The sequence below is a fragment of the Gossypium hirsutum genome, chromosome A03 (genome assembly GCF_007990345.1).
Source record: "Gossypium hirsutum isolate 1008001.06 chromosome A03, Gossypium_hirsutum_v2.1, whole genome shotgun sequence".
In the NCBI taxonomy this organism is placed as follows: Eukaryota; Viridiplantae; Streptophyta; class Magnoliopsida; order Malvales; family Malvaceae; genus Gossypium; species Gossypium hirsutum.
In genome coordinates this window covers 11,665,422-11,726,163 of record NC_053426.1, presented here as the reverse complement: position 1 = coordinate 11,726,163, position 60,742 = coordinate 11,665,422, and the positions used below count along the sequence as shown (strand labels likewise).

The 60,742-nt window shown below is 37.4% G+C and overlaps 3 non-coding genes across 3 annotated transcripts; all 3 read right to left on the bottom strand.

Annotated features, from left to right (window-relative positions):
- Positions 1–8,120: 8,120 nt before the first annotated feature.
- Positions 8,121–8,224, bottom strand: LOC121225781 (small nucleolar RNA R71). Its single transcript, XR_005923677.1, has one exon. It is a non-coding gene; the product is annotated as a small nucleolar RNA R71 (small nucleolar RNA).
- Positions 8,225–34,127: 25,903 nt separating this feature from the next.
- LOC121225355 (small nucleolar RNA R71) lies at positions 34,128–34,234 on the bottom strand. Its single transcript, XR_005923221.1, has one exon. It is a non-coding gene; the product is annotated as a small nucleolar RNA R71 (small nucleolar RNA).
- A 10,690-nt stretch (positions 34,235–44,924) lies between these two features.
- On the bottom strand, positions 44,925–45,030 carry LOC121225600 (small nucleolar RNA R71). The gene has a single exon (XR_005923463.1). It is a non-coding gene; the product is annotated as a small nucleolar RNA R71 (small nucleolar RNA).
- Positions 45,031–60,742: the final 15,712 nt, after the last annotated feature.

Below are 60,742 nucleotides of genomic sequence, written 5' to 3'. Positions count from 1 at the left end.
GATTTCTATGGAAAGAAATTTTGAAGAAGATCCATTGGGAGAAGCCTTAGGGGTTTGACCCTTTGGAGGATGAAGAAAGTGAAGAAAACATGGTTTTGGTGGGAAGCCAATCCCGAGAAATTTTATTCAATCCACATGGTTTGAAACCATTGGAGTTGGAAGTCACAGATTCGTGCAACACAAGTTGTCAATTGAAGAACGACTACATCGAACTAAAGGTACTTCCTTCCCATTTGAAATACATTTATTTAGGTGACTGTTCCACTTGCCTGTGATTATTTCAGCAGAACTGACAAAAGATCAAGAGGAGCAACTAATTTCTGTTTTAAAGAAATTTAAGAAAGCAATTGGTTGGACCATAGCTGATATTGGAGGTATAAGCCCTTCATTTTGTATGCACAAAATATTCTAGAGGAAGATAAGAGAGCTCGAATTGATGGGCAAAGGAAGCTCAATCCTATTGTGAAGGAAGTTGTGAGAAAGGAAGTGATCAAATGGTTGGATATAGGAATCATCTATCCTATTTCAGATAGTTTGTGGGTAAGTCTAGTACAGTGTGTACTAAAGAGAGGTGGAATTATGATTGTTGAGAATGAGCATAACAAGTTGATCCCGACAAGAACTGTTACTAGTTGGAGAATTTGTGTTAACTACAGGAAGCTAAATAAAGCCACTTAGAAGGACCATTTTCTGTTGCCTTTTATGGATCAGATGTTAGATCAACTGGCCAACATAAAACAACCTTTACTTGTCCGTATGGTACATTTGCTTTTAGGCAAATACCTTTTGGCTTATGCAATGCTCCTGCAGCATTTCAACGATGCATGATAGCAATATTCATTGACATGGTTGAAATTTTTGTTGAAGTTTTCATGGATGATTTTTTTATTTTTGGTAACACTTATGATATTTGTTTGAGTAATCTGGCTAAGGTACTGAAGAGATGCGAAGAGACGAATCTTGTCCTTAACTGGGAGAAATGTCATTTTATGGTTAAGGAATGGATTGTCTTAGGGCATAAAATTTCAAAGAAAGAATTGAAGTTGACAAAGCAAAGGCGGACGTAATTGAAAGATTGCAGGCCCCAACGAGTGTGAAAGGAGTCAGAAGTTTCTTAGGCCATGCCGGTTTTTATCGAGGTTTATCAAAGATTTTTCAAAATTTCTAAACCATTTTGTTTGTTGTTAGGGAAAGATGCAGTGTTCGATTTTAACAGAGCACGTTTAAAAGCTTTTGAAGAGCTGAAAAAATGGTTAATCTCAGCCCCATAATCATTACACCCAATTGGAGCACACCTTTTGAGTTGATGTGCAATGCAAGTGATTATGCTGTTGGAGTTGTGATGGGTCAAAAAAAAATAAAGTTTTCCACCCCATTTACTATGCAAGTAGAACCTTAACGGGAGCCTAACTCAATTATACGATAACTGAAAAGGAACTATTTGCTATAGTCTTTGCTTTTGACAAATTCAGCTCATATCTTATAGAACCAAAGTTACAGTATTTACTGACCATGCGGCCATTAAATACTTGCTCACGAAAAAAGTTGCAAAACCGAGGCTAATTCGTTGGATACTTTTACTCCAAAATTTGACCTTGAGATCCAAGACAAAAAAGGTGTTGAAAATAAAGTAGTTGGTTATCTGTCGAGGTTGGAGCAAGATGAAGTAACTTGATCACATGTGCCTATCAACGATAATTTCCCAGATGAACACTTATTTGAGGTAATTCGAATTCATGAAACAGCTTGGTTTGCTGATTTTGCCAATTATCTTGCATGTGGAATAATTCCTCAAGAAATAACATACCAACAAAGGAAGAAATTCCTTCATGATAGTAGGGATTATTTCTGGAAGACCCGTTTTTGTTTAAACAGTGTGCAGATAATATAATCTGAAAGTGTGTAGCTGAAAGTGAGATTGCTTGTAACATCCCAAACCCGGCCCGGACATTATGGCCGAATCCAGCGATGTCACATTGAAGTGTTTCTCGCAAAGAATAATATCGTTGAAAAACCCATTCTATATATTTAACTTCTTTGTGATCTTAACGAAGATTTTAGGATGTCTTGTTCCCATTCAAAACTTAAGTTGTTTGGAAAAGTTAATCATATTAAATTTTTATTAATTTTAAAACGTTATTTCTTACGAAAGCTTTTAAAACATGTTGAGTAAACATGGTGTTTTGACAAAAAATTATCTTTTCAAAACCCACTTCCTACTACTAACAGCTATAAATCCAAATAAATAAAACCCCAAATTAAAGCTTAAAAATTTTAAAAAGGCCTTATTACATTAAAGATACCCAAAATAAACTACTCATAATTTAAAAACCCAATGAGAAAGTCCGTGCAGTTGCGTGGCCACCTTCGAGTCCCTCGTAGCATCGACCCACCTAAGCCTGGGGATTTCTTGTACAGATAAACAGATGGGTGAGTTATGAAAACTCAGTGTGTAATCCCATATAAAAAAATCAATCAGTGAGTATATACAGTTTGGATCTAAGCCCAATTTAGTAATGGTCCAGTTTCAGTTAGGGCCTTAGCCCATTCCAGTATCAGTATCAGTGTGGGCCTGAGCCTATCTCAATGACAGTACAGTACAGATATGCAATCAAAAGATCCTACCTAACCAGCCTATACACTCCATCTCCGTCCAACCCTACACTCCATGTGGGGATAAAATCAACCCACCCATCCAACACTCTAATTAGTACCGGTTGCGGCACTAAACAATATTTGCAGCAGAGCTGCCAGTACAGTACACTTCCTTCAATCATAATAAAACCATCCCCATGCAACATATCATGTCGTGTCATAATGTCATATGTGTATTCAATACATGTAAAGTGGCATGCTCAAATATAATCATACATCTCATAAGGGCATCATAGTCATTTTATCACATAGGGACAATATAGTCTTTTTACCACAAAAGGGGGTCTAAGTACACTTACCAACCCAACAGTAGGTCCACAGTCATCTCGGGCGACCCGTGAAACCTTAACAGTCATACAATGAAAATAGGCCCACGGCCCATATTGCGAGTGTGAGCCCACACATTTGTGTGGCCCACCTAGCCTAGAAATGGCCTTGGCCATGTGGATTGCACAGCCTGGCCCAATACTCGCCACATGTCTGTGTGGTTTACCCGAGTGGGGTCTACATGCCCGTGGGGCCCACATAGCTCAATTTGGCCCAAAATGGCCCAAAACGGCCTCAGATCATAAATCGCTCATGGCCGACCTCAACGATTATATGCCTATGTTTAGGCATACGGGCTACCACACGAGCGAGCGCACGCCCGTGTAGTGTCAACAGCCACTTATTTTGGCTTTTACTGATCTATAATTAGGGGCAGTGTTTGTACATGATACGTGATATACGTGACAAGTTTTAAAAAAATTATAATTTATCATTCTTGAAACTAACTATTATCACAATGAAGGCAAGTGTACCTATCGAACAGTAGTATAGCTTTAGCAAGACCGGATTTCGAACCCAAAGGAACCAAGAGTACAAGTAATTACTTTCTTTTTATTATCTAGCCTAAAAATTAAGGAATTTGTTTATTTAAACAAATTAACTAAACTAAGGGTGCACAGAGAGAAAATTGGGGAAAATGTTTTGGAAAACTCGATTGATGAAGACAATACCCAAGGAAAAACCCACCTAGACTTCACTTATTATTTGACTCTGAATTAGACGATTTATTCATTTGACTTGATCCGTAGAAATCCCTAAGTTATATTATTATCTCTCTCGAGACTATTAACGTCTAACCCTAGGTTGATTAATTGAAATCTCTTTCTAATTAACACCCTAGTGTTGTATTAACTCGATCTATGGACTTCCTTATTAGGTTTCACCCTAATCCGACAAAATCTTGTCACCCTATCTCTAGGCGTGCAATCAACTCCGCTTAATTATGACAAATTTACTCTTAGACAGGGACTTTTGCTCCTCTGAATAAGCGCATAAACTTGAATCAATATCTTGGAATATTAAAACAAGAATTAAGAACACAAAATTAAGAACAAGTCAAATATTTATCATGCAATTCAAATAATAATAACAAGATCCATCTTAGGTTTTATTCCCCTTAGGTATTTAGGGGTTTTAGTTCATAATTATGAAAGAAAACATCTCAAAAAATGAAGATAACAAAACATAAAGAAAACTCAAAACTCATGAAGGAAATTGAAGGGAGATCTTTAGTCTTGACGATGAATTCGGCTTCTGAGATGGATCAATCGGCTTTCCTTGAGTGATTCCTTGCCTCCTACTCCGTGTTTGCTTTTCTAGTGCCTCCTCAGTTGTTTAAATAGGCTTTAAAATGCCTAAGATCCCTCAAAAGGGGCCTTTTCCGAATAGAACTATACTTGGGCTCGACAGGGACACGCCCGTGTGACATGCTCGTCTGCAATTGCTTCAGATCGTGGTCAATGCTGTTAAATAGGCACGGGCATGTAGTCTACCCGTGTAATTCATGCTTCAATCCTACCAAATGGACACGACCATATGGCTTACCCGTGTGAGGAAGTCCAAGCCGAATTGATTTCCCCTATTGGTCCATTTTCTTCGTTTTTGGCCCGTTTCTTGCTTTTTTTACTCTCCTATGCTCACCTAAGTATAAAACATGAAATTAAAGGATTAGGAGCATCGAATTCACCAAATATAAGGAGAAATCATCCATAAATGTGCTAAGCATGGGATAAAAACATGTATAAATTACGGTTTATCAAATACCCCTACACCTAAGTGTTTGCTTGTCCTCAAGCAAAATCCTCAACTCACAGTCAAAATAAACTCTTCTCAACTTATAATCCCTATCGATAATATCTCAAAGTAAACCATAAGTAGTCATACATTGAGAATTCAACTAGAAAGACATCAAAGTTTCAAACATTCCAAGCTGAGCATTTTATCACGAAAGCATAGGTGTCTCCCCTCATCTAAGTGACTACCTTTGATTCAAAATATAACAAAGTTTAACATCCTCACTAAGGATTCACTCAAATCACTCGAGGTGTTTAAAGACAGTAAATGAAGCACTCATTAGTCAATATGAAAAGTTATTACCATAGGCTTGCATGAAAATCAAATCTGCACCATTATATATTGAGATGATACATCAATCAAAAGGTCTTTAGAGGGTTGTAACTTGACTTTGGTTAAGGGCTGTGGTTATAAGCTGAAAGAAAAGGTTAGAATCGAGATTGAATTGAAAAATTACCTGGCTAGAAAAATAACTAGTCATCATTTGAATACAAGTGAGCTTCTTCTCAGAATATGGAATTAACACTTTAAGCTAAAAAATGACAATTTATTAATATATATGTATGTATTGTATTTTTTTTAGAACAAGTCAAAAAACATAGGCTATCTATCAAAATAAAATATAGCTAAGCAATTTATTCAAATCAAATCTCGACAAAAATAGGGATCAAGTTAATTTAGGGGATTTCAATAATAATGGGTTAAGAGTTAATGTTGAGGGTAAATCAATGAATGGGTTGTTAGGCTCAAGGGGGTTCACTAAGGGTTATTTGTGAAGGTAGGCTTTTATGGAGTGAGTGGGTTAAACCTAAGTGCCTTATATAGATTTTAGGGAAGGAGATGATGAATAGTGAGGTGCTTATATAGATTTTGGGGCACACGGCCATGGGGCACGCCCTTGTGCCCTAATTTTAGCCTGTGGCTTTTGCGATTTTTAAGTTTGGACGCGTCTGAAATTCGTCACATGCCCATGCTCTTTGGCCGTGTTGGTGCACACGACCGTGTCCTACTTCGTTCGCTTCTCCCACGCCCGTGTTTAAATGTGCACGCCCGTGTTGTTTTATCAGTCTTGAGCACAGGTGATACGTCATTTTCATGACAAGTTTTAAAAATTTATAATTAATCGTTCTTGAAACTAACTATTATCATGATGATGGCAAGTGTACCTATCGAATACTAGTATAGCTTTAGCAAGACTGGATTGTCGAACCCAAAGGAACCAAGAGTACTAGTAATTACTTTCTTTTTATTATCTAGCCTAAAAATTAAGGGATTTGCTTATCTAAACTAATTAACTAAACTAAGAGTGCACAGAGAGAAATTGGGAAAAAGCTTTTGGGAAAACTTGATTGATTAGGACAATACCCAAGGAAAAATCCACCTAGAATTCACTTGTCATTTGACTCTGAATCAGACGATTTATTCATTTGACTTGATTTGTAGAAATCCCTAAGTTATATTATTATCTCTCTCGAGACTAATAACGTCTAACCCTAGGTTGATTAATTGAAATCTCTTTCTAATTAATGCCTTAGTGTTGCATTAACTCGATCTATGGATCCCCTTATAGGTTTCACCCTAATCTGGCAAAATCTTGTCACCTTATCTCTAGGCGTGTAGTCAACTCTGCTTAATTATGACAAATTTAGTATTAGACAGGTGATCGCGACTTTCGTGATAGGTAAGTTTTATATATTTATAATTAATCGTTCTTGAACTAACTATTATCACGATGTAGGCAAGTGTATCTATCGAACAGTAGTATAATTTTAGCAAGACCAGATTGTCGAACCCAAAGGAACTAAAAGTACTATTAATGACTGTCTTTTTATTATCTAGCCTAAGAATAAAGGGGGTTTTGTTTAACTAACTAATTATCTAAACAAAGAATTCATAGAAAATAGAATTAGGGAATTACTTTTGGAAAAATGATTGAATTAAGACAATACCTAAGGAAGAATCCACCTAGACTTTACTTGTTATTCTGGCTCCAAATCGGATGATTTATTCATTTAACTTGTTCCGTAGAGATCCCTAAGTTATGTTATTATCCCTATTCGAGGCTAATAACGTCTAATCCCTAGATTGAATAATTGAGACTTTTATCTAATTAACACCCTAGCCTTGTTCTCTTGAAAAGCTCTCATATCATGTTTAGGATAAATTAGAGAAAGGTCTCAATTATTCAATCTAGGGATTAGACATTATTAGTCTTGAATAGGGATAATAACATAACTTAGTGATCTCTACGGAACAAGTTAAATGAATAAATCGTCCGATTCGGAGCCAGAATAACAAGTACAGTTTAGGTGGATTTTTCCTTAGGTATTGTCTTAATTCAATCGATTTTCCCAAAAGCAATTCCCCAATTCCATTATCTGTGAATTCTTAGTTTAGATAATTAGTTAGTTAAAGCAAAACCTCTTTATTCTTAGGCTAGATAATAAAAAGATAGTCATTACTAGTACTTTTAGTTCCTTTGGGTTCGACAATCTGGTCTTGCTAAAACTATACTATTGTTCGATAGGTACACTTGCCTACATCACGATAATAGTTAGCTTAATGAATGATTAATTATAAATATTTAAAACCTATCACGAAATCACGCGATCAAGTTTTTAGCACCGTTGCCGGGGAACTAAGATATTAGGAACACTCAATTTTTATTAATTTAGCCATTTATTTTTCTTGCAATTTAATTTAATTTAATTTTTTATTATTCTTATTTATTAATTTACTTTTTTCTTTCTCTTGGCAGGTTTTTATAGTTTATTACTAGAAGAAACCCGTCAGGACCACTACTTTTTGACGAAGAAATCGATCGCACAGTTCACAGACATCAAAGAGAAATAAGACGAAGCTTAAGATACACAGAGAACAACCAAGAGGATGATACACAACCCCAACCGAAGAGATGGCTAAAAACCAAGACAATTAGCTACCTCCTGCAATTGCGGTTAATCAAATCCTGCTCCACGCACTATTTATGATTATGCTAAACCTTCTTTAACAGGAACTGAATCGAGCATAGTTAGACGTGCTGTAGCTGCAAATACTTTTGAACTAAAACCTAACACTATTCAAATGATACAGCAATTTGTTCAGTTTGATGGTTTGCAGGATGAGGATCCCAACACTCACTTAGCAAACTTTTTGGAACTATGGGATACATTTAAAATTAATGGTGTTTCTGATGATGCCATTCGTCTTCGGTTATTCACTTTTTCATTGAGAAACAAAGATAAACAGTGGTTGAACTCATTACCACGAGGTCAATCACTACTTTGGAACAAATGGCCGAAAAATTTCTATTAAAATATTTTCCACCGGCTAAAACGGCTAAATTACGTAATGATATCTCTTTGTTTGTGCAGATGGACTTAGAAACCCTTTACGATGCATGGGAGAGATACAAAGACTTACTGAGAAGGTGCCCTCACCATGGTTACCACTTTGGCTTCAAGTTCAAATGTTCCATAATGGACTGAATCCTTCGACTCGGCAAATGGTTGACACAGCTGCTGGCGGAACCATCAATAATAAAACCCCCTGAAGATGAACATGAGTTTATAGAGGAGATGTCACTAAATAATTATCAGTGGCAAGTCATGAGGACTAAGCCAACTAAAATAGCAGGCGTTTATAACGTCGATTCAGTTACTATGCTGTCAAACCAGGTAGAACTTCCAAATAAAAAGATTGATGGTTTACTTGGTTCTACTCAGGTACATCCAGTAATGAGGTGCGAGATGAATGGAGGAGAAGCATGCACAGAGTATCAACCTTTCAACCCTAGCATCGAGGAGGAACAAGTCCAGTATATGGGTAACAATAACTCTCGATCCCAAAATAACCCATATAGTAACACTTACAATGCATGTTAGAGGAAGCAATTTCTCGTGGGGCGGTCAAGGAAATCAAAGACCACAACATCCTCTGGGTTTTCATCAACCACCCTATCAACAAGAAAAGAAGCCAAACCTTAAAGAGATGCTCTCAAAGTTTATATCAGTGTGAGAAACCCATTTTTAGAACACTGAGACAGCACTTAAAAATCAACAAGCATCAATCCAAGGGCTTGAAACTCAAATAGGCCAGCTTTCCAAACTAATCTCCGAATGACCACAAGGTAGCTTGCTAAGTAATACTGAACCGAACCCAAGGGAACAACTCAACGCAATTAATATTCAAGATGACGAAGGAGTCATTGAGCCTAAACCATAACCGAGGCAAGAAACTGTGGTAAGCAAAGGTCAAGGTGAGGTAGGTCATAATAAAAACAAATCAGTGAATGTCAAATATAAACCTTGTGTGCCATACCTCAACGCGACAGGGAAAGACCGCTCAGATTAACAATTTGGTAAATTCCTTAAACGCTTAAAAAAATTACACATTAACTTACCGTTTATTGAAGCTCTATCGCAGATGCCAAACGTAATGAAATTTTTAAATGAGCTTTTAACAAATAAGCGAAAGTTGGATGAGGCGTCGCATGTGGAGCTAAACGCAGTGTGCTCAGCTATTTTGCAAAATAAGCTATCGAACAAATTAAAAGATCTAGGGAGTTTTACGATTCTTTGCTTAATTGGTAGTTTAGATGTTAATAATGCATTAGCTGATTTAGGGGCTAGTATCGACGTCATGCCTTAAAAAATGTTTAAGCAACTAGGTCTCAGGAAACCCAAACAGACTAGGATGAGCATTCAATTAGCAAATAAAACTATAAGATCCCTAGGGGTATTATTGAATATGTGCTAGTTAAAATCGATAAATTTATATTTCCTGTTGACTTCATTGTTCTAGACATAGAGGAGGATAGCAACACTCCTTTAATTCTAGGAAGGCCCTTTTTAGCAACTACTAAAACAATTATTGATGTTGGCATAGGTGAACTCACACTCCGTGTGGGAGACGAAACAATCACCTTTCAAGCTCGTAATTCTAGCAACACATCAGAAATTGAAGGTGATCGTCTAAACCATTCTACTAAAACTGACAATATGGTGCAACCTTCTTTGCAGGAAATGAGTCTAAAGGAAGTACATGAGCCATTCTCAAGAAATAGTAGAAGACCTATTCGTGAAGATCAAAGGCTACAAATCGAGGAGCAAGATGAATGGCAGACACATAAACTGAGAACACCTGACAAACTGAATCTACGACAGAACGAGCTCAATACCTTTCCAAATCAACTCAAGGTTGGAGATAGAGTCTTATTAGATGCCGCAGATACCTACATTGTCGCTACCACACTGAATGAAGAAATCTCTCTTGCAGTACTCAGCATTTTCCCATTCGATACGGTCGAGGTGAGTCATCCTAAGTTCAACACTTTTAAGGTAAACAACACCCGTTTAAAACCTTATTTTGATGAGATTCATAGCAGGAATGAGGAGTATAAACTCCTCAAACCACCATGATCATTCAACGGAGAGGTAAGTCAAGCTTTGACTATAAATAAGCATTTCTCGGGAGGCAACCCGAGCACTAACTGTATTAACTTCTTTAAAATTTAGTCTTCAACACCTAAATTACTAACGGAGCTCTTGAATACAGGTTTTCCACAGAGACATGGCCAAGCACACGGGCGTGCTTAGGGCCGTGTGAAAATAGGGTAAAGATTTCCCCAAACACAGGCAACGATAAAACGCCACGGTCATGCAACATGGCCGTGGTTGAGCCTGCCAAAAGGAAGAACCGTGGGCGAACCTATTAAAACAGCACGGGCATGCGACACTCCAGTGTCTAGCACCCGTGGTCGAACCTGCTAGATTGACACGGGCATGGGAGAAGCGAACAACGCCAGACATGGCCGTGCGACACGACCGTGTGCACCCACACGACCCAAGGAACACGGGCATGTACTAAATGTCAAACACGCCCAAATTCAAAATTTGTGAATCGCACGGGCTGAAATTGGGGAACAAGGGCATGTTACTTGGCCGTGTACACCAAAATCTATAAATACCCTGCACTATTCATTGTCTTCCCCACTCAAAAAGCCTAACCCTAGCCACTGTAATTCCACACGGCCTCCCCGCCACGCCCGTGCGCCGCCCCCAACTTCATTTTTGACACTCAATGTTCCCTTCCTACCATTTGTTTACTTCTTTCTTGTCTATTTTAATGATTTATAGGGCTTTTTATCATAATAATATGCAAGTTTTTTATGTTATTTTCATACTTTTAAATGTCATAATCTAAAATAATTTTCATTTTTTTTCATGTTCAAGTTTTTTTTTCATTACAAGATTTCTTTACTCCCTCTGATTAGTTAAAAGTAAAATATTCATGGTTAGAATAGGTGGAATACTCATGCCTTTTTCAAATATTCTAACTCAATCCTCATACTTTTCAAATGCTTCTTTTTATTTGCCAATTTGTTTTATGCTATTATCATGCAATGCCACAAAAGTATGCTATAAAATAGATTAGTTTGATTAGAATTGTTAAGTGATTATAGTTGTGGCTAAGTCCCGAAGAGCATTCATGCTGGTGTTATATCCGGGCTAAGTCCCGAAGAGCATTCGTGCTGATGTTACATCTGGGCTAAGTCCTGAAGGGCATTCGTGCCGGTGATGTGTAATCAGGCCTTCATGCCTAGCAGGCTTAATGCCGGTGATTCGAGCAAAGTTTAAGTGTTCATTACTATATGAATTCAAAGTTAAATGAAAGGACACGTTTAAAGTGTACTTATATGATGTTTTATAGACTTGGTTAAGTTATTTCAATGTGTAATAACGAATGAATGTAGGCACTATGTGTGCGAATGAATTGAGGCACTGTGTGTGCGAATTCTTTAAACCGAGCACTATGTGTGCGAGATCGGTCAGTGGGCACTGTGTGTGCGGATTTCGTTTCATGTAAGATCTCGTCTAGGACGACGGCATTGATTTGTGATAGTGTGTAAGACCGTGTTTAGTACACTGGCATCACTCGTGTTAAGCTTTATGCCTATTCGACTGTATACGGGTAACTTTAAATATGATTGGATGTATTAAATGAACTAAATGTTCAAGTACGTGGAAGTTGATCTTCTTTTGGAAATAAGTTAAGTTGAATATTTAGATATGATAATGTTATAAAGGATATTCATTAGGATGTTTAAGAACATGTATACTTTCGGCCATGTTATGGCTTATATATATATATGAATGAAAATGTGGGTTATGAATATCTGAGTTGATGTTATGTAATTGTTTTAAAATAAGAGGACGTTATCCTAACGTAGTCGCTAGTAAGATTTTCAGGGGCGAAAATCCCTAAAGAGGGGGAGAGTTGTGACATCCCTAATTTGACCCTAGTCGGAAAGTGGTTTCGGGACCACAAAATCGAGTCATAAAAATAATTAACCGACATATTTGATGATTATTATATATGAATATGCATGTGTGAAAATTTTATGCTTAAATTTTGTTAATAGTATGTGAAATTTATTAAATAGGACTTGTGTGAGAAAATTTAGATGTGACAGCCCAAAATTGACCCTAGTCGGGAAGTGGTTTCGGGACCGCTAAACCGAGTCACCGAAAGGTTTGAATGTGATGTTTATTATCTAGAATATGTAATCATCAATGTGTGAAAATTTCAAGCTTCGATTTAGTCGATTGCATGTGAATTTAGTCAATAGGACTTATATGAGAAAATTTTAAAATGTGATAGGTCAATGCATGAGGACCTATTAGTGCATGTGGAAGAAAAAGGGGACTTGCATGTCAAATTCCCCCTCCCTAATATGTAGTGGCCGGCCATGCTATGGGTGGAAACATGTCACCAACATGTTGTGTTAGTGATGTATGGTAAGGAAAATAAAATATTAAGCATGATAATTAAAATAAGTTAAAGAAAGGAATTAAACAATGAAAAGGAAGGGTGATGAAAAAAAAAATGGTCTCATCCATACCCCCCCCTTGTTGCCGTGAGTTGAGGAAAGAAAACAAAAAAAAAATGTGTGTTCATTCTTGAACACCTTTGGCCGAATAGAGGAAAGAAAGGAAGGGGAAGAGCTTGAGAAAATCGGCTATGGTGGTTTGCTAGACTAAGGTATGTTTGATGTTGTTCTTGAGATGCATGCATGTTTTAGTAGTTGACTAGAGTTCTAAAAACCCATGGTTCAATTTTGTGGATTGATGATGATTTTGTGTTTTGCCATTGATGAGTGCTTGAGCTTTTTGATAGTTGTTGATGAAAAGTGAAAGATATGTTAAAGATTAATATGTTTTGTGTTGAAGTTTTTGGTGATTTTGAGTAGTTAGAGCTAAATTACAAAAACAAATTTTTGAAGGACTCAAAGGTGAAATAAATGAGATGTATGGACTTATATGGGCACTAGGAAGATTCGGCCCTTAAGGAGTGTGACCAAACTTTGTGTGTTTTGTGTTTTGTGGAATAAAGACTAAATTGTGAAAGTGCGAAATATTAGGGGTAAAAATGTAATTTACCCATTTATGCATTATTAGACTAAATTGAATGAAAATATGTTAAATTAAGGCTTGGCAAGCTAGCTATTAAGGTGAAATGCTAATGTTAGTATTTGATTCGGTAATAATCTGTTTGGGGACAGCAGCAGTATGGTGATTTTGGAAAATCGCCATAATTTGTAGGAGTTGAATTAGAAGCTGAGTGAATTATGCCATTAAAGCTTGAAGAGTCTATTTTCTTACAAAAGAAACTATGAAAACAAAAGAGTTACCGATCTTGAGATATTTGAAGTATTGTGGGGCTGAGTCAAAATGACTACTAGATTCCCTGTTCTGTTTTTAGAAAATCATTATAAATTGTACAAAAATGATTATAAGATAAAATTTATATGCTTAGACTCCTTAATGATTCTAGTTTCAAATGAGATCAAATACAACACATTTTGAATTCTGTAAAATGAGAAATTTGATTCGTAGTGAAGAGTGGTCAGAATAGTCAAACAGTGAAACAGGGGAAACTTTAAGAAAAATCTGGTATTGATTGGCCAAGCCAAAAATTCTGGAAATTTTATGGATGGAAGATATACGAGTCTATATTCAGGGAAAATGAACGGCTAGTGATTTGGAGTTTTGTAGCTCCAGTTATAAACAATTTAGAGACTACTGCTCAGGAAAACAGCTCGTAGTGAATATGTGATTTTGTTGTAAACATTAATGAAAATTTGCCAATGAGTTATTTATTGACTATTATACAGCTTACTATAAGCTATGTGTGTGAAAGTCAAATCAATATATATATATTATTCTGAAAGTAATACTTGAATAGTCGATTAATGACTATTTTAAATTATTGATTTGGCTCAAGGAGTTAAAGGAGGTGAATCGAGTAAAGGCAAAGAAAAGGTTATCGAGTAGTCGAGTTGGAACCGTCTTACCCAACACGAGGTAAGTCATTAAGCATGTAGTTGGTATTATTTCAATGGTCATAATGTTTATGTATTGATGCTGAATGGAATGAATAAATATACATATATATATATGTGCATGTACGTATGTGATGATGAAATTGTTGAATGAAAGAAAAGAGGTAAGATGTACTGAGTTGTTGATCTCGGCACTAAACGTGCGGGATAACCATTTATGACCATGAGATTGGCGCTAAGTGCGCGGGATTAAATTGTACAGCACTAAGTGTGCGATTTGACTATGTTGCACTAAGTGTGCGAAATGAATATGATGCACTAAGTGTGCGAATTGACCATGCGGCACTAAGTGTGCGAGTTTGACTATGTAGCACTAAGTGTGCGAGTTGATTATATAGCACTGAGTGTGCGGACTCGATATACATTCGTGAATCATTATGGACACTATGTGTGCGACACTATTGAGTCGATCGCGGACAGCGGATCGGGTAAGTGTCTTGAGTACATGGCTAATAGGTGCTATGCTTATACTTGGTGTTGAGCTCGGTAAGTTTGAACCTATGTGACAAATATACTTGAAGTCACGTACATAAAATTTATCGTAGGATGGGTGAAAGGCCGTTTAGTCGTTTGATTGTAACGAAAATAAATTGATTTATGAAAATGCTTCAATGTCCTATTGATGAGTATATGGAATGTGAATGCATGAATTGATATGAAATTGAATTGATAGGTTGGAGGAACTATGGTATGGTTCGGAATGGATGGAGTAATTAGCCTCGTTCCATTTTGTTTTCTCTTGTGATAATGTTATTGATGGATGGTAGTGCATAGCTTATGACTTACTGAGTTATAAACTCACTCGGTGTTTCCTTGTCACCCATTATAGGTTGCTTGGACTCATCTATTTTTGCGTGGTCGGGCCGTCATCGAAGTCATCACACCGGATAGCAAGTTTTGGTACTTTCTTCTTAGTGTGCTTAGAAGATCATTTTGGCATGTATAAGCTAGTACGTTGTGTTTGAATTATGGCATGTAAACTTTAAGCCATGCGAAAATGGCACGAATGTTCGATTGAGTTGGATCAAGGGTAGGCATGAAATGGACCTAGTTACTTTCGTAACAGATGCTGGCAGCAGCAGTGTCATGAGATTGAAAAATCACTAAAAATAGTAGGAGTGGAATTAATTGATGAATAAATTATGTAATCGAAGCTCGATGAGTCTGCTTTCATGAGGAAGTAACGAAAAGATCATATGGGCAGTATATTAAGAGATAATCAGATTTTTGTGGGACAGGGCCAGAACGGTTTCTGGATTCCCTGCTCCGACTTTGGAAATTCATTATAAATTAACCAGAGATAATTAGGGGTCGTACCATATATGTACAGATTCCTCTCTGAGTCTAGTTTTCATAGAAACAAACGGCATCAGTATTGAAGCCCCGTGCAGGGAGATATTCAAGTCGTAATGGGCAAAGGTCAGTGTAGTCGACCCCTGCAACTTGGGGAACTTTGACTAATAAACTGTACTAATTGGCCCAACCAAAAATTCTAGAAAAAAATACATAGATGGGCACATGAGTCTAGTTTCTGGGAAAAATTACGAAACTGATTTTCGAGTTACGAAACTCAAGATATGATTTTTAAAACGACTAGTACACAGGTTGGGCAGTGTCTGGAAAATAAATTTTGTAAGGGGTTAAAGCCAGTTAACACCTCGTGTTCGACTCCGGTGTCGGTTTCGGGTTCGGGGTGTTACATTTTATTGGTATCAGAGCTATGGTTTAGTCGGTTCTAGGACTACCATAGCGCGTATGAGTCTAGCTATACATGCCGAATGTTAATGTTTAAATGTGTGATGACTTCCGACGGTTGAAATGTTTTTGTTTTGATTAGTAAATGGACCCCGGTGAAGAAAGAACCCTAGCGGATGACGTTGAGAGCATAGCGGCTGCTCCTGCACAATGGATGCCGCTTGTTGAACCTCAGTCATCTGCGAATAATCAAGGTGAGGGGGCTAAACAAGCCTTCTTTACCATGATGAATGAGTGGGTCGCACAATATGCCCGAACCAACCCGGCTGTCCAACAATTCCCGAATTTGAATAATCCACCCCAAGAGCCTGTAATGCCATCAGTCGCTGATCCTGTGAGGCTGAGTAAGCCACCTGTAGACTTGATTAGGAAGCGTGGGGCCGAGGAGTTCAAGGCCATAGTAACTGATGATGCCGAAAGGGCCGAGTTCTGGCTAGATAACACCATTCGGGTGTTCGATGAATTGTCATGCACACCCGACGAATGTCTAAAATGTGCTGTATCTTTGTTGCGAGACTCAGCCTACTATTGGTGGAGGACCTTGATTTCCATAGTCCCGAACGAGCGAGTAACTTGGGACTTCTTTCAAATGGAATTCCGGAAGAAATTTATTAGCCAACGGTTCATTGATCAGAAGCGTAAGGAGTTCTTGGAACTCAAGCAAGGCCGTATGACTGTATCTGAATACGAACATGAATTCGTAAGACTCAGTAGGTATGCCCGGGAGTGTGTAGCTGACGAGGTTGCTATGTGCAAAAGATTCGAGGAAGGATTGAATGAAGATTTAAAGCTACTAATGGGTATTTTGGAAGTAAAAGAATTCGTAACACTAGTCGAACGAGCCTGCAAGGCGGAAGAACTTGGAAAGGATAAGAGGAAGGCTGAATTTGAAGCTAGAGATTATCGTAAGAGATCGACGGGTAAAGCTCCGTTCTCAGCTGTAAAGAAGTTCAGGGAGGACATTAAGAAGTCGAGGGCGACTGCGGGAATTTCCATCAGGGCAAGACCATCGATGGGCTCCCGAGCTACTTCGGTAGCTAGTGTGGGCAATAATCGTCACGAGAAACCTGAATGTCCCCAATGTGGAAGACGACACCTAGGTGAATGTTGGGGCAAGTCTACTAGCAGGGTCTGTTACGGATGCGGTTCGAAGGACCACTTCATTAGAGATTGCACGGAGCTGGATGAGAAGAATAAGATTCAAGGTGCAAGACCTAGTGGAGTGACATCTAGAGGTAGACCACCGAGAATTTTAGGAGGCAGGGGTGGTAGTCAGAGGGGGGCCTCTGATACGGCCGATCGAGCCGAGAACCATACTCCTGCTAGAGCATATGCCATTCGCGCACGAGAGGAGGCATCCTCCCCCGACGTCATCACTGGTACCTTCACTCTCTTTGATACTAATGTGATTGCATTGATTGACCCTGGTTCTACTCATTCATATGTATGCGAAACCTTAGCAACCAGTAAGACTCTACCTGTTGAGTCTACTGAGCTCGTAATTCGAGTATCAAACCCTTTGGGTCAATGCGTACTTGTTGATAAAGTGTGTAAGAGATGCCCTCTAATAATCCGAGAATCCTGTTTTCTGGCCGATTTGATGCTTTTGCCGTTCGACGAGTTTGATGTTATTTTTGGTTTGGATTGGTTAACCGCGCATGATGCGGTTGTGAATTGCAAAAGCAAGACTATCGATTAGAGGTGCGCAAATAACGAAATAATCCGAGTTGAGTCTGCGGACTTAAGGGGGGTTGCCAGCTGTAATATCAGCAATGTTGGCCCAGAAATATGTAAGGAAAGGGTGCGAAACGTACCTCGCGTATGTACTTGATGACAAGGAGTTAGAAAAGAAACCCGAATCGGTGCCGGTGGTTTGTGAATACCCGGATGTTTTTCCTGAAGAGTTACCGGGTTTGCCACCTGTTCGGGAGGTAGAGTTTGGTATTGAGCTTGTACCTGGAACTACGCCAATTTCGATCGCTCCGTATCGTATGGCACTAACCGAGTTAAAAGAGTTGAAAGCTCAGTTGCAAGAATTGACGGATAGAGGTTTCGCTCGACCGAGTTTCTCACCTTGGGGTGCACCAGTATTGTTCGTCAAAAAGAAGGACGGAACCATGAGGTTGTGCATTGACTATCGTCAACTGAATAAAGTGACGATAAAGAATAAGTATCCGTTACCGCGTATTGATGATTTGTTCGACCAACTGAAGGGAGCCTCAATGTTCTCAAAATAGATCTGAGATCGGGCTATTATCAGTTGCGAATTCGAGAATCGGACATACCCAAAACTGCCTTCAGGACGAGATATGGTCACTACGAGTTCTTAGTGATGCCGTTTGGGCTCACTAATGCCCCTGCGGTGTTTATGGATTTGATGAATCGGATCTTCAGGCCGTATTTGGATCGGTTCGTAGTTGTGTTTATTGATGACATCTTGGTCTATTCAAGAGATGAGACCGAACATGCTGAGCATCTGAGGCAAGTGTTGCAAATTTTGCGGGATAAGCAGTTATATGCTAAGTTCAGTAAGTGTGAGTTCTGGTTAAGAGAGGTTAGCTTCTTGGGTCATGTGGTGTCCGCATCGGGTATTCGAGTTGACCCGAGCAAAATTTCAGCCATACTTAACTGGAAGCCTCCGAGAAATGTTACTGAAGTCCGGAGCTTTCTAGGGCTCGCCGGTTATTACCGACGATTTGTCAAAGGTTTCTCGATGATAGCCACACCAATGACGAAGTTACTTCAAAAGGATGTTAAGTTCGAATGGACGGAGAATTGTCAGAAAAGCTTCGATCAACTGAAAACTCATTTGACTGAAGCTCCAATTTTGGTGCAACCCGAATCGGGTAAAGAGTTTGTCATTTATAGTGATGCATCCCTACTTGGGTTGGGTTGCGTATTGATGCAAGAAGGTCGAGTTGTGGCCTATGCGTCGAGACAATTGAAGCCACACGAGAGAAATTATCTGACCCATGATCTCGAACTAGCCGCCATTGTGTTTGCATTGAAAATATGGCGACATTATTTGTTTGGTGAGAAGTGCCATGTGTTTTCGGATCACAAAAGTCTCAATATTTGATGACTCAACGAGACTTGAATCTGCGACAAAGACGTTGGCTTGAGTTGTTGAAAGATTACGAGCTTGTCATTGATGACCACCCGGGAAAGGCTAATGTGGTTGCGGACGCCTTAAGCCGGAAATCACTGTTTGCTTTGCGAGCGATGAATGTACACTTGTCTGTTCTACCTGACAATATGTTAGTAGCTGAATTAAAAGCCAAACCATTATTGACTCATCAAATTCGTGAAGCTCGGAAAGTCGATGATGAATTGGTTGCAAAACGAGCTGAGTGTGTTCCGAACAAGGAATCGGAGTTTCAGATTGATGATGATGGTTATTTGAGGTTTAGAAGCCGTTTGTGTGTTCCAAGGAATTCGGAACTCATTCCGATGATTTTGAACGAAGCCCATTGTAGCCGAATGTCAATTCACCCGGGGAGCACGAAAATGTACAACGACTTGAAACGTCGGTTTTGGTGGCATGGTATGAAACGAGACATCTCCGACTTTGTTTCGAGATGTTTAATATGTCAACAAGTGAAAGCGGAACATCAAGTGCCTTCAGGGTTACTTTAGCCGATCATGACACCCGAGTGGAAATGGGATCGAGTCACAATGGACTTTGTGTCCGGACTGCCATTGTCAGCAAGTAAGAAGGATGCGATTTGGGTTGTTGTTGATAGGCTGACTAAGTCGGCTCACTTTATCCCCGTGCGTACGGATTTTTCATTGGATAAACTAGCCGAATTGTATGTTTCACAGATTGTGAGATTACATGGAGTACCTATTTCTATCGTGTCGAATAGAGATCCGAGATTCACCTCGCGATTTTGGGAGAAATTGCAAGAAGCTTTGGGTACCAAGCTGCATTTTAGCACCGCTTTTCACCCCCAAACCGATGGTTAATCCGAGCGGATAATTCAGATGCTTGAGGACATGTTGAGATGTTGCATCCTCGAGTTTAGTAGTTCATGGGAACAGTATTTACCTTTGATTGAATTCGCTTACAACAATAGTTTTCAATCAAGTATTAAGATGGCACCTTACGAGGCTTTGTACGGGCGTAAATGCCGCACACCATTGTTTTGGACTGAGCTTGGTGAAAGTAAAATTTTCGGAGTTGATTTGATTAAAGATGCCGAACAGAAAGTAAAGGGGTTATGGCTCGAACACGGGATCGAGGAAGCTACTTGGGAAACCGAGAGCTCGATGAAAGAACGATATCCAAACCTATTTACCGGTAAGATTTTCGGGGACGAAAATTTCTTAAGTGGGGGAGAGTTGTGACAGCCCAAAATTGACCCTAGTCGGGAAGTGGTTTCGGGACCGCTAAACCGAGTCACCGAAAGGTTTGAATGTGATGTTTATTATCTAGAATATGTAATCATCAATGTGTGAAAATTTCAAGCTTCGATTTAGTCGATTGCATGTGAATTTAGTCAATAGGACTTATATGAGAAAATTTTAAAATGTGATAGGTCAATGCATGAGGACCTATTAGTGCATGTGGAAGAAAAAGGGGACTTGCATGTCAAATTCCCCCTCCCTAATATGTAGTGGCCGGCCATGCTATGGGTGGAAACATGTCACCAACATGTTGTGTTAGTGATGTATGGTAAGGAAAATAAAATATTAAGCATGATAATTAAAATAAGTTAAAGAAAGGAATTAAACAATGAAAAGGAAGGGTGATGAAAAAAAAATGGTCTCATCCATACCCCCCCCTTGTTGCCGTGAGTTGAGGAAAGAAAACAAAAAAAAATGTGTGTTCATTCTTGAACACCTTTGGCCGAATAGAGGAAAGAAAGGAAGGGGAAGAGCTTGAGAAAATCGGCTATGGTGGTTTGCTAGACTAAGGTATGTTTGATGTTGTTCTTGAGATGCATGCATGTTTTAGTAGTTGACTTGAGTTCTAAAACCCATGGTTCAATTTTGTGGATTGATGATGATTTTGTGTTTTGCCATTGATGAGTGCTTGAGCTTTTTGATAGTTGTTGATGAAAAGTGAAAGATATGTTAAAGATTAATATGTTTTGTGTTGAAGTTTTTGGTGATTTTGAGTAGTTAGAGCTAAATTACAAAAACAAATTTTTGAAGGACTCAAAGGTGAAATAAATGAGATGTATGGACTTATATGGGCACTAGGAAGATTCGGCCCTTAAGGAGTGTGACCAAACTTTGTGTGTTTTGTGGAATAAAGACTAAATTGTGAAAGTGCGAAATATTAGGGGTAAAAATGTAATTTACCCATTTATGCGTTATTAGACTAAATTGAATGAAAATATGTTAAATTAAGGCTTGGCAAGCTAGCTATTAAGGTGAAATGCTAATGTTAGTATTTGATTCGGTAATAATCTGTTTGGGGACAGCAGCAGTAAGGTGATTTTGGAAAATCGCCATAATTTGTAGGAGTTGAATTAGAAGCTGAGTGAATTATGCCATTAAATCTTGAAGAGTCTATTTTCTTACAAAAGAAACTATGAAAACAAAAGAGTTACCGATCTTGAGATATTTGAAGTATTGTGGGGCTGAGTCAAAATGACTACTAGATTCCCTGTTCTGTATTTAGAAAATCATTATAAATTGTACAAAAATGATTATAAGATAAAATTTATATGCTTAGACTCCTTAATGAGTCTAGTTTCAAATGAGATCAAATACAACACATTTTGAATTCTGTAAAATGAGAAATTTGATTCGTAGTGAAGAGTGGTCAGAATAGTCAAACAGTGAAACAGGGGAAACTTTAAGAAAAATCTGGTATTGATTGGCCAAGCCAAAAATTCTGGAAATTTTATGGATGGAAGATATACGAGTCTATATTCAGGGAAAATTAACGGCTAGTGATTTGGAGTTTTGTAGCTCCAGTTATAAACAATTTAGCGACTACTGCTCAGGAAAACAGCTCGTAGTGAATATGTGATTTTGTTGTAAACATTAATGAAAATTTGCCAATGAGTTATTTATTGACTATTATACAGCTTACTATAAGCTATGTGTGTGAAAGTCAAATCAATATATATATATTATTCTGAAAGTAATACTTGAATAGTCGATTAATGACTATTTTAAATTATTGATTTGGCTCAAGGAGTTAAAGGAGGTGAATCGAGTAAAGGCAAAGAAAAGGTTATCGAGTAGTCGAGTTGGAACTGTCTTACCCAACACGAGGTAAGTCATTAAGCATGTAGTTGGTATTATTTCAATGGTCATAATGTTTATGTATTGATGCTGAATGGAATGAATAAATATACATATATATATGTGCATGTACGTATGTGATGATGAAATTGTTGAATGAAAGAAAAGAGGTAAGATGTACTGAGTTGTTGATCTCGGCACTAAACGTGCGGGATAACCATTTATGACCATGAGATTGGCGCTAAGTGCGCGGGATTAAATTGTACAGCACTAAGTGTGCGATTTGACTATGTTGCACTAAGTGTGCGAAATGAATATGATGCACTAAGTGTGCGAATTGACCATGCGGCACTAAGTGTGCGAGTTTGACTATGTAGCACTAAGTGTGCGAGTTGATTATATAGCACTGAGTGTGCGGACTCGATATACATTCGTGAATCATTATGGACACTATGTGTGCGACACTATTGAGTCGATCGCGGACAGCGGATCGGGTAAGTGTCTTGAGTACATGGCTAATAGGTGCTATGCTTATACTTGGTGTTGAGCTCGGTAAGTTTGAACCTATGTGACAAATATACTTGAAGTCACGTACATAAAATTTATCGTAGGATGGGTGAAAGACCGTTTAGTCGTTTGATTGTAACGAAAATAAATTGATTTATGAAAATGCTTCAATGTCCTATTGATGAGTATATGGAATGTGAATGCATGAATTTATATGAAATTGAATTGATAGGTTGGAGGAACTATGGTATGGTTCGGAATGGATGGAGTAATTAGCCTCGTTCCATTTTGTTTTCTCTTGTGATAATGTTATTGATGGATGGTAGTGCATAGCTTATGACTTACTGAGTTATAAACTCACTCGGTGTTTCCTTGTCACCCATTATAGGTTGCTTGGACTCATCTATTTTTGCGTGGTCGGGCCGTCATCGAAGTCATCACACCGGATAGCAAGTTTTGGTACTTTCTTCTTAGTGTGCTTAGAAGATCATTTTGGCATGTATAAGCTAGTACGTTGTGTTTGAATTATGGCATGTAAACTTTAAGCCATGCGAAAATGGCACGAATGTTCGATTGAGTTGGATCAAGGGTAGGCATGAAATGGACCTAGTTACTTTCGTAACAGATGCTGGCAGCAGCAGTGTCATGAGATTGAAAAATCACTAAAAATAGTAGGAGTGGAATTAATTGATGAATAAATTATGTAATCGAAGCTCGATGAGTCTGCTTTCATGAGGAAGTAACGAAAAGATCATATGGGCAGTATATTAAGAGATAATCAGATTTTTGTGGGACAGGGCCAGAACGGTTTCTGGATTCCCTGCTCCGACTTTGGAAATTCATTATAAATTAACCAGAGATAATTAGGGGTCGTACCATATATGTACAGATTCCTCTCTGAGTCTAGTTTTCATAGAAACAAACGGCATCAGTATTGAAGCCCCGTGCAGGGAGATATTCAAGTCGTAATGGGCAAAGGTCAGTGTAGTCGACCCCTGCAACTTGGGGAACTTTGACTAATAAACTGTACTAATTGGCCCAACCAAAAATTCTAGAAAAAAATACATAGATGGGCACATGAGTCTAGTTTCTGGGAAAAATTACGAAATTGGTCTTCCTAAGAATATGATTTGTGAATGTTTATATTAGTAATAGCCGAAATTAAAGAGGTTTGATGTCTTGAACAAATGTTGTTTATATGTTTTGAATTAAGTAAAAATTTATGTTTGAACACTTAAGGATTCGGCATTGTTCATGACTATTTTATTTAGAATGTGATTTTGAATATTACGAATATTGGAATGTAAGTATATGTGTGATCGGTCATAGGAATTTGATATGAAGTTTTGTTAGGTGAGTGATGAATGGCCGAATGAATTATATACATTGTAAGGATGAAATTTCTATATAAATTGTGTATGTGTGATTTTATTAGTTAATGGCGTTTTGGCATTATATTTTGTTATGTGTGCATTCGGACTTTAGGGGTAATAAGACGAATTTAAAAGGTTAAAGAAGTTTCTAAGGCTTGTTAAGTTATTGTAGCCATTGCCGATTGTATAATTGGTTAAAGTAAATTTCAAATCGTCCCTGTATGAGTATATGAGTTGATTATTAAATGAGTATTCGGCAATATTTATAATAATGAATATGAGAGTGTATATATATACATGTTGTGCATAACTTGAGTAATCGACTAAAATATATTTATATGTATGTTAATGCCTTATGTATACGCCTTGTGTCAGTGAGACATTCGAATATAAATATGTATTAAAGTTACATATATAATTGTTTAATGTGACTTATCAAGTACACAAATTTGAAAACGAATGATAATAGACTTAAGTGGTCAATTGATTCAAATGAATTGGTTTTAAAATGTATATGGATGCCGTATGACTATGTTTGATTGGGAAGTAAATTTGTTTGATTTAGCTCAAGAGCTTAGAGGATCAAAGTTGGATAGGGGAAAGGAAAAAGTAATCGAATAGCCGTTGAAATCGTTCGACAACATCCGAGGTAAGTTTCTAGCATATAAGTTTAGTTATAATGAAGAATGATATGGAATACGGGTAAAGATGGGACTATGAATTGGTGTAATTACCTATAGTAAAATGATAAGGAATAAGTTACTTCTATGAGCCTTAGCCGATTTGTTATTAGAAAAGTTATATTTAAATTATGATTTGTATGTGATAATAAGAAGTACTTATATATGATGATATGTTTTAAACTCAAATGCTAAGTTCTTAAGTGTTTGGACTTGGAAATTTAAGAGCAAATTGTAATAATCTGCTTAGGACAGCAGCAGTAGCGTGATTTTGAAAATCACCATAAATTGTTGGAGTGGAATTAGAGACTGAATAAAATATGTAATCAAATCTCAATGAGTCTAGTTTCTTATAAAATAAACAGTGTAAGCAAAGGAATTTCCTATAGAGAGATATTTAAAGTTGTGTGTGACAGTGTCAGAATGAATCTAAAATCCCCTGTTCTATTTTTAGAAAATCATTATAAATAGTACAAAAATTTTTATAAGATAAAATTTATATTCTTAGACTCCTTAATGAGTCTAGTTTCAAATGAAATAAACAAGAACATATTTTGAAATCTGTACAATGAGAAATTTGATTTGTAGTGAAGAGTGGTCAGTATAGTCGATCAGTGAAATAGGGGAAATTTTAAGAAAATTCTGGTTTTGATTGGCCAAACCAAAAATCATGAAAATTTTATGGATAGAAGATATATGAGTATATTTTCAGGAAAAATTTACGGTACTTCATTTGAAGTTCCGTAGCTCCAGTTACAAATAATCTAATGATTGTTGTTCAAGAAAACAGCTTGTGAATCTGTGATTTTGTTGTAAACATTGATGAAACTAATTGAGTTGCTTATAAGCTATTGCTGAATTGATGCACAAGATAAATATATAGGTGGTGAGGCCAAAATGGCTAAAATTTAAATGTGTGCCAGTTATCCGAATGGCTATTTTATAAACGTAAGCAATGTATATGTAATATGTGTTGATAGTTTTATAAATTGAAGGTGTAGTGACTTATATGTTGTTTAGCCGAATGGTTGTCATGAGAAGAATGTAAGTCATATGTGTATTTTCTTATTTAGTTGGAAGTTTATTGAAAGGGATATATATAGATATATATATAAATATGTATTAAATTCGAATGATATTAGGACATGAAGTTAAGGTATACGCTATATGCTTATATTCGAATGAGGTTAATGAATTACAATGGTGATAGTTTGTGTGAAATGTGGTAACATGTGATTATAGTGTTATGTTTTATTTGAAATATTAATGTGAATATGAACTAAAGAACTAAGCTCCTAAATACATATATACATTTATGTATGTGCACGAAATGAGTGCATATGATTAAGTGGTTAGATGTATTGAAAGATTGAATGGTAATTGGTAACTATGGAAACAGTAAGTGTACAAAGGTTAAGTATATGGTAAGTGATACTTACTTGCTATGTGAATTCGATTTCGTTTGTATTACAAATGTACTTGGGGAATCACTTATGAGATGGTTATAAGTTATATTCAACGAGTATTGACTCTATCAAATTGTTTATGTAATATGAAAACATGAATATGTGTTTCCAAATATGGAAACCGAATGTGATTATAGTGTTATGTTTTAGTTCGACTGATTAAACTAAACAAAAATAGCATTGATGTTTTTTTTAAATGCGAAGGGGTATATACTCTTAAATTTGGATGAAATAGATGAATTACATGTGCATACATAGGGTTTAATCTATTTGACCGAATGGTGATATATCTTGACATTTCAAAACGTGATTTGTGTAAGGCCTAATCTTAAGCGACTTAGTAATAAATCAACAATTACAGATGTTCAGCACATTAAGTTGGCCAGGTATGTATTATGTACTTGTGTAGGCTTATTAAGCCCATCGAGACTTCACTTGGATTTTGTGTAAGTTATAAATGTATTTAATCTAGCAAAGTTAATTGTTTTACTTAAGACTTACTAAGCCTTGAAAGCTTACTCTGTTGTTACGTTTCTCTGTTTTATAGATTGTCAAATTTGGCCTTTGCTCAGGAATCGTCAACAACTCGTCACACTATCACTATCCACTGTTTGGTACTGCTATGTTTTGGATTATTTTATGGCATGTATAGAATAGACTAGTAGTAGAATAATATTCTGGTTAATGTATATAAGCCATGCGAAAATGGCATCCTTTGACTGTGTACTTATAGAAGTTTAATTTTATCCCTGGCTGTATTTAGCATTTATCTAAATGAATGATCTTTATTTCAAGAAAAAGTTTAAAATTTTACTGTTCTGACATGAGTTACAAGTCTGGTAATACCCCTTTCCTATTCCGACAACGGTTACGGGATAGGGGTGTTACACCACGGGCACGTCATCGACCTTGCCTATTTCATCGCCCTCGTGATTCAGCACCAGACGGAACGACATAGGAAGGGGGTCATCTCCATTGGCCCCTATGTTACTCAGTTGGCTCGACACTTTGGGCTCCTCAGCACTGCAGCCTAAGAATCATCCTTAACCCTCATTGGCAAGATGTCTCCACAAGGCATCTCTAGCATGCTTAGCATGAGGATAATCGAAAAGCACCGAGGAACCTACCCTCCTCAATATCGTCTCACCCAATCTACCGAGGAGGAGGCCTACGAGGACATTCCTAATGATGTCCCTCTACAGCACGAGGACCCACCGACTCAGCCACTACCACCCTCTCGTCCAGTTCATGTGGCGGCTTCATATGCTGCCATCTCTAAGCACCTCACTCGATTCCAGCAGCAGTGTTTTTAACAATTTGAAAACATTGATGCTACTCTACAGCAGAATTGTCAGCACCTCCACATCTCATCGCCAGTCCCACCTCGCGAACCATCCAGCGATGAAGATGTTTAAAAACATTTATTTATTATTTTATGTTTTTAATTTTTATTAAACCTACTTCTTATTTTTATTATATTTTAGAATTTTATTTTTAATTATCAATTTCGGTTATTTATTTATGAGTAATTATTCCTCCTAATATCCCCTAAAAAGTTTTTGATCTTATCACAGTTATATAGAGCTCTTAAGCTCATAATCGCATAGGAACTAAAAACTCCACTGGGAAAGGTTCTCCACGACTGCCATGTCCTGATCGACCACGACCATAGCTACCACTAGATATAATATTCTTTTGGTACAGGACTTATGAACCTCTACCACCGCCGGAGTATCCTCCTCCACTCTCGTACCAATTACTCTCCAAAACTCTAGTTCGAGGAATTCATCATACAGAAAGTTTCACTTCTCTCCCTATCTTAATTTTATATTCTAATATCTATCTTTGTACATTGAGGGCAATGTACATCTTAAGTGTGGGGGGTATTTATTTCATTATCAGAAAAATTCCTGAATGACTGGCTTGTTCTCTTGGAAAGCTCTCATATCATATTTAGGATAAATTTTGATTTATTTATGACGTTGATTTGTATATCTTGAATTAAAACATAGGAATTTATGCATTGACTATTTAAACTTCAAGACATTAGAAAATCAAGCATGATAAGTTGATTTTTAAGAATTTAAAATTTTAGGTTGTTTCCCCAAAGTTTAAGTATTACTTTGAGTTAGAATTCACAAGTTTTAAACATCAAAAAGCCATAATTTTTGTGAGATTCTTGAGCCTTTTGAGCATTTATTAATTCTTTCATGCTCACGTTTATTATTGCTTTGAGTGCGTCAGTATTGAACTGTTATTCTAGAACTTGCTTGATTATGCATGTCGAGACCACACCATCTAATTTGATATGTCAAAATGATTAAGGCACTTAGGATTAACCCACTCATGCCATGAAAAGCCTACCTCCACTATTAACCCCTAGTAAACCCCTTGAGCCTAACCAGCCATTTCTTGTATTACCCTTAACCCATTATTGTTGAAATCCCCTATATTAATCCCTATTTTTATCGAGTTTTGAGTTGAATAAATTGCTTAGCTATGTCTTGTTCTTAATAGTTTGTCTATGTTATTTAACTTTTTCTTAAAAAAAAACATGTATACATATTAGTAGTGATCTTCTGTTTGTAAGCTTCAGTATTTAAATTCCATAGTTAGAGAAGGAGTTATGTTGTACGTAAGTGATGATTAAATATTTTTCTAGTTAAATAATTTTTCAACTCAATCTCGATTCTAACCCTTTCTTTCAGCTTGTGACCACACCCCTAACCAAGCCTCATTACAACCCTCTAAATACATTTTGATTGATGTATCATCTTAAATTATAGTGGTGGAGATTTGATTTTCATGCAAGCCTATGGTAATGAATTTTCATTATTGACTATTGAGTGCTTCATTTATTGTCCTTAAACACCTTGAGTGATTTGAGTGAATCTTTAGTGAGGATGTGAAACTTTGTGATATTCTAAATCAAAGGTAATTACTTAGATGAGGGGAGACACCTATGTTTGCATGATTAAATACTCAACTTGGAATGTTTAAAACTTTTATGTCCTTTTAGTTGAATTCTCAATGTATGATTACCTATAAATTATTTTGAGATATTATCAATAGAAATTATAAATTGAGAAGAATTTATTTTGATTATGAGTTGAGAATTTTGCTTAAGGACAAACAAATGCTTAAGTGTGGGGGTATTTGATAAACCGTAAATTATACATATTTTTACCCCATGTTTAACGTATTTTATGGATGATTTCCCATTAGAATTGGTGAATTTGATGCTCCTAATGCTTTAATTTCATGTTTTATACTTAGGAGAGCATAGGAGAGCGAAAGGAATGAGAAACGGGCCAAAAACAAAGAAAATGGGCCATAGTACGAAATCAACACGGCCTAGACCCCCCCACACGGGCAGATCGCACGGTCGTGTTAATTTGGTAGGCTCAAGCACGGCCTGAAGTAATCGCACACGGGCGTGTAACACGGGCCTGCTGCTGCTGAGCCGAAGTTGAGTCCAATTCGGAAAAGGCTAATTTTGAGGGCTCTTAGGCATTCCAAAGTCTATAAATACACCCTAGAGGAGGAAGAAAAGGGACACACAGAATAGGGAGTAAGGAATTACTCCAAGGAAGCCGATTGATCCATCTCAGAAGCCGGATTCACCATCAAGACTGAAGATCTCTCCTCAATTTCCCCTTCAAGAGTTTTGGGTTTTCTTTATGTTTTGTATTCTTTATTATTCTGATATGTTTTCTTATTTAGCTATGAACTAAAACCCCTATATACCTAAGGGGAATGAAACCTAAGACGAATCTTGTTATTATTTTCTAAATTGTATGATAAATATTTAACTTGTTCTTAATTATGTGTGCTTAATTCTTGTTTTGATATCCTAGGTTACTGATTCAAGATAAGCTCTTATTCAGAGGAGGAATAGACCCTGTCGAAGAGTACATTTGTCATAATTAAGCGGAGTTGTTTGCGCGCCTAGACATAGGGTGACAAGATTTTGCCGGATTAAGGTGAAACCTAATAAGGGGATCCATAGATCGAGTTAATGCAACCTTAGGGTGTTAATTAGAGAAAGGTCTCAATTATTCAATCTAGGGATTAGACGTTATTAGTCTTGAATAGGGATAATAACATAACTTAGGGATCTCTACGGAACAAGTTAAATGAATAAATCGTCCGATTCGGAGCCAGAATAACAAGTACAGTCTAGGTGGATTTTTCCTTAGGTATTGTCTTAATTCAATCGATTTTCCCAAAAGCAATTCCCCAATTCCATTCCCTGTGAATTCTTAGTTTAGATAATTAGTTAGTTAAAACAAAACCTCTTTATTCTTAGGCTAGATAATAAACAATCATTACTAGTACTTTTAGTTCCTTTGGGTTCGACAATCCGATCTTGCTAAAACTATACTACTGTTCAATAGGTACACTTGCCTACATCGCAATAATAGTTAGTTTCAATAATGATTAATTATAGATATTTAAAACCTATCACGAAATCACGCGATCAATCAACACACATCCCAACCCAACATGTGATGCATCACTGTAAACAGTGAAGTCTTTCCCAGACTCTAGCTGTATCAAGACAGGGGCCTCAGTCAAAACTTTCTTAAGCTTTTCAAAACTCTCTTGGTGTACATCAGTCTAGTTAAACGACACATCCTTATGTAACAACTTCGTCAGAGGTGTAGCAATTAATGAAATCCCCTCAACAAATCATCGATAATACCCTGCCAGTCCCAAAAAACTGTGAATCTCTGATTCAGTCTTAGGCAGCTTCAAATCCAGAAAAGTTTTAATTTTCTGAGGATAAACCCTAATCCCTTCAGCAGATACCACATGACCCAAAAATGTTACCTCTCGCAACTAAAATTCACACTTACTGAACTTGGCGTATAGTTTTTTCTCTTTCAGAATCTATAGAACAACTCAAAGATGTTCATCATGTTCATCTTCAGTCCTTGAATACACCAAGATGTCATCAATAAAAACCATTATGAACCAATCCAGATAGGGCTAGAACACTCGGTTCATCAGATCCATAAAAGCCGCTGTTGCATTCGTCAGTCCAAACGACTTCACTAAGAACTCGTAATGACCATAATGAGTCCTAAACGCTATCATATAAACATCAGTCTCTTTAACCCTCAGTTGATGGTACCCAGATGGAAGATCAATCTTAGAGAAAACTGAAGCTCCATGAAACTAGTTGAACAGAGCATCACTTCTCGGTAGGGGGTACTTATTCTTAACGGTCAATTTATCTAGTTGTCGATAATCGATGCACATGCACATGGATCCATCCTTCTTTTTCACAAAAAAAATCGGTGCTCTCCATGGAGACACACTAGGTTGGATAAACCCAAGATCCAATAATTCTTGAATCTGAGCCTTAAGCTCCACAAGCTCCTTCGGTACCATTCTATGTGGTGCGACGGACATCGGAGCTATACTAGGCAGGAGCTTAATCCCAAACTCAACTTCAAGGTTTGGAGGTAACCCACGTAGCTCATTAGGAAAAACACCCAGAAAGTCTTTAACTGTTTTGATATCCTTAACAAAAGAAACCCTAGCATCTGAAACATCGATGTAGGCTAGATACGCCTCACAACCCTTACGAACCAATTTATCGGCCCTTAATACAGAAATCACATTTGAATAGTAATTCCGATGCTCCCTAATTACAACTACCTCATCATTCTTCGCAGTTCTCAATACCATCCATTTCGTAGCACAATCGAAGCTCACTCGATGTTTAACCACCCAATCCATTCCCAGAATTAATTCAAATTCTGCAAAAGGGAGTTCCATCAAATCCACCAAGAAGATAACTCCTTGAACCTCTAAAGGTACATCTCTGAACAGTTTATCTACCCTTACAGACTGCCCCAATGGACTCAACACAATAACCTCACTGATAAACCATAATTTATACATAATTTTACCCATGCTTAGCACATTTATGGATGATTTCTCCTTAGATTTGGTGAATTCGATGCTCCTAATTCTTTAATTTCATGTTTTATACTTAGGGGAGCATAAGAGAGTAAAAAGAGCGAGAAACGGGCCGAAAATGGAAAAATAGACCTAAATGGGAAATCAACATGGCTTGGACTTCCTCACACGAACATGTTACACGGCCGTGTCCATTTGGCAGGATCGAAGCACGACTTACATGGGTAGACTACACGCCTGTGCCTATTCAATAGCCTTGACCACGGGCTGGAGTAAACGGACACGGACGTGTCCCTGTCGAGCCCAAGTATAGCTCTATTCAGAAAAGGTGACTTTTGAGGGCTCTTAGGCATTCTAAAGCCTATTTCAACACCGGAAGAGGCACTTAGAATAGACACGCGGAGTAGGAAGCAAGGAATTACTCAAGGGAAGCCAATTGGTCCATCTCAGAAGCCGGATTCATCATCAAGACTAAAGATATCCCTTCAATTTCCATTCAGGGGTTTGGGGTTTTCTTTATGTTTTGTATTCATTATTCTTCTGAGATGTTTTCTTTTATAATTATGAACTAAACCCCCTAAATACCTGAGGGGAATGAAACCTAAGACAGATCTTGTTATTATTATCTGAATTGCATGATAAATATTTGACTTGTTCTTAATTATGTGTTTTTAATTCTTGTTTTAATATTCCAGGATATTGATTCAAGTTAATGCTCTTATTCAAAGGAGGAAAAGACCCTGTTTAAGAGTAAATTTGTCGTAATTAAGCGGAGTTGATTGTACGCCTAGAGATAGTGTGATAAGATTTTTCCAGATTAGGGTGAAACCTAATAAGAGGATCTATAGATCGAGTTAATGCAACACTAGGGTGTTAATTAGAAATAGATTTCAATTAATCAACCTCGGGTTAGACATTATTAGTCTCAAGAGAGATAATAATATAACTTAGGGATTTCTACGAATCAAGTCAAATGAATAAATCGTCTGATTCAGATTCAAATAACAAGTGAAGTCTAGGTGGATTTTTCCTTGGGTATTGTCTTAATCAATTGAAATTTCCCAAAAGCTTTTCCCCAATTTCTCTCTGTGCACTCTTAGTCTAGTTAATTAGTTTAGATAAACAAATCCCTTAATTTTTAGGCTAGATAAAAAAAAAGTAATTACTAGTACTCTTGGTTCCTTTGGGTTCGACAATCCGGTCTTGCGAAAGCTATACTACTATTCAATAGGTACACTTGTCTTTATGGTGATAATAGTTAGTTTCAAGAACGATTAATTATAAATTTTTAAAACCTGTCGCGAATATCACGTATCAAGTTTTTGGCGCCGTTGCTGGGGAACTAGGATATTAGGAACATTCGATTTTTATTACTTTAGCCATTCTACTTTATTTGCAATTTAAATTTTTATTTTGTTTTCTAATTTTTCTTTTATTCGTTCCTGGCAGAGGTTTATAGTGTATGACTAGAAGAAACTCGTTGGGACCATTATTGTTTGATAGTGAGATCAATTGCACAGTTCTCAAAAGCTGAAAAGAAATAAGACGAAGCTTACGATACACAGAGGAAGAGCAAAAGGACGATACTTCAACCACAACCCAGAAGATGGCTGAAAACCAAGAAAATCCACTACCTCCTGCGATTGCTGCTAATCAGAATCCTGCTCCACGTACTATGTATGATTATGATAAACCTTCTTTAATAGGAACTGAATCGAGCATAGTTAGGCCTGCTGTTGCTGCAAATAATTTTGAACTAAAACCTAACACCATTCAAATGATCCAATAGTTTGTTCAGTTTGATGGTTTGCAGGACGAGGATCCCAACACTCACTTGGCAAATTTCTTAGAGTTTTGCGAAATTTTTAAAATTAATGGCATTTCTGATGATGCCATTCGCCTTCGGTTGTTTCCCTTTTCGCTGAAGAATAAGGCTAAACAATGGTTGAACTTGTTACCACGAGGGTCAATCACTACTTGGGAACAAATGATCGAAAAGTTTTTATTAAAATATTTTCTTCCAGCTAAAGCAGCCAAATTATGTAATGATATCTCCTCTTTTATGCAGATGGATTTAGAAACAGTCTACGATGCATGAGAGACATACAAGGATCTGTTGCGAAGATGCCCTCACCATGGGTTACCACTCTGGCTACAGGTTCAAACGTTTTACAATGGCATGAACGATTCAACTAGACAGATGATTGACGCAGCTGTAGGTGGAACTATCAATAATAAGACACCTGAGGATGCTTATGAATTTATAGAAGAGATGTCACTGAATAATTATCAGTGGTAGGTCATGAGGACGAAGCCAACAAAAACAGCCGGTGTTTTTAACGTCGATTTGGTCACCATGCTCTCTAATCAGGTAGAACTTTTGAATAGAAAAATTGACAGTTTTCTTGGTTCTTCACATGTTCACCCAGCAATGCAGTGCAAAGCAAGTGGAGGTGGATCAAGTAATTCAGAATATCCATCTATGGCCACAACATGGAGAACGAGCAGTAAAATTACATGGGTAATAATCCTCGATCTCAAAATAATCCTTATAGTAATACTTACAATGAAGGTTGGAGGAACCACCCAAATTTCTTATGGGGAGGCCAAGGGACTCAGAGATGACCACCACCTTCAGGCTACCAACAACAACCTTACCAGCAAGAGAAAAAGCCGAACCTTGAGGAGATGCTAGCAAAATTCATCTCGGTGTCAAAAACTCATTTTTAGAATACCGAGGCCGCAGTCAAATTCCTAAAGGAGCTTTTAACAGATAAGCAGAAGTTGGATGAGGCGTCGCATGTGGAGCTAAATGTGGTTTGCTCAGCCATACGACAGAATAAGCGGGCAAACGAATTAAAAGATCTCGGGAGTTTTACGATTCCCTGTTTAATTGGTAGCCTAGATGTTAATAATACTTTGGCTGATTTAGGGGCTAGTATCAATGTTATGCATTACAAAATGTTTAAACAACTAGGTCTTGGGAAACCCAAACAAACTAGGATGAGTATTCAATTAGCCGATAAAACAATTAGATTTCCTAGGGAGATTATTGAAGATGTACTCGCTAAAATTGACAAATTTATATTCCTAGTTGATTTTGTTGTTCTAGACTTAGAGGAGGATAGTAACGTTCCTTTAATTTTAGGGAGGCCCTTTTTAGCAACTGCTAGAACAATAATTGATGTTAGCACAGGTGAACTCACACTTCGTGTGGGAGACGAAACAATCACCCTTCAAGCTCATAATTCAAGTAACACATCGAAAATTGGAGGTGGTTGTATAAACCATACTATTAAAATTGATTATGTGGTGAAACCTTCTGGCAGGAAACACGTTCAAAGAACACACCTGAGCCATGTTCGAATAATGACAAAGGACCTATCTATGAAGAACGAAGGCTACAAATTGAGGAACTAGATGAATGGCGAACACATAAACCGAAGACACACAATAATCCAAAACCACACCATGACAAGCTCAATATCTCACGAAATCAACTTAAGGTTGGAGACAAAGTACTACTAAATGTAGCAAACCCTTGTATTGCCACTTCTAAACCTAACGGAGCAATCCCTCTTATGATACTTAGTATTTTACCATATGGTACAGTCGAGGTAATTCATCCCAAATTAGACACTTTTAAGGTAAATAGTACTCGTTTTAAACCTTATGTTGATAAAATTGATAGAAGGGATGAGGAGTGTAAACTCCTCGCACCACCATGACCATGCACCAGAAAGGTAAGTCGAGCTTATACTATAAATAAGCGCTTCTCGAGAAGCCACCTGAGCACTAACGATGTTAACTTCTTTAAAAATTTTAGTTTTAACATCTAATCACTAACTGAGTCATTGAAATACAGGTTCTCTAATCCACACGGCAGGGCACACGGGCGTGCATTAGGCAGTGCCTACAGCACGAAAGGAGACACGGCCGTGCGATACAGTCATGTGAAAAAAAGGCAAAATTTTTCCTTAGCACGGGATGCGATAAGTGGCCACAGCCAAGCGACGTGGCCATGGGAAAGTCTATCAAACCAACACGGGCATACGACACGCTTGTGTCTAGGAACCATGGTTGAAACTGAGAATTTAGCACGGGCGTGTATAAAACAACAAGGGCGTGCGCATTGGAACACGAGTGTGGGAGAAGCGAACGAAGTAGGACACAATCGTGCGACACGGCCGTGTGCACCAACATGCCCAAAGAGCACGGACGTGTGTGAGTCTCAAACGTGCCCAAATTAAAAAATTACAAAACACACGGGCAAAAATTAGCACACCCGTGTGCCCCAAAATCTATATAAACCCTTCACTATTCATCATCCCCTTCCTCAAAATCCCTAACCCTAGCTGCTGCAACTTCACACGCCCTACCTGCCACGCCCGTGCGCCGACTACAACACCACTTTTGACGATCCAAAGCTCCTCCATCTTGCGTTTGTTCATTTTTTCCCTCTATTTTCTTCATTCTTTTACTTATTTCATGATATTTTGTTTTATTTTGAGCAAATAATCATAGTTATCATGATAGAAATTTGCAATGTTAGTCAGTACATTTTGCTACATTCATCCATTTTTCTTATTTCCATAGATTTCATGCTTACCCATATGCATTCATTCACTAGATATTTCCGTTAGCATTACTCTCATAGTCCTTTTCATAGTAATGACATACTTTATTTGATTGGGTTTATTTTTTTTTCTTTTAGCATAGTTGTTCTTTCGTACTTGACTTCTAGGAAATATCTCTATTAGTTTTACCATGCATATTTTTCCATGCTATTATTGGGGAGTAATTTTATTTTTATTCCGACTTGTCATTGCAGGTATACTATGTCAACCTCACGTGGCAAGAATATCGCCGTCCCCACTTTGAAGAAAAGGAAAGGATCAACGTCCTCCTCGAGTCCTACCACTGAGATCCGTCACCCTTTCCTCTAATTCTCCTTGGGACCCCAAGAGGAACTATTTCAGATATTACGGGCTCATCCCCTAGGTGTGAGCCGCTTCATTGACTGGGCCGCACTTAAACAAATTCAAATGGCTGACGCGGTCCGAGCCCTCCTGACAACTAAATCCTAGGGGCTCTTCTTTGAGATCAATGAGCCGACATACCTCGAGCTCACGATGGAACTCTGCCCGACCTTCCATCGTCAAGTCATCATGACAAACTTCGACGATCCTGGAATAGTCCAGTTCCTCCTTGGTGGTCTAGTGCGCCAATTGAGCGTACCAGGGTTTGGAATTGCATTAGAGCTATACACGGAGGAGTTCATGGATGACAACAACTCGACACCCTCCATCGCTACATCTACTACTCTCTCTCAAAGTGTTAGAAGGACCTCGTCACTGTTTCAGCCACCTATGATCCTAGCCGCTCTAAGGCGTCAGCCCTCGCCCTATCCCTGCGATACCTACACGCCATCTTGGCCCACACTCTGATAGGATGACGAGAGAGCACCGGTGTCGTCAACACTCACGACACCTATTTCTTGTGGAGCATGGCGAACGAGCACTTCTTCAACCTTGCCTACTTCATTGCCCTCGCCATCCGCCATCAGACGAGCGACATAGGAGAGAAGTTATCTCTATCAGGCCCTATGTGACTCGATTGGCTCGGCACTTTGGGCTCCTCAACACAGTGGCACAATCATCCTCCCTCACTTTCATCAGCTAGATGTCCCTACAGGAAATCTCGAGCATGCTACATATGAGGATGATTGAGAAACGACATGGCACCTACCCTCCTCAGTACTGCCTTATCCAGTCCATTGAGGAGGAGGACCCAAAGGACATTACTGATGATGTCCCTCCACGTCATGAAGACCCACCATCTCAGCCACCACCCATCCATCGTCCAGTTCATGCGGTAGCTTCATACTCTGACATCTCTGAGTGCCTTACTCGATTTGAGCAGCAATATTTTCAGCGTTTTGATCACATTGATGCTACTCTTCATCAGATTTGCCAGCACCTTCACATCTTATCGCCGCCACCACCTCGCGAACCATCCGGCGATGATTATGTTTAAAAACTTTTTATTTATTATTTTCATTTTCACTTTTATCTTTATTTATCTTCTTTAATTACTTTTTATTTCATTTTCCTTTACTATTAGTTTAATTTTAGTTTTTACAATTTTTATTTTTGGCTATTTCATTACGAGTAATTATGCTTCCTTATATTTCCTAAAGAGTTCTTGATTTTATCACAGTCATAAAGAGCTCTAAAGCTCATCATCAAATAGGAACTAAAAACTCCACTGGCAAAGGTTCTCCACGACTGCCATGTCCTGCTCGACCACGACCATAGCTACTACTAGATATAATATTCTTTTGGCGTAGGACTTATGGACTAATGAACTTCTACCACCACCAGAGTATCCTCCTCCACTCTCATCATTACCTTAGTCGATTATTCTCCATAACTCCAATTCAAGGAGTTCATTCATCATTCAGGAAGTCTCACCTCTCTCCCTATCTTATGATAATATATTTATATTTTTCAATATATCCATCTTTGTACATTGAGGGCAATGTACATCTTAAGTGTGGGGGTTCTTTTATATCATCATTAGAAAGCCCTGAATTTTGTCTTATTCTCACGTGAATCACTCATATCACTATTAGAATGAATTTTAATTAATTTACAATTTTTATTGATATGGCTTGAATTAAAACATTTGCATTTATGCATTGATTGTTTAAACTTTAAGACATTAAGGAATCAAGCATGATAAGTTGATTTTTGAAGAATTAAAAACTTTTAGGTTGCTTCCCTAAGTTTAGTATTATCTTGAGTTGAAATTCACAAGTTTAAACATCAAAAAGCCATAATTTTTGTGAGATCTTGAGACTTTAGAGCATATTATATTTCTTTCATGCTCACTTTTATTATGAGTGCGTCAGTATTGATTTGTTATTCTAGAACTTGCTTGATTATGCATGTCAATACCACACCGTTTGATTTGATACGTCAAGATGATAAAGGCACTTAGGTTTAACCCATTCACTCCACAAAAGCCTACCTTCATAATTAACCCTTAGTGAACCCCTTTGAGCCTAACAAGCCATCAATTAATTTACCCTCAATATTAACCCATAACCCATTATTGTTGAAATCCCCTAATCTGATCCCTATTTTTGTTGAGATTTGATTTGAACTAATTGCTTAGCTATGTTTTATTCTTCGTTGCAATAATTAAGTTCTATGTTATTTGACTTGTTCTTAAAAAAAACAATACTTACATACATATTAGTAGTAATTCGTCATTTTTGAGCTTGAGTGTTAATTCCAGATCCTGAGAAGAAGCTCACTTATATTCAACTGATAATTAGTTATTTTTCTAGTTTGGTGATTTCTTCAATTCAATCTCGATTCTAACCTTTTCTTTCAGCTTGTGACCAGACCCCCTAACCAAAGCCACGTTACAACCCTCTAAAGACCTTTTTGATTGATGTATCACCTCAATATATAGTGATGGAGATTTGATTTTCATGCAAGCCTATGGTAATAACTTTTCATATTGACTAATGAGTGCTTTATTTGATGTCTTTAAACACCTCGAGTGATTTGAGTGAATCTTTAGTGAGGATGTTAAAGTCTGTGATATTTTGATCAAAGGTGATTAATCAGATGAGGGGGGACACCTATGTTTTCATGATAAAATGCTCAACTTGGAATGTTTGAAACTTTGATGTACTTTTAGTTGAATTTTCAAAGTATGATTACTTATGGATTATTTTGAGATATTATTGATAGGGATTATAAATTGAGAAGAATTTATTTTGATTGTGAGTTGAGGATTTTGCTTGAGGACAAGCAAACCCTTAAGTGTGGGGGTATTTGATAAACCGTAATTTATATATATTTTTATCTCATGCTTAACACATTTATGGATGATTTCTCCTTAGATTTGCTAAATTCGATGCTCTAATTCTTTAATTTCATGTTTTATACTTAGGTGAGCATAGGAGAGTAAAAAGAGCGAGAAACGAGCTGAAAATGGAGAAAATGCACCCACGTGAGAAATCAACAAGGCCTGGACTTCCTCACACTGGCGTGTCACACGGCCATGTCCATTTGGCAGGATCGAAGCTCGACTTACTAGGGTAGAATACACGCTCGTGCCTATTCAACAGCCTTGACCACTGGCTGGAGTAATAACACACAGGCGTGTCCCTGCCGAGCCCAAGTATAGCCCTATTCGAAAATGCCACTTTTAAAGGCTCTTGGGCATTCTAAAGCCCATTTAAACACCATAGGAGGCACTTAGAACAGACACGCGGAGTAGAAGGCAAGGAATTACTCAAAGGACGCCAATTGGTCCATTTCAGAAGCTAGATTCATCGTCAAGACTGAAGATCTCCCTTTAATTTCCATTCAGGGGTTTTGGGTTTTCTTTATGTTTTGTATTCATTATTCTTCTGAGATGTTTTCTTTTATAATTATGAATTAAACCCCCTAAATACCCGAGGGGAATGAAACCTAAAATAGATCTTCTTATTATTATCTGAATTATATGATAAATATTTGACGTGTTCTTAATTATGTGTTCTTAATTCTTGTTTTAGTATTCCAAGTTATTGATTTAAGTTAATGCTCTTATTTAGAGGAGGAAAAGACCCTGTCTAAGAGTAAATTTGTCGTAATTAAGCGGAGTTGATTGTAAGCCTAGAGATAGGGTGATAAGATCTTTCTAGATTAGGGTGAAACCTAATAAGGGGATTCATAGATCGAGTTAATGCAACACTAGGGCGTTAATTAGAAAGAGATTTCAATTAATCAACCTGGGGTTAAACGTTATTAGTCTCGAGAGAGATATTAATATAACTTAGGGATTTCTACGGATCAAGTCAAATGAATAAATCCTTTGATTCAGAGTCAAATAACAAGTGAAGTCTAGATGGATATTTCCTAGGGTATTGTCTTAATCAATCGAATTTTTCCAAAAGCTTTTCCCCAATTTCTCTTTGTGCACACTTAATCTAGTTAATTAGTTTAGATAAACAAATCCCTTAATTTTTAGACTAGATAATAAAAAGAAAGTAATTACTAGTACTCTTGGTTCCTTTGGGTTAGACAATCCGGTCTTGCTAAAGCTATACTACTGTTCGATAGGTACACTTACCTTCATTGTAATAATAGTTATTTTCAAGAACGATTAATTATAAATTTTTAAAACCTGTCGCGAATATCACGTATCACTCACTTGCAGTACTCTCAACTAAGATACCCAAAGCCTTAGACACACTACAAGCTATATAGGAATAAGTAGATCTTATATCTATCAATGTAGTATAAGGTACATTATAGATAAAGAATGTACCCGTGATAACGTCTGGGCATCACCATTCTCTCGGCAACGTGCAGCATAAATTAGAGCTGGCTACCTCACCTCAGCGCGACCAGCACCTCTGCCCAGTGCCTTCTGACCATGGCCCATACCATTACCACCTCTGGCCTGACCACGGCCTCTCGGTGGCTGTGAACACCTCTCCGCGGCTGTACAGTACCCATACCAATAGCTTGCATTTGATCGAGCATCCGTGGACAATCTATGATACGAAGCTCCAATGATCCACATCTCAAACATGCCCCAATCCTTTTCCAGCACTCCCTCTGATTGCGTCTCCCACAATCAGCAAAGGGCTGTGGTCCAGTAACGGCAACAAGGGCCCCAACTTTGACTGGCCCATCAACTCTGGCCTTTTTCTTAGGCCTCAAAAATGAACTTGAGGGCTCTGAATCCCTCTTGTTCCTACCTCTCTCCTTCCCTTAGTTCTGGCGCTCAGCGCACTTCACATCTTCGGCAATCTTCGTGTTATCCACTAAAGTAACAAAATCTCGCTCCCTCTGTGGAGCTATCAGAACCCTTAGGCTTCCCTGAGGCCGCCCTCGAAATGGGCACACCGCTCGTATTCAGTAGCCACTATGCCTCGCGTATAGCGATTTAATCGCAAAAACTCAGCCTCATATTAGGCCACTAATTTATCCCCCTGAGTCAGATTTAGAAACTCCCTCCTCCAAGCATCCACATAACTAGCACCCACATACTTTCCTTGAAAAGTAGTCTTGAAAAATTCCCAAGTCAGCTGGTCGGGCTGAGTACCCTTTTTAAATGTAAGCCACCACTGGTAGGCGTCATCTCGTAATAGTGACACTACACCTTTTAGTTTTCGCTCGGGGGTGCAATCGAGATCATCCATGATTCTTTTTGTGGCCTCGATCCAATATTCAGCCACATTAGGGGCAACTCCAGTAATTCCCCTAAAAATATCATTCCCATTAGACCGAAGTCATTCCGTAACAGACCCACAGCCCATAGCACCAGTATTAGACCCAGCAACCTTCTCCAAAATCCTAACATGGCTTGGGACAATGCATCGTCCCCAGCCACACGATCATGAGACCCGGTCTCAGTCACAGGTGAAGCCAGCGCCTCCCTAGCTTCAATATTAGACATGTGGCCAGATGACGAAAACCCAGCCCAAGCACCTCCACGGCCTCCGCTGCGACCTCTTGTACCACTTCCAAGAGTACCTTTGGTACTCATTATCGAAATACGTTTTATCTGTATTAACAATTTTATGCATCAGTTTTATAGTTCCAGTGTTTATTAACGGAGATGTTATGAAAAATAGTATCAGTAATTCAGAGTTCGTTTTCGCGGACATAGTCTTACAACAATTTTAGTTTACCCTAAATAGAGTATTTTAGTATAGTCTACTACCAACAGTAGTATCAGTATTTCAATTTAAACAATCAATAGTTTTAGAAGACTTTAGAATCGGCGTCGGAGACTCGGTGTACCACATATTCAGTAAAAACTTTTCAAAATACTTCCAAATCATTTAAAACATTTCTTTTTAGAAATTCCAAGATTTAGAAGAAACCCAAATCCACAGTTGAGTTTTGTAACCTAGCTCTGATACCACTAAATGTAACACCCAAACCCGGCCCGGACGTTATGTCTGAATCTAGCGATATCACATTGAAATGTTTTTCGCAAAGAATAATATCGTTGAAAAACATGTTCTATATATTTAACATCTTTGTGATCTTAACGAAGAATTTAGAATGTCTCCTTCCCATTCAAACTTAAGTTGTTTGGAAAAAGTCAATCATATTAAATTGTTATTAATTTTAAAATGTTATTTCTTGCGAAAGCTTTTAAAACATGTTGCGTAAACGTGGTGTTTTGAAAAACAACAATCTTTTCAAAAACCCGCTTCCTACTACTAATAGCTATAAATCCAAATAAATAAAACCCCAAGTTAAAGCTTAAAAATTTTAAAAAGGCCTTATCACATTAAAAATACCCAAAATAAACTACTCATAATTTAAAAACCCAATGAGAAAGTCTGTGCGGTTGTATGGTCACCTTCGAGTCCCTCACAGCACTGACCCGCCTAAGCTTGGGGATTACCTTTACAGATAAACAGATGGGTGAGTTATGAAAACTCAGTGTGTAATCCCATATCAAACAATCAATCAGTGAGCATATACAGTTTACGCCTAAGCCCAATTCAGTAACAGTTCAGTTTCAATTATGGCCTTAGCCCATTATAGTATCAATATCAGTGTGGGCCTGAGCCCATCTCAGTGACAGTACAGTACATATATGAAATCAAAAGATCCTACCCAACCAACCTCTACACTCAATGTGGGGATAAAATCAAGCAACCCATCCCTACACTCCAATTAATCAACCTATGGTTAGACGTTATTCGTCTCCAAAGAGAAAATAATATAACTTAGGGATTTCTACGGATCAAGTCAAATGAATAAATCGTTTGATTCAGAGTCAAATGACAAGTGAAGTCTAAGTGGATTTTTCCTTGGGTATTGTCTTAATCAATCGAGTTTTCCCAAAAGCTTTTTCCCAATTTCTCTCTGTGGACTCTTAGTTTAGTTACTTAGTTTAGATAAACAAATCCCTTAATTTTTAGTCTAGATAATAAAAAGAAAGTAATTACTAGTACTCTTGGTTCCCTTAGGTTCGACAATCCGGTCTTGCTAAAGCTATACTACTGTTCGATAGGTACACTTGTCTTTATCGTGATAATAGTTAGTTTCAAGAACGATTAATTATAAATTTTTAAAACCTGTCGTGAAAATCACGTATCAAGTTTTTGGTGTTGTTCCGGGAAATTAAGATATTAGGAACACTCGATTTTTATTACTTTACCCATTTTACTTTTTTTACAATTAAAATTTTTATTTTCTTTTCTAATTTTTCTTTTATTCACTCCTGGCAGGTTTTTATAGTGTATGACTAGAAGAAACCCATCAGGACCATTACTTTTTGATAGTGAGATCGATTGCACAGTTTGCAAAAATCGAAGAGAAATAAGGCAAAGCTTAAGATATACAGAGGAAGAGCAAGAGGACGATATTCACACCACAACCGAGGAGGTGGCTGAAAACCAGGAAAATCCGCTACCTCCTGCGATTGCTGCTAATTAGAATCCTGCTCCGCGTACTATATATGATTATGCTAAACCTTCTTTAACAGGAACTGAATCGAGCATAGTTAGGCTTGCTGTTGCTGCAAATAATTTTAAAATGAAACCTAACACCATTCAAATGATCCAACAGTTTGTTCAGTTTGATGGTTTGCAGGATGAGGACCCAAATAAAGTTTTGTGACACTTTTAAAATCAATAGCATTTCTGATGATGCTATTCGCCTTCGGTTATTCCCTTTTTCATTGAGGAACAAAGCTAAACAGTGGTTGAACTCGTTACCACGAGGGTCAATCACTACTTGGGAACAAATAACCGAAAAATTTTTATTAAAATATTTTTTGCCGGCTAAAACAACCAAATTACATAATGATATCTCTTCTTTTGTACAGATGGATTTAGAAACACTCTATGATGCATGGGAGAGATACAAGGACCTTTTAAGAAGATGCCCTCGCCATGGGTTACCACTCTGGCTACAAGTTCAAACGTTTCACAATGGCCTGAATCCTTCGACTAGACAGATTATTAACGTAGCTGCTGGAGGAACTATCAATAATAAGACACCTGAGGATGCTTATGAATTTATAGAAGAGATGTCACTGAATAATTATTAGTGACAAGTCATAAGAGCAAAACCAACGAAAACAGCTGGCATTTTTAATGTCGATTCGATCACCATGGTCTCTAATCAGGTAGAACTTTTGAATAGAAAAATTGATGATTTTCTTGGTTCTTCAAAGGTTCACCCAGTAATGCAGTGCGGAGCAAGTGAGGGTGGATCCAACAATTCAGAATACCCATCCTATGGCCACAACATAGAGAACGAGCAGTTAAATTACATGGGTAATAATCCTCGATCTCAAAATAATCCTTATAGTAACACTTACAATGCAGGTTGCAGGAGCCACCCAAATTTTTCATGAGGAGGCCAAGGAAATCAGAGACCACCACCACCTCCAGGCTTCCAACAACCACCTTACCAACAACAACAAAAATCGAACCTTGAGGAGATGCTAACAAAATTCATCTCAGTGTTAGAAACTCGTTTTTAGAATACCAAGACAACACTGAAGAATCAACAAGCGTCGATCCAAGGGTTCGAAACTCAGATAGGACAGCTCACCAAATTAATATATGAACGACCATAAGGTAGCCAGCCGAGTAACACTGAATCTAACCTAAGGGAACAACTCAACGCAATTACCATTCAAGATAAGGAAGGGTTAGTTGCACCTGAACCAGAACCGAGGCAAGAGACTGTGGTAAGTAAAGGTCAAGGTGAGGTGGACCACAATGACCAAAAACAAGTAAGTAAAGTGTACAAACCACGTGTACCATATCCAAATGCGACATGGAAAGACCACTCAGACGAACAATTCGGTAAATTCCTTAAACTTTTAAAGAAATTACATATTAACTTACTATTTATTGAAGCTCTTTCGCAGATTTTGAACGCAGTCAAATTCTTAAAGGAGCTTTTAACAAATAAACGGAAGCTGGATGAGGCGTCGCATGTAGAACTAAATGTGGTTTGCTTAGCCATACTACAGAATAAGCTGGCCAACAAATTAAAAGATCCAGGGAGTTTTACGATTCCTTGTTTAATTGGTAGCTTAGATGTTAATAATGCTGTGGCTGATTTAGGGGCTAGTATCAATGTCATGCCTTATAAAATGTTTAAACAACTAGGTCTTGGGAAACCCAAACAAACTAGGATGAGTATTCAATTAACCGATAAAATAATTAGATTTCCTTGGGGTATCATTGAAGATGTACTTGTTAAAATTGACAAATTTATATTCCCAGTTGATTTCATTGTTCTAGACATAGAGGAGGATAGTAACGTTCCTTTAATTTTAGGGAGGCCCTTTTTAGCAACTGCTAAAACAATAATTGATGTTAGCATAGGTGAACTCACACTTCATGTGGGAGACGAAACAATCACCCTTCAAGCTTATAATTCGAGTAACACATCGAAAATTGAAGGTGGTTGTATAAACCATACTATTAAAACTGATCATGTGGTGAAACCTTCCTGGCAGGAAACACGTTCAAAGAACACACCTGAGCCATGTTCGAATAACGACAAAGGACCTATCTATGAAGAACGAAGGCTACAAATTGAGGAACTAGATGAATGGCGAACACATAAACCGAAGACACACGATAATCCAAAACCACACCATGACAAGCTCAATATCTCACCAAATCAACTTAAGGTTGGAGACAAAGTACTACTAAATGTAGCAGACCCTCGTATTGTCACTTCTGAACCTAACGGAGCAATCCCTCTTACGGTACTCAGTATTTTCCCATATGGTACAGTCAAGGTAATTCATCCCAAATTTGGCACTTTTAAGGTAAATAGTACTCGTCTTAAACCTTATATTGATAAAATTGATAGCAGGGATGAGGAGTGTAAACTCCTTGTACCACCATGACCATGCAACAGAAAGGTAAGTCAAGCTTAGACTATAAATAAGCGCTTCTCAGGAGGCAACCCGAGCACTAACGATGTTAACTTCTTTAAAATTTTCATTTTTGACATCTAATCACTAACTGAGTCATTGAAACACAAGTTTTCTAATCCATACGGCCCGGTACACGGGCGTGCCTTAGGTCGTGCTCACACCACGGTAGGAGACACGACCGTGCGATACGACCGTGTGGAAATAGGGAAAAATTTTTCCTTAACACCAGATACAATAAGTTGCCACGGCCGTGCAATGTTGACGTGAGACACGCCTATGTCGATAACCTGTGGTTGAAACTGAGAATTTAGCACGAGCGTGCGACACGCCCGTGCCCACCGACCGTGGTCGAGCCTGTCAAAATAACACGAGCGTGAGAGAAGTGAACAAAGATGGACACGACCGTGCAACATGGCTATGTACACCAATAAACCCAATTTCAAAAATCACGAAACACACAGGCTAAAATGAGGGCACGACCGTGTGCCCCAATCTCTTTATAAACACCTATTATTTATTTTATTTTTATCTTTATATTTTGAAATTAGTTTTTATTTCCTTTTAATACTATTTTATCTTGATATTTTATAATTTTTATTCGGCTATTTCTTTACGAGTAATTATGCTTCTTTTTATTTCTTAAAAAGTTCCTGATTCTATCACAGTTATAAAGAGCTCCAAAGCTCATCATCACTTAGGAACTAAAAACTCCACTGGAAAAGGTTCTCCATGACTACCATGTCCTTTTCGACCACGACCATAGCTACTACCAGATATAATATTCTTTTGGCACAGGACTTATGGACTAATGAACCTCTACCACCACCGGAGTATCCTCTTCCACTATTATCATTGTCTTGGCCGATTATTCTCCATAACTCCAATTCAAGGAGTTCATTCATCATTTAGGAAGTTTCACTTCTCTCCCTATCTTATGATTATAGATCTATATTTTTCAATATATTTATCTTTATACATTGAGGGCAATGTACATCTTAAGTGTCGGGGGGTCTTTTATATCATTATCAGAAATCCCTGAATTGTGTCTTATTCTCACGCGAATCACTCATATCACTATTAGAATGAATTTTAATTAATTTATGATTTTTATTGATATGTCTTGAATTAAAACATAGGCATTTATGCATTGATTGTTTAAACTATAAGACATTAGGGAATCAAGCATGATAAATTGATTGTTGAGAATTAAAAACTTTTAGATTGTTTCCCTAAGTTTAGATATTATCTTGAGTTGAAATTCAAAAGTTTAAACATCAAAAAACCATAATTTTTGTGAGATCTTGAGCCCTTAAAGAATGTTTTGTTTCTTTCATGCTCACTTTTATTATGAGTGCGTCAGTATTGATTTGTTATTCTAGAACTTGCTTGATTATGCATGTCAAGACCACACCATTTGATTTGATACGTCGAGATGATAAAGGCACTTAGGTTTAACCCACTCACTTCACAAAAGCCTACCTTCATAATTAACCCTTTGTGAACCTCTTTGAGCCTAACAAGCCATTCATGGATTTAACCCCAATATTAACCTATAACACATTATTGTTGAAATCCCCTAATTTGATCCTTATTTTTGTCGAGATTTGATTTGAATTAATTACTTAGGTATGTTTTATTCTTTGTTGCAATAATTAAGTTCTATGTTATTTGACTTGTTCTTAAAAAAAACAATACTTACATACATATTAGTAGTAATTCGTCATTTTTGAGCTTGAGTGTTAATTCCATATTCTGAGAAGAAGCTCAAAATTAGTTATTTTTCTAGTTAGGTGATTTTTTTTCAATTTAATCTTGATTCTAACCTTTTCTTTCAGTTTGGGACCACACCCCCTAACCAAAGCCACGTTACAACCCTCTAAAGACCTTTTGATTGATGTATCATCTCAATATATAGTGGTGGAGATTTGATTTTCATGCAAGCTTGACTAATGAGTGCTTCCTTTATTGTCCTTAAACACCTTGAGTGATTTGAGTGAATCTTTAGTGAGGATGTTAAACTCTGTGATATTTTGAATCAAAGATAATCACTTAGATGAGGGGAAACACCTATGTTTTCGTGATAAAATGCTCAACTTGGAATGTTTGAAACTTTGATATTCTTCTAGTTGAATTCTTAATGTATGATTACTTATTATTTATTTTGAGATATTATTTATAGAGATTATAGATTGGGAAGAATTTATTTTGATTGTGAGTTGAGGATTTTGCTTGAGGACAAGCAAACGCTTAAGTGTGGAGGTATTTGATAAACCGCAATTTATATATATTTTTATCCCATGCTTAGCACATTTATGGATGATTTCTCCTTAGATTTGGTGAATTTGATGCTTCTAATCCTTTAATTTCATGTTTTATACTTAGATGAGCATAGGAGAGTAAAAAGAGCGAGAAACGAGCAGGAAACGGAGAAAATGGACCCACATGGGAAATCAACACGGCCTGGACTTCTTCACACGGGTAAACCACACGACCTTGTCCATTTGGCAGGATCGAAGCATGACTTACACGGGTAGACTACACGCCCGTGCTTATTTAACAGCCTTGACCACAGTCTTGAGTAATCGCACATGGGCGTGTCACATAGGCGTGCTCCTGTCAAGCCAATTATAGTCTTATTCGAAAAAAGGCCACTTTTGAGGGCTCTTAGGCATTCAAAAGCCTATTTAAACACATGATGAGGCACTTAGAATAGACACACGGAGTAAGAGGTAAGGAATTACTCAAGGGAAGCTGAGTGATCCATCTCAGAAGCCGGATTCATCGTCAAGACTAAAGATCTCCCTTCAATTTCCATTCAGGTTTTTGGGTTTTCTTTCTATTTTGTATTCATTATTCTTCTAAGATGTTTTATTTTATAATTATGAACTAAACCCCCTAAATACCTAAGGGGAATGGAACCTAAGACGAATCTTGTTATTATTATCTGAATTGTATGATAAATATTTGACTTGTTCTTAATTATGTGTTCTTAATTCTTGTCTTAATATTCTAGGATATTGATTCAAGTTAATGCACTTATTCAGAGGAGAAAAAGTCCCTGTTTAAGAGTAAATTTGTCATAATTAAGCAGAGTTGATTGCACGCCTAGAGATGGGGTGATAAGATTTTATCAGATCAGGGTGAAACCTAATAAGAGGATCCATAGATCGAGTTAATGCAACACTAGGGCGTTAATTAGAAAGATATTTCAATTAATCAACCAAGGGTTAGATGTTATTAGTCTCGAGAGAGATAATAATATAACTTAAGGATTTCTACGGATCAAGTCAAATGAATAAATCGTCTGATTCAGAGTCAAATGACAAGTGAAGTCTAGGTGAATTTTTCCTTGGGTATTGTCTTAATCAATCGAGTTTTCCTAAAAGCTTTTTCCCAATTTCTCTCTGTGCACTCTTAGTTTAGTTAATTAGTTTAGATAAACAAATCCCTTCATTTTTAGGCTAGATAATAAAAAGAAAGTAATTACTAGTACTCTTGGTTCCTTTGGGTTCGACAATCTGGTCTTGCTAAAGCTATACTACTGTTCGATAGGTACACTTGCCTTTATCGTGATAATAGTTAGTTTCAAGAATGATTAATTTAAATTTTTAAAACCTGTCGCGAAATCACGTATCAATTGGCATTTGTGTGATGCTATATGTATAACTAGAGAAGTTAAGTGAATGCTATGAGTAATTTTACTCGAGATTTATGAATGCATGTATAAGTGCACTAATTTGCATAAGATGATCATGAAGTCATTGCATTATGAACGTCCATGTTAAGTTGCTTGAAGTAAAATTTTTAATTGTGATAATATTTTAATATGATGAGTGTTAAGTTATATGCATAAGTATGTAAAGGGTAAGTCAGAGGTGTTACGACCTCACCCCCCTTATCAGCAAGGTAATTCAGAATGAGATTTCATGAAATTCAGATTGAATAGGCTAAAGTGGAAAACTAAAGAGTTCAGTGACAGATTTATTGACGATGTAATCAGAGTCAAGAATGATTTAGCAAATGAACACAGTTGCAGAAAGAATGCCAGGATAATAATAAAATCATCCGGATAACTGAAATGTCATAGTAAAAGAAAGGTCAGGCTCAGCTAATGCACTCATTCAAGTATGATGTGTAAGGTATATGATTGCTAGATTTTCTTCCGAATAAATTCCAACTGTGAATGGGATAATGTGAATTCAATAATGACAGAATTAGACAGAGGAATAATAAATGAGTTGTATTAATAGTTGAATGTAGAGTTTATAGTTGAGAAATTATAGAAAAATTTTTTCCGACTATTATATGTGTACATTTACTTTCAGAGATATATATAAATATATGCAAGATCATAGATGCAATTCCTGCAGTATGAGAATGTTAGTTAAATTTACTGACAAATGAAAGCATTATAGTTTGTTTGAGCTGTGATTGATATTGCTCTATCTATTCTAGTTTTCTACTTAAGCGTGTAGATGGAAGGTTGACAATAAGATCTGTATGATGTTAGTAATCTGTATTGTTAACTATTGCTTAATGAAAGTAAAGGAAAATTTTATGGCTTCTGTCATAGTTGTTCCCAGTGCTGTGAGTATTATCCTTTCCTTTTGGAAATTTTCTGAGATGCTATTGAAACCTTAATTGTTCTACATGAGATGTGGTTACCAGGAATTCTGTGTAGCTCTATATTCTGAGATTTTATTATCTCGATTTTATTAATAAATTACTATTCAAAGTATCAGCCATGAGACATTAGCAGAAAATGCTCTATTGATTAAAATGGTTTCTTCTTATTATGAGTATGTTTATGATGATTACGAGTTCGGGCCTGATAATGAAAGTACAGAGGTATAGTTATCATAGCTATAAAGATTTTTCTTTTGCACTGGTTGTTATTGAAATTTGTGTTTAAATCTCTCAGATGATCAGGATGCTTTATTTTCACCCAGGACATTATTTACTAAAGTAATTGAGAAGTCAGTCTTATTATGGCATTATGATTTTTGAGTAGTATGAGTATTGTGGCCTCAGTGTAGTTCAGTTCAGACGTGTATTGATTTTCATTTTTCGCATAATCTTGATATATATATATCAGTGAGTTAAAAACCAAATGCTATGTTCTTTCGAGTTATGCAGTAATAATGATTTGTGATTAGCACCTTGAAGAAATCACGACAGAATATATGTTTGAGATATCATGACAACATAGAGAAGAACATTTTTTGAAAAGTTATTGTCTTTTAGTTAAGACTGATTCAGTTGAGCAGCTGATTGAGTTATATGTATGTTTGAATTATTCATGGCTTCAGAGGTAAATGCTGATTTTTCATGTATAAATAGATAAATGACCCGAGTAAATAGTACATATTCTAGAGGTTATGGCACAGAGTTGTATACGCATATCAGAATGGTTGCATCAGAGGTATATTTTTGTAATCCAAGTTGTCTGATTGTTAAAGATTTCATTGTATGAAGTTTAGTTTGGCTTGAATTCATGCTAATAAAGTATAAACAGTTGAAGATATTGAAAATTGAAGTATCCATTATGATTCAGCTAGGTTTGAATAAAGAGTTTATGGTTTCTAGAAATGTGTTAATGAGAAATCAAGAGATTTTGCAACGGTTATGATGCCTAGCACAGTGATAATTATTTGATTATTTGAGAAGTACAGAGATGGATGATAACTTGATTTAGTTATACTAGTAAGAGTGTGAAATGTTATGTACCAGACTTTGAATCCGATACATGAACTTTTAGAGAGTTAAAGTTGATTTTCTAGTATCTCAGAAGCTATTACAGTTAGTATTGATGTTAGTGTGAAAATGTGAGGGTATTTCGAAGAATTGTGCAACAGAATTAGCATTATCACCGAAAGGTTAAATGAGCTATGGTTGATTGCTCGAAGAAGTTTGTGTATTCTTCTCAGTACGAATGAGTTTTTCTACTGGAGGATTATCTGAGTTATTCATTTTGAGGTTGTCAATTCATTCAGAGAGTAAATTTTAGTTGTTATGGTTGGAAATCTAGGGTTGCACCATGACTTCAGAAGAAAGCTACAGTAAGTTTTGACCATGAGATTGCTAATGTTACTGCATGTCACCTTTGTACTGATAGTTGAATTCAGGAAGAGAAATTCATAGAATTTGAAAGTGTTGCTGGAAATCAATTTCGAATCCATTTGTAGGTAAGATTTTCAGGGACGAAAATCCCTAAAGGGGGGAGAAATGTAACATCCCGAAATAGGGCCTAAAAGGAATAGTGGTTGCGAAACCATGAATCCGAGGTCAAAAAAATTTATTCCGATTAAGTTTTAAGGTTTATTCATTGATTTAATAATTGTGTGAAAATTTCATGAAGAATTTTATGTATAAATGCCTAATTTGATAATTAGGACTAAATTGTAAAATTAGCAAAATATGTGTTCTAGATGATAAAGGGGATTTAATTAAAATGGATTCTTAAATTGGAGTCCTTATTTATAATTATACCATATATTTAAGTTTGGACAAAATGGGCAAGAATAGGACAAATTTGAAAGAAAGCCTTTAAGGGCATTTTGGTCATTTAGTAATTAAAAGAATTAAAAAGGGAAAATAAAGCCAAAATTGGTCCATCTTCTTCATGGAGGCCGAATATAGCATGGGTGAAGCCATGGTTAGGGTTTCCAAGCTTTCCAAGCTCCATAGAAAGTTCGTTCTAGCCTCGTTTTTAATGTTCTTTACGTTTTTGGAGTCCCGGTAACTTGATTTAGCTTATTCTAGCAATAATTCATGCTAGGTTCATATTTAGAAAAATATTCATAGGTTAAATGTGTTTAATTTTATGTTTTATGGTAGAATATGAAGTTTGAAATTATGTTAAATAACTATTGCTAAGCGATTTTAAGTGAAAACGAGTAAAACGACATAATCCACAAAATACCCAATGTTCATAAGTACATGATAGAGTGAGAATTTGATGTTGCCATAGAAGGGAAAAATGTTCAGCGTGTCATAAACATATGAGAAAGGAATAATTTTAATTTCTGAGCCTAAGGGCAAATCATAATTTGCAAAGATTTAGGGGCAAATTGTATTTTTCCAAAGTTGAGTTAGGGAATGTTTTGAATAGTACATTAATTAAATAAGTTAAATATGATGTTTTAGATCCCGCAAAGTGAGATTTGGACATAGAACGGGAGAAAAACTAAAAATCGAGAAAGTTGGTAAAATGGTCGTTTTGGTATCGACGTAAGTTCATATGTTTAATAAGCATTTAATTATGCATATTTTAATGATAAATTGGTATTCTGGCCATAAATAATTTATTTTTAGTGATTTTTCAATCTCACGTCACTGCTGCTGCCAGCATCTGTTACTAAAGCAACTATGCCTATTTCGTGATTTCTTATTGATCTAACTAGTAATTCATCATACATATCACAAATTATGATCATGACTAGCCATGCCAAGGGCTAATCATTGTCAAACATCTCCCTACTACACTATTGCCATATCATGAATTTTGACACCAAAAATAATCAACCATGACATATGGCATAAGAAAAAATCAAATTTCCAAGACTTACGACCTAACATTATAGAACCAAATCCAACCGAACATTTATGCCATTATCGCATGGCTAAAAGTTTACATACCAAATTTCAACAAACATATTAGCCTATACATGCCGAAATGTTCTCCTAGACCGACTAAAAAGAAGATACCAAAAGTTGCTAGCCGGTGTGATGACTTCGATGACGGCCCGATCACGCAAAAAGAGACGAGTCCAAGAAACCTAAAATAGGTGACAAGGAAACACCGAGTGAGTATATAACTCAGTAAGTCATAAGCAATGCACCACTATCCATTAATAACATTATCACAAGAGGAAACAAAAATGGAACGAGGCTAGTTACTCCATCCATACCGAACTATACCATAGTTCCTTAGACCTATCGGTTCAATCTCATACCAAGTCATGCACTCACATTCCATATACTAATCAATAGGATATTTGAGGCATTTTCATACATCATTGTATTTTCGTTACAATCATACAATTAAACGACCTTTCACCTATTCCACGATAAATCTTATGTACGTGACTTCAATTATAATTGTCACATAGGTTCAAACTTACCAAGCTCAACTCCAATATAAACATAGCGCCTATTAGCCATGAACTCAGGTACTTACCCGATCCGCTGTCCGTGATCAACTCAATAATGTCGCACACTTAGTGTCCATAGTGATTCAAAAGTATATATTAAGTCCGCACACTCAGTGCTATATAATCAACTCGCACACTTAGTGCTATATAATCAAACTCGCACACTTAGTGCTGTACAATTTAAACCCGCACACTTAGTGCCAATCTCATGATCATAAATGTTTATACCCGCACACTTAGTGCCGAGATCAACACTCAATACATCTCACCTCTTTTCTTTTCATTCAACACTTTCATCACCACATGCATACATGTATATATATATTTATCATTCCATTCAGCATCATTACATAGACGTTATGACCATTTAAATTAATACAAACTATATGCTTAATGACTTACTTTGTGTTGGGTAAGACGGTTCCAACTCGGCTACTCGATGATCTTTTCTTTGCCTTTGCTTGATTCTCCTCCTTCAACTCCTTGAGCTTAATCAATAAATCAACTAGTTTAACCATCTTGCTAAACATTCATAATTCCATTACACATGCATATGTATGTCTGTATATTCGGCAACCATCCTCACTAATTACCCATTTAGTCAATTATACACATAATAAAGGTAACATCACGAATGGGCATACTTATGTATATATATGTATATATATATACTTTGGAATGGGCATCACAATTAGATTTAACACCACCTTCATACTCAATTAGGTGGCCAAATATACCAAGTTAGACTTGACATTATACGTCACAAGAACTCTATTTAATTTGTCAATTGCTTGGCCAAGAACTCACAAGTGCCTTATCTACAACCTATTCGGCCTTACTACTTAAACTTAGCCTTTCATACACTTATCTCTATTGTTTTAGAAGGCCGAATCCTTATGTGTTCCAACATCTAGCTTACTCAATTCAACACATCAAAACGACATTTAGGCCGATTTTGCTAGCACACAAGCCTTTGACCGAATGTCCTTGACCTCTAGTCACCTAAATTTTATTCTTTAAAACTCATCCAACTCATATTTTTCGTTGACAACCTCCTTAACTTCAATTTATTCACATCTTTAATCATGCTACATTCGACCATTATTTAACAATAATTCATGTATCCTTTTTATTAAACACTCAAATCAACCATCTTCATACCTCATCACCAAAGACATCAAATACCAACCAAGAATGTAACATTCATGGCCGAATATCATCTCCATCAATTAACAAAAATTTGAACCATGGCTAGGTAGATTTCAAACTTACAACTTAAATATACATGAATCTCAAAGAATAATATCAAACATACCTCAATCTAGTTACATGCATGGCCAAACTTCTTAGAAACTTTTCCCCTAGGCACCGAATATTCAAGAGCTTCTTATCAACTTAAAGGTGACCAAATGCCTTAACTTCAATTTCTTCTTTTTCTTTTCAATTCGGCCAAGAAGAACCAAAGAACACAACTTGTTTTTCTTTCTTCCTTAGAACATTCGGCCAAGGGAAATGAAGAAAGATGGACACTTTTTTTGTTTTTTCTTCTAGTTTCGGCCAAATGGGGGGAGAACACCACACACTTTTTTTTTTGTTTTCATCATATTCCCTTTCATTTTTTATGCCCATGCTCCTTATTTTATCATACTTCCCATGAAACACTAACTCAATTTTTGACATGTTCTTGCCCACATTGGTTCTTTGTCATGCCGGACTACTATGGGGATTGACTCAGTCCCCTTTTTTTTCTTATCCTTTCTTGACTTCACTTTCATTTCTCACTGTCCATACTAAATACTAAACATTCAGATTTCACGTGACTGGAGCACATTGGTATTATTTTGACTCAAGTCCGCCCCCTAGGTCAATTTTGGGCTGTCACAACTCTCCCCACTTAAGAAATTTTCGTGCCCGAAAATCTTACGGTAATAGTTTGGGTATCGTTCTTTCATCGAGCTCTCGGTTTCCCAAGTAGCTTCCTCGATCCCGTGTTTGAGCCATAACACCTTTACTAGCGAACCCTTTTGTTCGCAACTCCTTCACTTCACGAGCTAGGATACGATCGGTTTTCTTCATAACTCATATCGGCTTGAATTTCAACCTCTGATGGGCTAATTATGTGCGATGGATCAGATCTATGCGTCGAAGCATCGAACATGACGACCTCGTGGATCTTTCAGTTCAGGGGCAAATCAATCGATACGCAACTGGACCAACTCGTTCGGAGATTTCGTACGGCCCAATGAATCTCGGACTCAACTTACCCTTACGGCCAATCTGAGTCCTTTTTCCAAGGCGGACTTTAAGAACACTTTATCTCCCACCTGATATTCAATGTCTTTTCGTTTCAATCCGCATCGATTCTGACGATCTGTGGCTGCTCCAGACTTCATGGATTACCTTTACTTTCTGTTCGGCATCTTTAATCAAATCAACTCCGAAAATTTTACTTTCACCGAGCTCGGTCCAAACATGATATACGGCATTTACGACCGTACAAAGCCCGCAAGGTGCCATCTTATACTTGATTGAAACTATTGTTGTAAGCGAATTCAATCAAGGTAAATACCGTTCCCATGACCATTAAACTCGAGGATGCAACATCTCAACATATCCTCAAGTATCTGAATTATCCGCTCGGATTGACCATCGGTTTGTGGATGAAAAGCGGTGCTAAATGCAGCTGGTACCCAAGCTTCTTGCAATTTCTTCCAAAATCGCGAGGTGAATCTCGGATCTCTATCCGACACGATAGAAATAGGCACCCCGTGTATCTCACATCTGAGAAACATACAATTCGGCTAGTTTATCCAATGAAATCCGTACGCACGGGGATAAGTGAGCCGACTTAGTCGTCTATCAACAACAACCCAAATCGCATCCTTTTACTTGCTGACAATGGCAGTCCGGACACAAAGTCTATTGTGACTCGATCCCATTTCCACTCGGGTATCATGATCGGCTGAAGTAATCCTGAGGCACTTGATGTTCCGCTTTCACTTTTGACTATTAAACATCTCGAAACAAAGTCGGAGATGTCTCGTTCATACCCATGCCACCAAAACCGACGTTTCAAGTCGTTGTACATTTCGTACTCCCCGGGTGAATTGACATTCGGCTACAATGGGCTTCGTTCAGAATCATCGAAATGAGTTCTGAATTTCTTGGAACACAACCGACTTCTGAACCTCAAACAATCGCATCATCATTTGAAATTCGGATTCCATATTCGGAACACATTCAGCCCGTTTTGCAACCCAATTCATCGTTGACTTTCTGAGCTTCACGAATTTGATGAATCAATAATGGTTTGGCCTTTAATTCAGCTACTAACACATTGTCGGGTAGAACGACAAGTGCACATTCATCGCTCGTAAAGAAATAGTGATTTCCGGCTTAAGGCGTCCGCAACCACATTAGCCTTTCCGGGTGGTAATCAATGACAAGCTCGTAATCTTTCAACAACTCAAGCCAACGTCTTTGTCGCAGATTTAAGTCTCTTTGAGTCATCAAATATTTGAGACTTTTGTGATCGAAATACATGGCACTTTTCACCAAATAAGTAATGTCGCCATATTTTTAAAGCGAATACGATGGTAGCTAGTTCGAGATCATGGGTCGGATAATTTTTCTCATGTGGCTTTAATTGTCTCGACGCATAGGCCACCACTCGACCTTCTTGCATCAATACGCACCCAACCCAAGTAGGGATGCGTCACTTAAATGACAAACTCTTTGCCTGATTCGGGTTGCACTAAAATTGGAGCTTCAGTCAAATAAGTTTTCAGTTGATCGAAACTTTTTTGACATTTCTCTGTCCATTCGAATTAGCATCCTTTTGAAGTAGCTTCGTCATTGGTGTGGCTATCATTGAGAAACCTTTTACAATCGTCGGTAATAACCGGCGAGCCCCGGAAGCTCCGAACTTCGGTAATATTTCTTGGAGGCTTCCAGTTAAGTATGGCTGAAATTTTGCTCGGGTCAACTCGAATACCCGATGCGGATACCACATGACCCAAGAGCTAACCTCTCTTAACCAGAACTCACACTTACTGAACTTAGCATATAACTGCTTATCCCGCAAATTTGCAACACTAATCTCAGGTGCTCAGCATGTTCGGTCTCATCTCTTGAATAGACCAAGATGTCATCAATGAACACAACTACGAACCGGTCCAAATACTGTCTGAAGATCCGATTCATCAAATCCATAATACCGCAGGGGCATTAGTGAGCCCAACGGCTCACTAAGACTCGTAGTGCCATATCTCGTTCTGAAGGCGTTTTGGTATGTCCGATCTCGAATCGCAACTGATAATAGCCCGATCTCAATCTTTTTTGAGAACACTGAGGCTCCCTTCAGTTGGTCGAACATATCGTACGCAGGTACGTATTTGTTTTTTTGTCATTTATTCAGTGCGTAGTCAATGCCACTCTGTTCCGTCCTTCTTTTTCCGAACAATACTGGTGCACCCAGGTGAGACTTGTTAGTGAAACCTCTATCCGTTTTTTTTTTTTTTTTTTTTTTTTTTTTTTTTTTTTTTTGTTCTTATATTACAGCTGGCAACCCCCTTAAGTCCGTAGACTCAACTCGGATTATCTCGTTATTTGCGCACCTCAAATCGATGGTTTTTCTTTTGCAGTTCACCACTGCATCATGTACGGTCAACCAATCCATACCAAGAATAACATCAAATTCGTCAAACGGCAAAAGCATCAAATCGGCCGGAAAACAGGATTCTCGGATTATTAGAGGGCATCTCTTACACACTTTATCAACAAGTACGTATTGACCCAAAGGGTTTGACACTCGAATTACGAACTCAGTAGACTCAACAGGTAGAGTCTTACTGGATGCTAAGGTTTCACATACATATGAATGAGTAGCCAGGGTCAATCAATGCAATCACATTAGTATCAAAGAGAATGAAGGTACCAGTGATGACGTCAGGGAGGATGCCTCCTCTCGTGCGCGAATGGCATATGCTCTAGCAGGAGTACGGTTCTCGGCTCGAACAGCCGTATCAGAGGCCCCTCTCTGACTACCACCCCTACCTCCTAAAATTCTCGGTGGTCTACCTCTAGTTGTCACTCCACTAGGTCTTGCACCTTGAATCTTATTCTTCTCATCAAGCTCCGTGCAATCTCTAATGAAGTGGTCCTTCGAACCGCATCCGTAACAGGCCCTGTTAGTAGACTTACCCCAACATTCACCTAGGTGTCGTCTTCCGCATTGGGGACGTTCAGGTTTCTCTTGACAATTATTGCCCACACTAGCTACCGAAGTAGCTCGGGAGTCCGTCGGTGGTCGTGCTCTGATGGAAATTCCCGCAGTCGTCCTCGACTTATTAGTGTCCTCCCTGAACTTCTTTACAGCTGAGAACGGAGCTTTACCCGTCGATCTTTTACGATAGTCTCTAGCTTCAAATTCAGCCTTCTTCTTCTCCTTTCCAAGTTCTTCCGCCTTGCAGGCTCGTTCGACTAGTGTCGCGAATTCTTTTATCTCAAAATACCCACTAGTAGCTTTAAATCTTCATTCAACCCTTCTTCG